Source organism: Plecotus auritus (genome assembly GCF_963455305.1).
Source record: "Plecotus auritus genome assembly, chromosome: 3".
Classification (NCBI taxonomy): Eukaryota; Metazoa; Chordata; class Mammalia; order Chiroptera; family Vespertilionidae; genus Plecotus; species Plecotus auritus.
Genome location: NC_137772.1, coordinates 142,165,279 through 142,237,367, shown reverse-complemented (window position 1 = coordinate 142,237,367; position 72,089 = coordinate 142,165,279). Strand labels below are relative to the sequence as shown.

Sequence of the window (72,089 nt, the reverse complement as noted above, 5' to 3'; positions counted from 1 at the left end):
TTGACAAATAAAAAGAAAACAGACCATTGAGGAAAAGTATATATAACATTGCTAATGAAATTTCTACCTAGATGTCAGAGAATAAACAAATATCACACTGGTTAAATTAATACTAAAATGAGCATGCAGAAATGAATTTTTCAGAAAATAAAATTTGTCTTTAAAAGGCATTGATAGTTTTGGATCTCAATAACTTGAGATGATAAAACATCTAGTTAAAGAGGCCTATTGTTGTAGGCATAACAATATATTTTCTTTTTCTTTAAGTAGAATCTTACATTTCTAAGGGTTTATTTATTTACAACTCTGTACTTTTTCTCAGGTTATCTTTCTTTTGTACCTTAATTTGGTATGCTTTTCCACTTTTTTGAAGCTACCAGTTTGAGACAAACATAATTTCATATTTCCTAGCGTGTTAATTTTGCTTTACAAAGGAAAATGCAACCCAAACAAACTGTCTCTGTCATTAAGCAACAGCATTTTCTCTTGAGCAGAGAACTGCAAAGTGCTATAGAAGACATCAGAAGCTATAAATTCAGGGGATTTGCAGTTTTCAAGCAGTTTCCATAATAACTAGCTAGAATGTTTCCTTTGTTTCCTGGCTAACCACCAGCCTTTGCATAGAGATTAGATCTTTTTATTGATCAATTTGCTGGAATGAATCAGATAAGTTGTTTTTCCCTCTCAGTCTTTCTCTCTCAAGAGAGGTTTTGAATATTATGGTTTGTCAGTTGTTAGTTAGCAAATGATATATTAATCCAAAAAAATTTTTTTTGAGGATAGAGCCTAATAAAAACTTAGGAATGTTTTGAAAAAGCCTCTGTAGACCCACAGCTCCATATAATCCAACCTCTGCAGTGTCATTTTTGAAAGTTTTTGCTAAAATTGAACTATAATCCAAATGATCTGTTGGCTCATTTTAGGGAAGAGACATGCATAACTGCTCATTCTAGCTAAAATAAAACGTTAAGGAGTCATGTTTGACAAGGGTTATTTAATGACATTTCTGATTATTACAAGGAAGTATTTTTGTTGTCATTCTTCTCTCCTTTCGTATATCAATTTAAACCCATTACTGCTAACATAAATATTCAAATAAGTGATTTATTTTTTTAGAGGAAGAAAAATCAAACGTGTTATTTGGAGACCGAGCAAGTTATAATTAAACTGCTCATGAAGCTAACATAGATCTTAGTGCTCCTGAAATTAAGAGTTCTGGAATAAAATTTTGTTTTACAAGTTAATTAAGTCAAATCATAGAAATAAGTTATAGGGAATGAAACAATCTGTATTTAACTTAATAACAATAAGTAACATGTAACTTGTTTTTTCCTAGGTCCCATGCACTATGCTAAATTCTTTATAAGCATTTATATAATTGTTTTAGAAACACTAAGTGGTATGTCCTTATTTTATAGATTAACTACAGGTCTGGTGCACAAATTTGTGCACCAGACCTCTAGTTATTTTTATATATAAATATTTATATATATATATTTATATATAAATATTTACATATAAATATTTATATATAAATATATATAAATATTTATACATAAATATAGATTAACTAGAGGTCTGGTGCACAAATTTGTGCACCAGTGGGGTATTCAGCCTGGCCTGCAGGATCAGGCTGAAACCAGCTCTCTGACATCCCCCGAGGGGTTCCGGATTGTGAGAGGGTGCAGGCCAAGTTGAGGGACCCCACCGGTGCATGATAGGAGCTGGGGAGGGATGTGGGAGGTTTGCCAGCTGGAGAGGGACCAAGGGAGTGGTCCAGAGTGTGTCCAGCTATCTTTCATTCAGTCCTAATCGGCCGGACTCCAGCAGCAAGCTAAGCTATTGGTCTGAGCATCTGCCCCCTGCTGGTCAGTGCATGTCATAGTGACTGGTTGACCAGTCAACTGTGTGCCTCCTATTGATCAGTGCACGTCATAGCGAGTGGTTAAGTGGCCTTAGCATATCATTAGCATATTACCCTTTGATTGGTTGAACGGCTGACCAGACGACTGAACACTTAGCATATTAGACTTTTATTATATAGGATAATCTCATTTTTTAAAAGGCTGAAAAATTAGCTCAAGGTCACATATCTATTATGTATCAGAACAAAAATATGAACATAAACACATTTCTAGCCTTGAAGGAATCACCAAGTTAAGATGGAGAACCTCAAACACACCTATTTGTTACTCAGTATTTACTTTGCCCATCAGTCAATCCTAGATATATATTGATTTGCTTTGATTGTTTTAGCATCTACAAATGGCCTATGTGAATTAGACCTTTGGGCTGTTTCTTCAATTTTTGAATCCACTTTTACCCTTTTTTCTGCCCTCTGCATCCATTGACACAAGTGAGCTGACCTCTGCAGTTTGCTTATTCCGTAAAATTCTATCTGCTAGGTCTCACATTATGGAAAAGATTCTAGCACAAAATTCTTGTATATTTTAATGTTTCAAGACAGTAAAAATGTAAATTGTGCATAATTTAAAGAATGATAAAAGAAAATGATGAGTAAAATATTTGTCATGCAATAAGAAATTAACAGTGTTACAAGCTTACCTCTCCTTTTAGTAAAACTACTGAAAATAATATACATATTCATATGAAATCTTTCTTGACAGAGAATACTAGAGTCTTACCCACTTAATCTGTAACATTCAAGCTCAAAATTTGTATGAATGTGCCTTTTATTTCTTTATTTAGTTCCCTGTTTTCTCCTCAGGAAATCCTACCTTTCACCCAGTCTCCTGTCTAAGGAAAAAGAGATCTAGTAAGTACTTAAATGTATTATATCTACCAGGTATACTTGCACCTTTAAAAAAGAAAACCATCCTGGTGAGCCCCAAGGAAACTATATAGCACACCATGTGGCAAGTAATAAGTTCTCAATGAACATCAGTTTTCTTATTAAATTCTAAAAGTGAGAAATATAGTGCAATGGTGGACTGAAGGTATATGTCACACTTTAATCTGGTCCTCAACATATCCTGTTATTACCTTAGATTTTCTCACCTCCTCCCACATTGGTGTGTGAGAAATGTTTTTTAAAAATAAGTGTCTTTCACCCTTTGGAGTAAAGTGATTTTGTTTTTGGTGTTAATGTATATTTATTTAAATTTTGCAAGAATCCACTTTCTTGAACTGACTGCTGTTGAATTGTTTCACTCATTTTTTAGACCTTTTTTAACAATAGTTATTTCTTCCTGATATGGGTCTTATAAATGTATTTTCAACCACTAATCTTAAAATAAATATAGATGTTATTAACATTTAAACTTAAAACCTTATTCAATTACAAATAATTATTTGGATTTGTCAAAATTGAACTTAGTAAAATATATCAGTTCTCATTAGGTGAATCTTTAAGTGAATTTTGATTTAATTGAAGAACCAAATGAGGTCTAATTATAGGAAAGAAAAAAATTATTATTATTGAAGCATCCAAAACATGCTTCCATTCAATTGACTAAATTATTTCTATTACTCTATTTCTAAATTTAAAAGTAATTAACCTGCTATCTAGCATCAGTACATCATATTCTGTATTAAGTAATGTAAAGTGTGTTGGGTAAAATTTCAAGCTAGGACCACAAAGGAAAGAAGTTAAATATATCTTTAAGATTTATTGACAGTGCAAAGGGAGTATGTGGGGCCAACTCCAAGAAAACAAACTATTGCATGATGCACAAGTTTTAATATCATATTTAACTTCAGTTATTGCCTGCTATAGCTTTTAGGTATATTGGCCATTTAGCCTCCTATGGACATGCTGATAGAGGTAGGATGAACTGAAGCTTAATTCTAGGAAATAAGCAGATAGATGATAGATGATAGATAAACCTATATGTATATATTTCCTCCCAGAAATACATATATAATTATATATATAAAATAAGTATTATGTAATATGTTAACATAAAATATTAAGCCATAAATATATTTAAATAAATGTATATTTATATATAAATAATATTTATATACACATATTTATATACAGGGTGAGGTAAAAGTAAGTTTATAGTTGTGAGTATGTAAAACACAGACTTTATTCTTGTGTTATTATTTATTAATTATTGTACTATTTTCCATACAAACAAGTTTAATTCAGGAACTGTAATAATTTCGTTTTAGTGATATTTGATAGTGGAGACTAAGGTCATTCTGAAGTCTAATTCTAGTCTCTTTAAAACCTTTCCACAAGATGTATTTCTCATACGGAGCCTAATTTAATATTACTTGAGGTTACCAAAGATGAAAATAAATTGTTTTAGTGCCTACACATTTTCCTTTAAAATAGGTTGTTAACATCCTGTCAGCAACCGTGCCTAATTGTGTGTTCTGCACCACATTAGACTCGGTAACTGTTAACTGACAAGAGCAACAAGCGGCTCTCATCCTTAGAATGTGGCAACACTCCTCTACCACATGCTGTGCATAAGCCAGGCGTTTTCTACGCAGTCAAAGGGAAATAGTTCAAAAACAATACAGTTATCTTTGAGTTTAGGCTTCTATATGCTGGGGTACGGCAGGTAATTCATGGATATTTATCTTCCTTGAAAGTCCAGGATGAGCATCTTGTACTTTTGTTTGTTTGCGTTTAATATTTTGATCTCCCATGAACATTTCATTGTAGCTCTAACCAGAAACCATTGGAATGAAAGTTATCTAGTCACCTTTGAATTTATCTTTTCTGCAATGGCAGAAATCATTCCAAGCTTTATAATATTTATGTTGCATATTTTACTGATGGTAAAGATGAAATTTATTTTCTAATGTGACATTGTGACTAAAAGTGTGGCCCCCAAATGCTATAACTACTAGTATATTTTCTAATGTGGCACAAAAGAGTGTCTAACTAGTTATAAAATCTAGAATTATGTGAACTATGTCACGTTCACTTTCTTTTTAACAGCCAGTAATCAATGAGACCTCACTAAATGCACCTACATCTACATCTTCATATACATATACATATACATATACATATACATATACATATACATATACATATTTGTATATATGAGTAACAATGGTTTAAAATGAGGGTTTTTTTCACAAGCATTTACAGTCATCTATGAATCTAAAAATGCTTTTCAAAGCATCATAGGTCTACTAAATATGTCAGCATTCCTATTAGTTTGTAGTAAAATATAGCAAAGCTGTAAGAGCAATAATATATAATAGAAAGCAAGAAATATGTATGCCTTTATAGTCTTTTGGACACTGAAAGATTATATCAGTGCAATTATGCCTCTATAGAATATCACACCCTTAATAACTAAGAAGGGTAATTGGAGATTTGCAAACTGTAATAATTGGTTCCTATTTCACCTAGGCAGATAAATTAATGGGTTAAGTAAAAAATACATATAAACAACAACAAGTAAATCATAGCATGTAATTCAGTTTTCTGAAAATATGATCTTACCTGAATGCTACTGTGCAGAACTCCATCTGTGTTTGAATATCTGGGTCAATATCTTTTGTATAAATGCCCTAACACTCTTGGCAAAGGCAGAGATAGCAATTCCTAGTGGAAGATAAATCAAGCATTATTATATCCATTCATTTATTTATCAACAAATGTTTATTGAATGTACCTATATACAAAATCATTGTTCAAAATGCCTAGGATCCAGCACTAGACAAAATAGATAATAATCTCTGCCTTCATGGACCATGTGATTGTATATTTTTTTCTCTAAGGCTAAATGTTCAAATGTTTATTTTATATCTCTTCATAATAACCCAGATAAGTATGTGCTGAATAAGATATCCAATTAAAAATGTGACTATTGAGACTGACAAAGAGACAACTCTCAGTATAGGCTCTTGACTTCTAGTCAATGCTCTGTTTTCTTAACCACATATGTCTACTTTATAACATAAGTGTCCAATTATTCTAGAAATAATTTTATGGACATATCTATTTAGTTGTATATTTAAAGCAATATAGTATCAATCAAAATGCATTATCAGGGAAGATGAAGAAGATTTGTTGAAAGAACCAGTATTTATTGTCTTCTTTTAATCCCGGTGATGAGATACCAGATGGAAGTTGCAGACATGAGACAGTGAAAACTGGAAGTTTCCCTTTCTGGTGTGCATTGTCAGATTTGTGCCATACACGTGAGCAGTCACTTCAAATACAGAACCCAAAATAACAAGATTTTAAAAGAAATAAAAAGTAAAGATTCTCATCAGTTCCATGCATTCATGATACCTCAGGGTCTGTTCCAGGCAATTGTAAAGACGTAAGCCAAGGCACTCAAACCTAACACGGTGATATCCACTAAACTTCAGTCAGGTTTCTCTGAGAGCTCCCCTGAATAGGCTGCAACCTTGGCCCCACTTTGTCTTTGGCCTGCCCAGCCCTGGGTTAGCAAAGAGTTCTGGCAAGTCATACTCCCACCCTTGGTATATGATTACCATTATATCTGATTATATTCCTCATCTCCATCCTTGATATCAGATCACCTTGGCCTGCTTTGAACAAGAATTCTGTTCAAAGCAGGTTTAGTAAGAAACCCCTTGTCTTTGATGTCTGTTTGCAGCAATTTTCCATCCACTGACACCCTTACCTTGGATATACACTGAGTGGCCAGATTATTATGCTCTCTGAACGCATAATAATCTGGCCACTCAGTGTATATCCTATATAATAAAAGACTAATGTGCAAATTGTCCCCTCGACCAGGAGTTGGACCAGCAGGCAGGCTGGCCAACCGCCTATGTCCCCTACCCCTGGCCAGGCTGGCCGGACCCCATCCATGCATGAATTCATGCACTGGGTCTCATATATATATATATATATATACACACACACACTGAGTGGCCAGATTATTATGCATTCAAATGTCAAAATAACAAAATAATCTGGCCACTCAGTGAATATATTCACTTGTTCTTGTTATATTCAGAATTGAGCTCTGCTCTATACTAAAGTCTCTTCCTTCCTATAGTTACTACGTAAAGCCTGTTTTTACTTCTTTAGTTACTACACAGTTCTGGTTCTATTTGATACTGCAAAGACTTCATTTCTAAATAACATCACATCTGAGGATCTGGATGAACACTGATTTTGAGGGGTATTATTCCACATGGTAGATAATAAATTTATTCTCACACACATTTGTTACTGTTGCATAAAGCAGTTTATTTCTATCTCTCTCCAAAGAAATCGGTACTTAAATATTATAGAAAATTGTGTGGGCTCCTAGATGAAGCAAATCATAAGCAAATCATGTCAGACAAAACAATAGCGACGACAGAAATGAAGCCTGAAAATAAGATAATAATGGAAAAATTAGTCATCAGCTTCTCTGTACCCCCATAGCTCACAGTAATTGACTTTCATATTGTATTAAAATGTATGTGACTATACCCTCAGCTGGATTTTTATCTACATTTAAATTAAGAGCTATGTCCCATATTTCTGAATTCTCAGGGTCAGATGGTGTATCTAAGACGCAGTAGGCATTTAGTGAAAATCTCAGACTGGAATTCAAACATGTTGGGTATATCTAGTGAACTGATGGGATGCCCTCACCAGGAGTGTATTTACTTGCAGGATCCAAGCGCCTCCTTGAAGGACACTTCATTAGGGAAGCAGGAATCAATGAGGAAAGCTTGACCCAAGAAAAGAATGCACCAGAAAGATAGATGATTTTGAATATAAGATTGACTATCACTCATTTGTGTCTTACATACTAGTCCATATTTGACAAATACTCCTTACAGGGTTATTTGTAAGTTATTTCATTAATAACCCTGTAAATTATGAGAAACTAGCAGCACAGTTCGGATAATCTCTCATACAACATAGCACAAAGAAAGGATGTCTTTTCACTTAAACTGCCTGTGGCCTCAGATACCAGCCACATTGGCAAATACTGAAAATCAACAGTAATAAACTTATTCATGGTCATAAGTGAGCAGCCTTCAGTAAAGTACCAGACATGCTTAGAATACTGTTAAATGATCAAATCAATCTATTTTTCTATAAATTCATTAGTATTGTTGGACTGGTAAGATTAGGGAAACATGGGTTATGTAGACTAAAATGGAAAGTGTTACACATTAAATTTAAATAAAATAGAAGACCACATTGCAAATTTTACATGGGGCTCTAGAATTTAAAAGAATGAGGTAGTTAACCTTATAAGATCTTTCCAAAATTATGTTTATCTTTGAAAATATTTAATGTAAACACAAATTCACAGAAAGCTAAAAATAGTGTCATAATTTTGAACCTATTAATTCGAAGTAGTCATAGAGTGAGATGCATGGGAACATGTAACATATTTTTTCAATGAAAGGATATAATAAGTTCTAATTATTCCTAATGTTCTCCCAAATGGCAATTCTAAATTTATGAGGATTATAAAGAAATTGTTGTGCTTTCATAGATGTTATTTGGTATAATTATAAATCTGAATTATCTTTGCATGAATCCAACATTTAGGAAGAAATGTAAGCAGCTAGAGAAGCTCATAACATTCATTTAAATTATTTTCTTAAATTTCTAGAATTCACAAATTTTATGCGAAAGTCAGTTGAGAAAATTTTAAGGGAATATTTTTTACCTGAACTTTTAGTTAATTATAATCTTCTGTTAGAGAATATTATTTTAATTTATTTCTCACAAAGATTGAGCCTTTATGTATGCTTTTTTTATATTCCTACCTGGCCAGGAGTTTAGAGGCCCAAGGTGAAGCTAAAGCAGCTGAGGATAGCATTTCAAAGTATCACACTATTACCTGGGAATTTAAATTACAGTCATTTCCTTAGAGTTCCACAAATTTATTCCCATATTCTTTTAAGTGAATCATCTGTCCAAATACTTGAATGAAGAGAGAAAAGGTGGAAAAATGACAGTGAGGGACACTTTAAGGAAGACCACCCCATATAGAAGAACAATCCCCTTTCTCATGGTTGGCCATCTCTAAAATGGTGGTTTTCTTGGGAAATAGTGCAATGGAATCACCAAAATGTAGACACGTGTCTTGCTACTTGATTAACTGCTCTTTTTCTTTAGCTGAAGTGTTATGTTTTCAGAAAATCATTTCCTACTTTCTGCCACTGTACCGAATCCTAACAGTCACCTGCAATCCCATGTTTTTCTTTTTTTAAAGCACTTACCACAGTTGTAAAACTACCCTGAGAGTGTGATCCTTTGATGGTGTCCATCTCCCCCCCCCATAAAGTTCAGCTTCAAAAATATAGACCTGTGTATATATCTCCTCATGTTGTATCTGCATCTCTTAGTAAAAGACTATGGCCTTAATAATTGAGTAAATGAAAGAATGAATGACGCAGTGTTTCTCAATTCTCCATCCAGTATAGATTACTCACTTGATATAGACCAGTGGTCGGCAAACTGCGGCGCGCGAGCCGCCTCGGTTTGCCGCTCTGTTGACTAATGAGTTTGCCGACCACTGATTTAGACAAAATAGACATCAAACTATGTATGAAAATAGCTTAGATACACACACACACACACACACACACACTCCTCACATTTATCAATTCACCTACACAGATTTGCTGACCATATTTACATTTATTCTATGTCAGCACTTAGCCCAAAATACTGGTATGGCACATGATTTCTGTGTCAACAAAGGGAAACATAATGATGGCTTATGCTTATAGAAGATATTCTTCACATAGCATTTAATCTCGGGCCTGATCAATGCCCTTGCTTTTACAGAGGAAAGAAAATAACAGTACATTTTTGCTTTTAACGCCATGCGTTTGGTACACAGTTCATTGAAATCCCATTATAGTGATTTTTCTTTAGAATAAATTAGAGAATGGCTCAAATTCTGTAATTTTTTAATAATTAAACCACAAACTCCGAGATCCCATGTTCATGTGGACATGCTCGCTGATTTGTACCCATGTTGTTTGGGCAGAAAACCCGTGTGAGTATTCGCTGAAGTGAACTATGCAACCTGAAAGCACTGTAAATTGGTCTGTTACATTGCAGGAAGAAACAGAAACTTGTCTAATTTGGAGGAAAAAAATGCTAGGCAGAAATAAAACCTTTGAAGATTTTTTGAATTACTTAAACACAATTAAATATAGCCATTTACTTCAGTGTTGGGGGGAAAGATAGTATACTATCTCCATACATAATTAATCTTTTAAAGCATATATTATAGATTGCTAAGAATAATTTATGAAGATGTATGATAAAACCATTACAAATTTTGTAACTTAAAAAGAAAGTTTTAACAATGCTTTTCTGTTATAACTTGACAATTTATTCCATTGTCATCAGAGTGTGAAAATTCAATATCACAGAGTGTGAAAAATTATGATAGCATTCATTACTGCATGTTTATTATATGCCAGAAATAATAGTCATATTTCTCAACATAATGCACTCTAATTTTAAAAAGATTGAAATTTAGAGATATTCATTTATGTGCATAATGTTATATAGCTAATATTTGAATCAAATGCAGACCTGGCTTACTCAAAGCCTCTACTGGTTTTTTATTCACATTGTAAAGAAAAAAATATCATGTTTCTCCTTTACTTCTGTGACCAGATGTACGGGATGTTTTCCCACGCCAACTAGTTCTTTGACAACAGGTAGGTGTTCTACAATTTAATGCAGATACTAGAGTTAGCATAGAACTCATAGGTTAAGATCTCAGCCCCATAAGATTGGCCTCTATTTCAGATGCTAATCACAAGCAGTGGACCCCCAGATTACCCACAACTTCTACTCAATGTGGTTACAAATTGGAAGTTTCCAAGGCTCCCAACATGATAGAGGGGCTCACAGAACCCAAGAAAACAGTTTACTTATTATTGCCAATTTATTACAAAAGGTATTTTAAAGGGTACAAATAAGCAGCCAGATGAAGAGATACATAGGACAAGTTCTGGTTTTCAAGATCTGAATTTTGAGGGAACCTAAACTTCATTCCATATCAACATGGTAATGATGGGTCATGGAATAATACATCTACCAAAACCTATAGAACTGTACAAATAAACTGTAGTGTTAACTGAGGTATTTTGGTAATAATAATGGACCAAGGTTGGTTTGTTGACACATTATTATGCCACATCAATGCAAGACTTTAAATAGTAGGGAAACTATATATATAGTGGAAGATTTGGCAATGCCAGAGGGGGTCTGGGAACTTTCTACTCAATTTTTCTGTAAAACTAAAATTGTTTTTTAAAAAATGTCTAGCCCTGGCCAGATGGGTCAAATTGTTGGAGTGTTGCCCCATACACCAAAAGTTTGTGAGTTTGATTCCTGGTCAGGACACATACCTAGGTTGCAGTTTCAATCCTTGGTCAGGGTGTGTATGGGAGGCAACTGATAGATGTTTCTCACATCAGTGTTTCTTTCTCTCTTTCTTCCTTCCTCTCTCTCTTTCTCTGAAATCAATAAAAGCATATCCTCAGGTAAAGATAAAAAATGTATAAAGTATAAAAAGCAATAGATTTATGTGGAATTGTTTCACATAATTTACTAAGAACTTAAGAGCAAAAGTCCATTTTAGTATATACTTATATTTAGATAGCAGAAACATGAATTTTAAAAACTTAATATTGATTAAATAATTCAGTAAATAATTTTATAATGTTACTTTCAAAATATAAAAAAGTTGTGTTTATAAGAACTTCATTGAGCAGCAGTTCTTGGGAAAGAAAACACCAATTTACATCCATCATCTATGAAATGCAACAAAGCATAAATAAACAAATGGGACTAACATCAAATGAAAAAGCTCTGGGAAGCATCAGCAAAATAAAAAGGTAACTTATTTAATGGGAGGACATATTTACAAGCCATATATCTCATAAGGGGTTGATATCTAGAATGCATGAAGAACTCACACAACTTAATTGCAAAGAAAGTCAATCTGATTTAAAAATAGACAGAAAATGTGAATAGACATTTTACCAAAGAGGACATGCACTTAGCCAACAGGAACAATCATCAGGGAAATGCAAATCAAAACCACAATGAGATATCACTTCAAACTTTTTAGTATAGCATTATAAAAAAAGACAAGAAATAACAAGTGCTGGCAAGGATGTGGAGAAAAGGGTACTCTTGTGCGCTGTTGATGAGAATGTAAATTGGTACAGCCACTGTGGAAAACAGTATGAAGGTTCCTAAAAATTCAGCAAATCCACTCTGGATATTTATCCAAAGAAAACACTAAAACTCAGAAAGATACCTGCACCCCCATGTTCATTGCAGCACTATTCACAATAGCCAAAATATAGAAGCAACCGAAGTATCCATCATGGATGACTGGATAAAGAAAATATGATATATACAAACAATCGACTAGTATTCAATCATAAAAATATGTAAACCATTCTATTTGCAACAATGTGACAATATGGATGGACCTGAAGATCATTATGGTAAGTAAAATAAGTCAGACAAAGAAAGACAAATATAGTATATCACTTTTATGGGAAATTAAAAGAAAGAGCTCACAGATACATAGAACAGATTGGTGGTTGCCAGAGGTGACTGTGGAAAGATGGGGAAATAGGTTAAGGGGGTCAAAAGGTACAAACTTCCAGTTATAAAATAAGTATGACATGGAATGCACTGTACAGCATGATGACTACAGCTAATAACACTGTATTGTATATTTGAAAATGGTTTAGAACATAAATCTTAAATGTTTTTATTAAAAATTGTATCTAATTAACAAAATAAACTGATGAACAAAATTGAATGAGAGACATGGATTCATGGTACAGACTGACAGATTTCAGAGGGGACGTGGATAGGGCAGACAAGATGAAAGAAAGTGAAGCGAATAGCCAAAGAACATATATGCATTGCATAGCCCATGAACACAAACAACAATGTAGTGAGGGCCAGAGGGAGGGAAGGGCAGGGTCTGGGTGGAAAGGGGCAGAAAGGGGAGCAGCAAAGAGGGAACATTTATAATAATGTCAAAAATAAAAAATTGTAACTATGTGCAGTGAAAGATGTTAACTAGATTTATTATGGTAATGATTTTGCAATATATTGAATAATTGTATTCTACACCTGAAAGTAATATACTATGTAATGTTATATGACAATTACATCTCAATTTAAAAAGCCAATGTATATCCATCAGTTGTGAAATACAAATGAAAATGATAATCAGTGCCTATAAATTGTATATAATTTGAAAGTCACCTTAAGTCATCTGCTTCTCTTTTATGTACCTTGCATGTTTGTGAAGGTGTGTGCTCCTGAGGTGGGGTGGTGGTGGTGTTGGAAAAAATTTTGAAACCAAGTGAAAAGTGACAGATGGCTATTTTGATAATTTTGTGAAATGAAAGTATAATAGTTTTATATTATAAATTTTACTTCTGAGTGGGAAGTTTTAGAAATTAACATCCAAAATCCTCTAAGAATTGTAAAATGCAGTTGGCAGCCAAGATGTCTTGGCTGAAGGAACTTTTCTCCTCAGTTGACCTTTAAAAACTTCTTTTGCTTGATTTCTTTGTTCCCTCATGCTCTTTGGAACTGGCACCATGAGGTAGTCTTTTGTGTTGTTCCCCAAACATCCCCAGCGTTCTGTCTTTTAAGTATATAGTGAAATTTTTCTTATCTACACTAGAGGCCCGATGCACAAAAATTCGTGCAAGAGTAGGCCTTCCTTCCCCTGGCTACTGGCAACGGCTTCCCTCCAGCATCCGGGACCTGGGCTTCCCTCCTCTGGCCGCCTGCAGGCACCTGGGACCCGGGCTGGCTTCCCTGGGGCCCAGGACCTGGGCTGGATTCCCTCAGGCCCTGGCTTCATCAGGAAGGACATCCGGAAGACATCAGTCTAATTAGCATATTACCCTTTTATTATTATAGATTCTTTAAAATTTTCAACAGTAATATATCTTCCTTTGGCCAATAGAATATGATTGGAAATGATACACTATCTTTTCCAGAAGAGGCTCTAAAAGCTGGATTGTGTGGCAGGTTCATTCTCTGGCTCCTGCTCCACAATCATGGAAACATAGAGCTAGAGCTCAACTCAGCCTGAATCCCTCAGTTAGGATAGGGAAGAACAGAGTCCCTGGCTGACCAACAGTGGACACAGCATGAGCCAGAAACAAATCTGTGTTATCATAATTGTTATAAACTATAGGATCTGAGGAACTTGTATTAACATATCGTGAACTGCCTATTCTGACTGATACTCTTCATTATAAGACTATAGCAGTCATGTGGACTGTTTTTAACTCTGTCTTTATATTAATCAACTGGAAGAAAAGCACAATTTCTCTGCTTTATCTGATATTAATTTAGAGAAGTTCAATATAAAATTTTACTAAGAAATTAAAATATTCTTTTCCATTCCCTAAAAAACTATTTAATTTGACCTTTTAGAATGTCTCATTTCTTTACTCAACTTTAACCTAGTAATGTTTTATTAAGTCCTTTTCCAACCTTAAATTTTTTTTGCCTCCAATTAATTACAGTTACAATCTTTTTTTCTAAAGGGCAGACTTTGAAGAGGTTAACACAAGAGTTCTGTTCTATTAACCACTCAGGTTGAAGTATATTCTAATTATCTCACAAAATATCAGCAGTTGGAGAGAGTGGCTGTGATATATATACACAAATGAATATTAACAAAATTTTGAGGAATAGAAATGCTCTCCCAAATGTGATTATTAGCATTGTACAACCTATATTTAGGTTACCTGTTTACCTATCCTAACACCATCACATATTGTATGAACTTAATTCATCACTTAATTCTTCCCATTCTGTTTCTTTATCTGTGAATATCTCAAAAAGTCATGTTGTGCAGAAATATTATCTATACATCTAAGTTATTCACCATGGGGTTTATATATAATAAGTAATCAACACATACATAGTTATTATTTTACTATTATTAATTTGCTTATCTATTGGGAAATCATTGTTTTTTCCTGTGTGGTATTTGTCAATATTTGCTGAAAAACCAATGACTAATTTACTTCTTAAAACACTGGGTAAAAAGTAAATCTCAGAATTAATGGACTGTAGGACTCACATCAATGGGCTGTTGTTTGCCATTTTATAAATATCTTTTGGATAAATGGATCAGTGATGAATTAATTATTTTATACAGAAAATCTATATTGTGTATTGGTTGCATGGTCATGTGAGAGATAGAAGTAGAAATCATGAACTGGAAGAGAACACGCAAAGCAGGCCAGAGGCCCGCCTGAAGAGGGCAGGCTTGGGGTGCTGGCAAGCACATAGAGCTGACCTCAGTGACCTTGGCAGATCTAAAATTCTCTCACCGGTAAGTAATCTAAGAAGGTTTCACTCTATAAAAACTTTTAATTTGTGACTTCAAAGACATTTTTATACTATACTACACATCCCACATAGATTAATCTGGGTATAGAGAAGTTATATGACTGACCTGGGGCTACATGAGGACCCAGTAACTCTGCTAGAAACATAAACCCTAGGAGTTTTAAATCCAAGTGGCTTTTCAGGTATGTCCTTGACTAAATACAGTTGTATCCAGATCATGTGAAGTCTTCAGGAGAGAAATATTTTGAACCTAGATATGCTGGATACAGAGGTGGAATGTCAGAATATAGCAAACACATCAATAGGGTTATAACATTAATTTTATCAGAGCTGTTCTGGAGCCCAACAGAAGTTAAAACACCTTAGGGAAAGACTTACACTCAGAAATAACTTATACTTCAGCCTCCTCTGGTAAGTTTATTCCAATGGTCTCACCCAGATGGCTGTATGTTGTTTAAGTATAGTTTTAACTAACATTTTATTTTGAATTTTAAATCAGTGAATTTAAAACCATAAAATGCATGTTCTTATTTATACATTGAGTCTTCTTCATTAACTCAGAGAAAGTGTCAAACCTGATATTTCAGAATGCTTATTAGGGAGCACAGAAGTGTGATTCATAGAAGAAAGCCAGGGCAAAGAGTGGTAACTTTATATGTAGTATAGGCCAGTTGGTTCACACAGACAACATCCACAAACAGTCAGATAAAAACCATCCAGTAGAACAGTCCCATGTGGTTTGTCAGGTTCTTGCTCAACAACCTTTCTAGGTCACAGCATGATTATTCATTCTGGCCTTAAATCTGGGACTGATCAACTCTCTTGACTGTGTATTCACTCAGTCACCAAATACCTACTAGGTTATTAAGGTGTGTCCGGCTCTGTGTTTTGCTCTGGGGATACAAATCTGTTAGAATTAGATCTCTATTCAAGATAGATCAAGTCTTGTTAAGAGGCAAATACCTAAAAACATATTTATAAAACCATGTGAAATTTGTTAAATAGAACTTAAGCACAAGGTTTTACAGAAACAGAAAAACAGGAGCAATTAATTCCAGAGAAGAAAATCCAGAAAGATGAATATAAATGTTGGCAATTAAGTGGGCCTTGGAGGATAAGCTTACCTGGGAGAGAACACTAAGATAAAGAAAAACAAAAAGACACCAGGTTAGGATAGTGTGTGGCATATTTGAAGACCCAAGTAGTTGGTTTTATTATCTTCTTATAGTTTACATTTAAGTATCACTGATATTAGGTATCATTTAGTCATCTCTCTCTCTCTCTTTCTCTCTCTCTGAAATCAATTAAAAACTACTTTATTAAAAAATAAAGAAAAAATAAAGGGTGCAACCTAAATCTAAAGTAGTCTTTTATTTCTCATTGGTATAATCAGAATTTTCCTGAATTACAAGTGGCCGAGTTTCCATTTTATGTTCCAGACTTTGAATTTGAAAAGTAAATTAGAAAGATATTGACACAATAAAATAAACACAAATATTCTTAGCATTATTTTAAATTTATCATAATATAATAGTCATTATCAATTAGACATTTTATTCCAGCAGAAGTGCTTCAATGAATGGCAAGACTTCAAAATATACATATCACAATATAATCATAATTCTAAGGCATTATATAGTTTTAATTAAACATTCATGAAGTCATTTATACATTTGACTTCAAAATCCACACAAATTTATTTCCTTGGCTATTAGTATTAAAACTAACTAGAAAAAGATAAATAACACCAATTTACTCAATAAGTAATGATAAAGATTCATCAGTAGAAATCACATTAAGTCTTTAAATGTGAAGCAACTATGGACAACTCCTGGTTTCCTTACTAGAGAAATATCAACAAGATGCTGATTTATGAACAAAATTAAATTGGATACCTTCTTTTCGGAAGAAAAAACTGTAGAAAATTCCACATTTGGAATGATTTATGAGTATCAGAGTTCTAAGCAGGCATAGTAAAATGATGATTAGTAATATATTCTTATTCCTTATTTAATAAATTAAATTAAGCATTTGTATGAATTTTAAAAGTAACTATTCTATTACTTTAATACTAAAATTTATATCATTGTTATAATGTTGAGAAAATAAATTCAGATTCTTATTTTTGTAATACAACTTTTCCAAATTAATGATAAAAAAAATCTGACTGAAGATATATAGAACAGAAAAATAGAAGAAAACATAGATATATGTGCTTATACATGTTGTAAAAATGAAGCATAACACCTATAAAAAATTAAAAAAATAAACTGTAGTTCAATACCATGTTAAATTTTCAAGTTTCTTGATATGACTCCGTTTTATAAGGTATGCCATTTATCTATAGATTTAGATTATATCCTTCACCCAGTAGGATCTGTTTTATCACTAAAATAGTTCTCATCACCTTTAAGGGTGATTAACTTGAACATTAATGGTGAATGTCTGATCATAATCATCATCTACATCTTCATAATTATTACTAGTAAACATGAAGTGCCTAGTATGTGTTAAGTATATTTATGTATTTACTCATTAGTCCTTAAATCTATAAAACTTAATTTTAGGTTAAATCATGCCCTTTTTCTGTGGTGGTTTTTTTTTACTATAAATTTGATTGCTTTTGTTAGACTTTAAGTCTTAGTTTATAAATCATCTGAGGCAACATCATTTTTTAAAAATGTTTGTTGCATCTGATATCCAAATAATAAAGGGTAAACTATAGCACTCAATTGAATTAATATTATTTTTATATAATGTAAATCAAGTCAGTGACTAATTATTATGGTAAAAAAAACTAATATAGATGCTATATTTCCTTCATTAAACATTTAATTAATGTTCTTCTATGTCCTGTTATTACTATGAAAATTTACAGCTTAGGAAAAAATCTATCATAGAGACAATTTATCTGGTGTTAGTCTATTTTTAAATAGCTATGTGTTATACCTACACAATAAAACAAAATTCAATATGTAACAAGTATGTCTTTTCTGGTCAGTCCTTATACTCACTTGGAGTTTCAAATATAGATTGCATCTCAAAATATGTATCATAATATGAAATTTTAAATTTAAAAAATTTTCCTAAATTAATTATTTTCATATGATTTGTGAAAATATAAAACAACAAATTCTGCTATTTTATGTTGCATTTTGAAAGAGAAATTAAATAAGGATCAGAGAATTTTTAAAGGTGGGGATGGAAAAAAAGGTAAATTGTATATATTTTTTTCAGTGGTGGCAGTAAGGAGAAGAGAAGCTCTCCACAGATGATTTAAAAAGGACAGAGAATAAATGGAAGATATTATTGAGTTGAACAGGAAAAGAAAAAGAAAGAACACAAACAGCAGTGTGGTGGTTGCCCGGAGGGGGGATGGGGGGAGGAGAATGGAGTCCTAATATGAGGTGACAGGAGAAGATTTGACTTTGGGTGGTGGGCACATGGTCCTATGTATAGATTTTGTAAATTACTAAGCCATGCATGAAACCTATATGTCCATAATGACTAATGTCACCCCAATAGAATTTAATAATAATAATAAAAAAGTAACCAAAGCAAAAATAAACAAGTGAGGCTCCATCAAACTAAAAAGCTTCTGCACAGCAAAGGAAACCATCAACAAAATAAAAAAGTAACCTGAGGAGTGGAAGAAAATATTTGCATGTCTGATAAGTGGTTAATCAATATACAAAATATATAAAGAACTCAATTCCATAAAATTCCATAACAAAATAATAAACAATCCAGTTTAAAAGTGTGCAGAGTATCTAAATAGACTTTTTTTCAAAGAAGACAATCAGGTGGCCAAAAAGTGTATGAAAAGATGCTCAAAATCACTAATCATCAGTAAAATGCAAATCAAAACTACAGTGAGATATCACTTCACTTGTGTTTGAATGACTATTATAAAAAAGACAAAAAATACCAAGTACTGATGAGAATAGGGAGAAAAGGGAAACCTTTTGTACTGTGGGTGGAAATATAAATTGGTGCAGCCACTATGGAAAACTATATGGAGTTTCCTAAAAAAAATAAAAATAAAAATTGAATCACCCTATAATCCAGCAATACCACTTCTGGGTATTTATCCAAAGAATATGAAAATTCTAACTTGAAAAGATATATGCACCTTTATGTTAACTGCAGTATTATTTATACAACTAGAGGCCCTGTGCACGAAATTCATGCATGGGATAGGGGGAGTCCCTCAGCCCAGCCTGCACCCTCTCCAATCCGGGATGTCCAACTGCTGGCAATCTGGGACCACTGGATCCTAACCACTCACCTGCCTGCCTGCCTGATTGCCCCTAACCCCTCTGCCTGCCTGCCTGCCTGATCACCCCTAACTGCCCTCCCCTGCTGGCCTGATCACTCCTAACTGCCCTACCCTGTTGGCCTGATTGCCCCTAACTGCCCTCCCCTGCTGGCCTGATCACCCCTAACTGCCCTCTTCTGCTGGCCTGATCGCCCCTAACTGCTTCCTCCTGCTGGCCTGATCACCCCTAACTGGCTTCTGCCTTGGCCCCCGCCACTGTGGCTTTGTCCGTAAGGAAGGCAGGATGACGGGAAGATGTCTGGTCAACCCTGTCTAATTAGCATATTATCCTTTTATTAGTATAGATAGCTAAGATACAGAAGTAACTTAAGTGTCCATGGATGATGAGTGGATAAAGAAATGCTATACAAATATATAAATATATAATATGCCATATATAAAATATACATATAATAAAATAGTATTTCACCATAAAAAGAATGAAATCTTGCCTTTTGCAACAACATAGATGGACCTTGAGGGTATTGTGCTAACTGAATTAAGTCAGACAGAGAAAGACAAACTCTGTATGATCTCATTTATATATGAAATTAAGGGGAAAAACATGTTCATAGATACAGAGAATGGATTGGTGGGGTTAGGGGGAGGTGTGTGGGCAAGATGGGTGAGGGACAGCAAAATGCACAATCTTCCAACTATAAAATAAATACATCATGGGGATATAATGTATATCACAGTGATTATAGTTAATAAGAACTATATTGCATATTTGAAATTTGCAAGAGAGTAGATTTTTAAAGTCTTCATCAAAAGAAAAATAAACTTTTATAACTATGATAATGGATGTTAACTAGATTTATCATGGTGATCATCAAATGATATATACAATTAATCAAATCATTATGTTGTGTATCTGAAACCAATATGTTATATGTCAATTATACCTCATTTAAAAAACTTCATAAAAGAAAGAAAAAAGAAAAGGAAGAAAGAAAGAAAGAAAGAAAGAAAGAAAGAAAGAAAGAAAGAAAGAAAGAAAGAAAGAAAGGAAGGAAGGAAGGAAGGAAGGAAGGAAGGAAGGAAGAAAGAAAGAAAGAAAGAAAGAAAGAAAGAAAGAAAGAAAGAAAGAAAGAAAGAAAGAGCTATGCAATTGTTGCAGTCACTTTGTGAAGGGAAAAGGCTGACTTTCCTGGTGCTTTTGGCCCCAGTTCTTCAGTATTTGTCTGTTTACCACATGCAGTCTTGATTAGCTTTTCTCTGTTTTATGTAGGTAAAACGATGCTCAAAGAATAGTCATTTGTCTCAACCTTCATTTAAGATAATTAATCCTGCTGCACTCTTCATTTCTTCTTTTATTCTACTGCCTTCCTCTTTTGTTATATATTTCCTCAGGCTCTATTTTGTCAGGTTAATGATATCTTACTGAAAAGAATAATGATTCCATTTTATAGTATCATAACCTGAAAATGGTATTGCTTATCTTTTTAAATGGACTATCCTGGTTCTAAATACCCTATATAACTCAATAAAATGGCTTGATAACATGTAACAAAATAACATGATACATACACATCACAAATTTATAGAAAATGTATGTATATAAAATGAGCCATGTATTTAAAATAACAATGTCAGTGGATTATATATAGCAACATACACTAATATTCACATCATCTCTCTCCCTCATATTATGTACTCTTTTGTGTTTATTCTTCTCTTACTTGGAGGATATAACTAATCCAGGGCACACCAGTCTTCCAGCATTCACTAAACACCTTCCAAGCATCATGACTTCCCGCTGTGCAAGTTATAAATGGCAATAGGGTGTCTGCTATTGCAGGTTACTTCAGAAATGTAGTAATGAAAGAGATTTCTGCTGTGATCCTTGTCTGTAACTCTTTCTCCTGCTCACTTTGATGGTGTCTTTTTCTCTTCTGTAACTAACTTTGCCTATAACTTAAGTAGAAATCTTTTTACTTATATCCTGAAACAAATGTTTGAAAACTACATCCATGTACAACAATAGACTTTTAAGTTTCATAGGCTTTAAAAGATATGCAAACTATTATAAATCATGGTGAGAAAAGAATGATGAGGTTTTAAAAATGTTTGTTTCTGAATGTTCAAACCACCTAAAAGATTTCTTATACTATAAGTTGTGCAAACATGCATACATATTTTATAACATACAAAGGCGGATTAAATGTGGAATGATTATTTGATTTCACTATATTCAGTAATTTTGTTTCACTTCTTAATAGTAAATTCTATTTTATTGAAAGTTATGAATGCTTTAAGCAAATCAGTTGTAGAGGTCATAATCTAGGGATTCCTGAAAACCTGTACAGTTTTATACTTCAATCAATAAAAGTTAACACAGGAAAAAAAATAGAGAAATATCAATCAGAATTGGAAGTTTTTTGCTTTATGAAGCAAAATGTAGAACTTTTGTGGAAAATATTGTCTTGGAGACCCTAACAAATAAACAGAAGTAACCATGTAACCATAAGCTTCCCATCTGGTTCACTGCTACCAGGATGCAATGGGGCAACAAATGAGATACAGAATGGAAAGTTTCTTTTTCTGTTTGTTTCTGTCTTTTAAGTTGAGTTTGGTTTGGTTTGGTTTGGTTTTGCTAAGTCAGGGAGTAGCTAAAGAAGATAAAAGAGTTTTAAGTCAAGAGGAATTTTGATAATATAAAATTCTACATAATTTATCTCTATATATAAAAGCCCAGCAACCAGAATGGCGGAACGACCACAACAACCAGTGGCTATGACGTGCACTGCGGCAGCCAACCAGCCTGATCCAGGTCCTGATTAGCCCCTCTGCCCGGCCAGCCCAGCCCCCGATCGGCCCCCAACACCTTGATCTGGGATGGGGCCAGCCGGCAAGCACCCGCATCCTCTCCCCCTACCCCCCACTGGCCTGGCCCTGATTGACTCCTATCCGTGCAAGCCAGCCGGACCCCACCCATGCACGAATTTGTGCACCAGGCCTCTAGTGAAATTATAAAATAACTAAATGATAATCAAAGGAGAGATATTAAAGTTATTTTTTTATTTTAGTCTATACAAAATAAGAAATAAAACAAACTTGAAAGTAAACATTGTTAAAAATAGTATTCTATTAATATATATTTTTATCTTGCAATAATATTGTGCATCAACTTATACCAATAAATTATTTTAATAAAGACATATTTTCATTTTACATAGGGTGAGAAAATATAAATACCAGAATTAAAATTGCAACCTTATGAACACTATTATTTTAATCTCAAAACTGTGAAAGTAAATTTCAAGTATGATATAAGCCAAGTTTTATTGTCTGTGTGAGGATATAATGTGTGTGTATGTGAGAGAGAGAGAAAGAGAGAGAGCGCTTACAAGTGCTTGAAGTCTTTGAAGCTGAAGCCACTATTCCTGAGTAAAGAATAATTGGGAAATTTATGTTCTCAAGAGTTTTTAACCATTTATTCTTAGAGAAAATTTTCTAATTCAAAGTTTCTCCTTTTACTACTGATGCACCTCATATAAAGTAAATTTTGAGGAATACTCTAAGCCATATATACTTTCAGGATAAAATTCACAAGCTTTTTATTTACATAAAATATTTCAGTAGTGTAATTATTTTTCTGGTACATTCAGTTCTAATCAATATCTCTCTCTACAACAGCTTCCTTAACCAGAAATATTTGCAGAGTAAATTAACATTTCCATAAATAGCTGTAACATTCATCATTCATCATTCATCATTCAAATTACACCTCAATATTTGTACCAATTCACAAAGTGGCAAGAAATATAGATTTAACTCAAAATCATAAGGAGAAATATGACAATTTTCAAGATAAATTACTCAAATATTTAGGTAATTGAGAAAAATGGCTTGATAAATTTAAATTATTTGTATAATTAATTTCTAACTGTATTTCAGCTTAATTTCATTTCTCCAAATACATTATGTGGCTTGAATAAATATAGGGTAGATAACTTTCTATTCATTAGTTTAGTATCTTTAATTTAAAAATGATAATTTATATTTTTCCTATGATTAATTAACAAGATATATTTATTTAATTTTTATTAGAATATATCCTACTTCTTATTAGTTTTACACATATTTCTTTTTTTCATCATAACATTTACTTATTAATATGTGATAGCTTAGTTGCTTTTCTGTATCTCTTAATAGACATCAGCTTATAAGGATAGAGACCATATTTTAATTTTGTCTCTTTTTAAAACCAATATGTTAATATTACCTTGTACATTGTAGACTTCCATTAAACTTTGATAAATCAAGGGTAATAATAGTGATAAACTCATCTCCACTGGATATAAGCAAATAAGGTTGCCATTTTAAGGGAAGTTGCCAGAAAATAATAAAGCCAGTTTACCGTAATTGTATCAAAAAGCAAAGTCTCTTCATAGAATATCATTTTGATTGGTTTCAGGGTTATATAACTTGTACAGGGCAATAGAATTGGTGACCTCTAAACCTTCACCGAAATGTGGTAACCTAAGGATTGATGGTCCCTGGTGATGTTCAATCCTGGAGGACACAGATAGTGAATCATCTAAATTTCCCATGAAAACATCCAGGACAGATATCTCTCCAAAAGGCAGAGAAAATAGAGAATAAAAATCATTTTGCTCTGAAAATACAGCACTATGTTTTTGCATTTGCAGGGAAAGAGACTTTGCTTGGGACAGTGGGTGCACGATGCAGTGTGCAGATGCTGTTCTGTTGAGTTATATACTTGAAACCTGTGTGGTTTTGTGAACCATTGTCACCATAATCTTATATAATAAAGAGGTGATATGCAAATTTACCCTCACGCCCTCACAAGATGGCTACCTACGACCAGGCAGGCAGGGGGGTTAGTGATGGACGACCAAATGACTGAACAAGCAGGCTGTGGGGGGGTGACCAGGCTGGCGGGGGGTTAGTGAGGGACGACCAGATGACTGAACAAGCATGCTATGTAAGGCAACCAGGCCGGCAGGGGGGTTAGTGAGGGCCGACCAAACAACTGAACAGCAGGCTGCATGGAGTGACCAGGCTGGAGGGGTGTGGGGGGCAGTTGGGGGCAACCAGGCCGGCAGGGTGGGGCAGTTAGGGGTGACTAGGCTGGCAAGCAGGTGAGTGATTAGGAGCCAGCAGTCCAGAATTGTGAGAGGGATGTCCGACTGATGGTTTAGGCCCGATCCAACATCCCCCAAAGGGTCCCGGAATGGAGAGGGTGCAGGCACGGCTGAGGGGATCCCCCTCCATGCATGAATTTCGTGCACCAGGCCTCTAGTAAATCAATAAAATCAATCAATCAATTAATTAATTTAAAAATATGTAAATTGGCATGTTTTAGATTAGAAAAGCAAAATACATACTGTAGAAAGACACAGAAGGACATATAGGTATCTGGTTTATAAACAAGCATCTACAATTCTGGGGAGGCTTTCTTATAATTGAACTCCTTAGGTGCTAAGGCAAGGCTTTAGTTTGTTCTTGCCTGTACCTAGAGAGGTTTGAATTGCAGGAGAGGAGAAAGATGTCCAAAACACTATTTTAATAACAAAGTGAGTATAGATAGAAAGTGCTTCCTTTCTAATCCCAACAAGAGGAATTCACAATGGCTTTGTGCCTAGCCTTTGTTAGAAAAACACATATTCTACTGTTATCAATTTCAAAAGCTGTTGTTTTGTTTTGTTTTTCTATAGGTAAGTTGTTACATACTCCTTAGTGGATTCTGACTTCCATGGCCAAAGTCCTACACATATTTCTGAAGAATATATTACTCTGAAAATCATTTTAGAGAGTATTCTTTTTCTTATGTGGATAAGGCAGTGTATAAAAAAATCAATTGTTACCATAAAAACAAGTTCTTTCTGCACTGCCTGTTTAGATCTGTTACAAACTTTAATGAGCAAGTAACAGTCTTTATGAACTACATTCTGGCCAGCTCCATCTGCTTTCATTTTTTAAATAGACTGGTGAAGCAAAGAGAGATAATCAGGTAATAAAACATTTGACTGAATTATGACCTTTAGGTTACCACCATAATAAAAGGCATCCTGGTGATATTTAATAGTAGAAGTTAAAATCTAGAATTGTTTATTTTCAGGAGTTGAAGTTTCAGTATTCTCAAGCGAAATAAGGTAACTCACAGAAGTTGATTAAGATGTGTTTCATACATCTATACTTATAATAGGGTAATATGCAAATTATTTAGGATGCCGTCACAGTAATGACTGACTGATCAGAAGGCCGCAGGAGAAGGCAGAAGGGAGAAGGCAGAAGGTGGCGCCTTGGGAGAAGGGAGAAGGCCAGCACCCTGCAAGAAGGGAGAAGGTGAGAAGGCTGGCACCACGGGAGAAGGCACAGGGGAGAAGGTGAGAAGGCTGGTGCTGTGGGAGAAGGCAGAAGGGAGAAGGCAGAAGGCGGCGCCTTGGGAGAAGGGAGAAGGCCAGCACCCTGCAAGAAGGGAGAAGGTGAGAAGGCTGGCACCACGGGAGAAGGCACAGGGGAGAAGGTGAGAAGGCTGGCACCACGGGAGACGGCACAGGGGAGAAGGTGAGAAGGCTGGCACCATGGGAGAAGGCACAGGGGAGAAGGTGAGAAGGCTGGCACCACGGGAGACGGCACAGGGGAGAAGGTGAGAAGGCTGGTGCTGTGGGAGAAGGCAGCAGGGAGAAGGTAAGAAGGCTGGCACCTCAGAAGAATGCAGCAGGGAGAAGGTGAGAAGGCCGGTGCTGTGGGAGAAGGCAGCAGGGAGATGGTGAGAAGGCTGGCACCTCAGAAGAATGCAGCAGGGAGAAGGTGAGAAGGCCGGTGCTGTGGGAGAAGGCAGCAGGGAGAAGGTAAGAAGGCCGGTGCTGTGGGAGAAGGCAGCAGGGAGAAGGTAAGAAGGCTGGCACCTCAGAAGAATGCAGCAGGGAGAAGGTGAGAAGGCCGGTGCTGTGGGAGAAGGCAGCAGGGAGATGGTGAGAAGGCCGGTGCTGTGGGAGAAGGCAGCAGGGAGATGGTGAGAAGGCCGGTGCTGTGGGAGAAGGCAGCAGGGAGATGGTGAGAAGGCCGGTGCTGTGGGAGAAGGCAGCAGGGAGATGGTGAGAAGGCCGGTGCTGTGGGAGAAGGCAGCAGGGAGAAGATGAGAAGGCCGGTGCTGTGGGAGAAGGCAGCAGGCAGAAGGTGAGAAGGCTGGCACCTCAGAAGAATGCAGCAGGGAGAAGGTGAGAAGGCCGGTGCTGTGGGAGAAGGCAGAAGGGAGAAGGCAGAAGGGAGAAGGTGAGAAGGCTGACGCTGCTGGAGAAGGCAGAATGGAGAATATGGCAGTTAGACAGGGGGATCAGGCCAGGATGGAAGAGCAGATAGGCAGTTTTGGGGATCAGGCCAGGAGGGGAGAGCAGTTAGGCAGTTAGGGGGATCAGGCCAGGAGGGGAGAGCAGATAGGCAGTTAGGGGGATCAGGCCAGGAGGGGAGAGCAGATAGGCAGTTAGGGGGATCAGGCCAGGAAGGGAGAGCAGATAGGCAGTTCAGGGTATCATACCAAGAGGGGAGATCAGTTAGGGGGATCAGGCCAGGAGGGGAGAGCAGATAGGCAGTTAGGGTGATCATACCAGGAGGGGAGATCAGTTAGGCAGGTAGGGGGATCAGGCCAGGAGGGGAGAGCAGTAAGGCAGTTAGGGGGATCAAGCCAGGAGGGGAGAGCAGTTAGGCAGGTAGGGGGATCTGGCCAGGAGGGGAGAACAGATAGGCAGTTAGGGGGATCAGGCCAGAAGGGGAGCAGTTAGGGGCATCAGGCAGGCAGGTGAGCAGTTAGGAGCCAGTGGTTCTGGATTGTGAGAGGGATACCAGATTGGAGAGGGTGCAAGCTGAGCTGAGGGACCCCCTCACTGTGCATGAATATCATGCACCCAGCCTCTAGTTATAATATAAATAATAAAAAAATATTAAGACTCATCTAAAATTACAAATTTAAAGTCAGTATAGCTCTACATGGTTCTGATGAGTCAAACAACAGTCAGATCAGGGCAAGTATGATTAAAGCAGTATACGGATGTCGACAGGTATTGGCAACAATTCATCACCAAATTCAAACAATGCTCTAAATAGGATAATGGTAAACATTTAAAGTAGAGAAAGCTATTGCGTTCATATTTATTTACTTGACACTAACAGAGCATTTCTAATAAAGAACAATTTCACAGGAATATTTTATTTGACTTAATATATGAAATTTATATAATGGTAGATTGCTTGCAAAAATTGATTATTTTTTTTCTTCTCAGTATCCATAACTCTTTTCATTTTGACTCTTAAGTGAGAATAAGTCTAATAGGCTAATTGCTTTTAGACTTTCTTTGGCCAATAGAACACAGTATCAAAGGGCCTTACTTGCTTCCAGTCTTCACTGGAACGCAGCTAAACCTGCACAGCCTAGCCTGTTGGAAGGTGGGAGATGATTGGCCCAGTTTCTCACACTGCCTCAGCCAACAGGCAGTCAAATACCAGGCATCTGAGTGAAGCCAGATTAGATAGCTCAGCTGACCTGCCAGCTGATCTCAGACACACAAAAAACCTAAGATATTAGCCAAACTTGATCTACATTGGGAGACTCACCCACCTGACCCACAGATTCATGAAGGTTATTAATGATTGTTGTTTTAAGGCTTGGAAAACTAGTACCTGTAGATTGGCCCCTGTTTTGTAAATTAATTTTTATTAGAACACAGCCTCATTCATTTGTCTACAGTGCTTTCACACTACACCAGTAGAGTCAATTTCTTGCAATAGAGACCTTATGACCTTCAAAGCCTGAAATAATTATCACCTCACCAGAAGGGCATCTGAATAGTCATTCTGCTGTTTGACCATTCGGTCAATTTGCATATTATGCTTTTATTATTATAGATTGAGAGTAGAGAGGTAATGACTTGGTGTGATGGGTGCATGACAGACTTAAAAGGTCCTGCTGACTAATACAACACACACTATTGAGCTCTTGGAATGTAGCTGGTCTGATAAGGGATGTTATGTTAATGTCAAATAGACACCAGATTTTGAAAACTTCAAATGAAAAAAAGAATGTCAATATCTCTGCAGCTTTTATACCAATTACATTCAAAATAATATTTCATATGTAATGGGTTAAATAAAATTTATTCATTTCATCTTTTTCTCTTTTACTTTTTTTATTGAAGCTACTAGAATGTATATGGCTGACATAATATTTCCATCAGACTGCCCAGGACTATCAAGACTGTGGCTTCTACTCTGAATGAGATAGGTTCCTACTGAGAACAATCTGTAATGACACAATTGCAGAAGCTCAAGACCAGTTTGGGGGATGTTTCTTTAATCTGGGCTGAAAGAAAGACAATGGGGACTTGGAATAGAATGAAGGTAACAATGGAGATGGCATATTTTGCATATATTTTAAATGTAGAATTGATATTTGCTTATACATTGAAAGTGGGTTATAAAAAAAGAAAGGATGGGTTTATGTATCTACAGTTTGAGTCCAGGCAACTGATAAAATATCAGTCAATTACTGAGATGAGGATGACATGAAGAAAAGCGGGTTTGGTGTAAGAATGATTCCATTTGAGGTATGGTAAAGCTGAAAATGTTGAGTAAACATTGGAATCAATAATCTATATTTCAGAAATGAGATCTGGACTGGGTCTTATACTTTGTGACTCACTAGCTTGTAATGGAATATAAAGCTCATAGGATGAATGTGTGAATGTGGACAGAGAAGGAAAGCAGTCCAAAGGCAGAGTTTCAAGGAATTCTTAACCTATAGAGGTAAAAAAATAAATAAATAACAAAATGAGGAAGCCCCAGCAAGTGGGACTGAGAAAATCACCCTAACGAGGAAGGAAGAAAAGAAAGCAGAATGTTGTGGGAGCAAGCAAAGAAAATGTTTCAGTTAATTGGGAGAGATGATCTCTGTCAAATATTTTGGATAAGATCTGAAAATTAATCAATGTTTTTGCAATATTATAGGTTAACACAGATTTTATTAAGAATAGCTTTGATTGAGTTTTAGAAATAAAATGGATTAAAGGGAGAAAGATTAAAAAAAATGGAGCTAGTGAATATTGGTAACTTTCTCTAGGAGTTTTCCTATTAAGAAAAACAGGGGTATTCCATGATAGTTGAAACATGACGTAGAGGGTCAATAGAAACTTTGTAAAATGTGTAGATCACAGAATTTATGATCAGGCTCTAAACTAAAATTATGTTTTTCTTTTTTATTACAGAATTTATTGTTTGAGTAGTTTGGGGTTTATAGAAATATTGAGCAGAAAATACAAGGGATTTCCATAATTCTCCCACCCACAATCCTACACACATTTTCCCATATTATTAACATCTTGGATTAGATAGATATTTGTTATAATTTGTTACAATTATAATATCATATAGAAAAGTTTTATGCACTAAAAATCCCTTGTACTCCACCTATTCATTCCTCTATCCCTTCTCTTGTGCCCTGCACAACCACTGATTTGGATCTGTCCCCAGGGTGCTTTATGCCTTTCCCAGAATATCATAGAGTTGGAATCATACAGTATATAACCTTATCATATCGATTTTTTTAAAAATATATATTTTTATTGATTTCAGGGAGAGAGAGGGGGAGAGAGAAAGAGATAGAAACATCAATGATGAGAATCATTGATTGGCTGCCCCTGCATTCCTCCTACTGAGGATTGAGCCCACAACCTAGGCATGTGCCCTAACAGAGACTCAAACCATGTCCTCCTGGGTCATAGGTTGACACTCAACCACTGAACCACACCAGCCAGGCTCAGATCAATTGTTTTTCACTTCAAATTTAAAGTTCTTCCCTGGTTTTATTTGTGGTGTGTGTGTGTGTGTGTGCGCGCGTGCGTGCGTGTGTGCGTATGTGTGTGTCTTCATAGCATATTTCTTTTTATCACTGATTAATATTCTATTGCATAGATGTACCTCATTTATTTCTCCATTCATCTAATAAAGGTCATCTTGATTGCTTCCAGGTTTTGGAACTTATGAATAAGCATACTATGAACATCCATGTGCAGGTTTTTGTGTGGACATAGTGTTCAAAGAGCAAGGCTGCAGCTGGATCTTATGGTAAGAGCAGAACTAGTCTTATAAGAAACTGCCAGTTTCCAAAGTGGCTGTATCATTTTGCATTCCCACCAGCAATGAATGAAAGTTCCCATTGCTCCACAACTTCACCAAAGTTTGGTGTGTTAGTGTTTTGGATTTTAGACATTCTAATAGGTGGGTAGTCATATTTCTTTGGTTATTTATTTATTATTTATTTACTGTAGAAAAGCAAGCAAGAATTTATTGACCACAGCAAAAATATACTTAGGACAGTCTCTCTTTGATGTTTTAATTTGCAGTGACCTAATGAGTATAATGATGAGCATCTTATTTCTGACAACATCCACAAAATAACTTGCAGAGTTTCTCTTTATTATTTTTTAGTTTTAAAAATGTATTATTTCCTTTGGCTTCATGGAAAGAAAAATACGGGAATAAAATTTTATATTTAAATTTTGATAATACCTTTTATAAAAAATACTTCCTTAATTCTACATTTTAAAATAAAATATATACAGTTCTCAGAAGAAAGGGAATTTTATTTATTAAACACAATTGTTTCAATTATTCAATTTATAATTATGTGAAAATAGTGTAAATGAAGTAAGTAAATGCAAACACTATTTAAAAAGACTAATATTTTTGTATTAACTTCTGTGTGAGTACAGTTTTATTTCATGTGTCACTGAAAACTTAATTTGAAATATTTCTATAAAATAATATTAAAATGTTAATGAGGAGGCAAAATCAAACTTTAAGCTTCATAATATATTGAATCAGAAGCATGAGGTGTTATTAAATCTTCATATAATTTATATTTCTAATAGAAAACATTTAAACTCAGTATTTAAGCAGACTAAATTTTCTGTGGCAAACTGGTCAATCTAAGTTTTCATCATTTCCATTTTGAAAATGGGTCATTAAAGTAACTTATACTGATAGTTCATTGACTGAGACAGAAAAATATTACAAATCATTATAAAAATTTAGCTGTAGGAAAATTAGTAGAATCATTTATTTGGCATAGAATGTAATCAAATCTGGTCTGTGTCCAGAAAAAAAGAAAGAAGATTATTACCTTCAGTTATTCCAATGAACTGTACAGACTCAAAATTAGAGACACTTAATTTTTTTTCTTTAATGTGTTCCCTACAGCATTTAACCCATTAGCTCATTTTGCTGATATATTCTTCAGAATTCACATGGTTTTATTCATTTTCTTTTTAGCTGAAGATATAGAGAAAGAACACACTATTTGGATTTGAAAAACCAGCATCATGTTCTGACTTCGTTAATCACAGGCTACATCAACTTGGATAAATTCTCTATCTTCTTAGAAAACAGTTTTCTGAAATAAAAAACAAAAAATAAGATGCTTATCTCAGAGGGTTGCCTGTTAACATCAAATATGATGGAGAAAATGCTTAGTAAATGATGAACACAAGTGTTGACTTTTTAGACTTTTATTTCCAGGCCCTTTTAATTCTGGTTGTAACCATAATTATATTATGTATAAATTGCTATATTTCCACAACCAATTTATTTTTTAATATTTTATATGTTTGTTTGTTTTAATTGATTTCAGAGAGAGAAAGGGAGAGGGAAAGAGAGAAACATTAATGATGAGAGAGACTCACTGATATGCTGCCTCCTGAATGCCCCCTATTGAGAGTCAAGCCTGAAATCTGGGCATGTGCCCTAACTGCAATGAAACCTTAACCTCCTGGTTCATGGGTCAACACTCAACCACTGAGCAACACCAGCTGGGCCCCACAACCAATTTCTCTCATCTTCCAACTTACCTTACAAATAAAAATATAGATAATTCTAAATAAGTACCATGCATAATATGCCGTAAATATTCTATATAGTAAAAGGCTAATATGCAAATAGACTGACTGGCAGAATGACCAGTCACATGACACACACTGACCACCAGGAAGCTGATGCTCAATGCAGGAGCTGCCCCCTGGTGGTCAGTGCATTCCCACAGGGGGAGCGCCGCTCAGCCAGAAGCTGACTCACAGCTGGCGAGCCCTGTGGCAGTGGCAGGAGCTTCTCCCGCCTACAAGGCAGCGATAAGGATGTTCGGGTTCCCAGAATGCAAGAGGGCACAGGCCGGGCTGAGGGACCACCCCCCCCCCCATGAGTTCATGAATTTCATACACCGGGCCTCTAGTTGAGAAATAAGCATAGAAACAGAACAATCATCTCTGTGTGATCAAAACATATTTGATTTGCATTTTCTTCTTTGTGTTTTTGATTAAAAACAAAAACCTCTGCATTGAATATACATTTATCCTATAATCAGAAAAGATATACACCCTATTTATACTTCATTTGAAAGGAATAATTACCCATTTGGAATGCCTATAATTTTCTCAAAATGATATTCATGGTTAATCAAAATGCACAACTATTAAAAATCAATAGTCAATAATTAAGTTAATGTTATATGCACACCCTTAACTTACTTGGAATACAATAGAATATAACACAGAGTTTTTGCCTTCAAACATACAAAGTAAAATGTACATTATGTTGGAAATACATTAATAGAAGTTAACATTATTTTCTGTATGATATACAGACTATCATTCAAAATAGATATCCTTAAAAATCATTCTGCCTAATAAGCCATTTAAAGAGTAAAATGTGGCCTCTGTTCCAGGTGTTATGTTACATGTAAAAGGACACCTTTGCCTAATAACATGTACTTCGAAACATGGAGATATAAAGCAGACTGTTGAACTCTCTAATGCTGCCAGTCTCTCTTGGCTGTGATGGTCCTAATAGTGTCATCTGTCAGCAGTTCTCCTCTTCTCCTCCACCACTGAGTAAGCAGCTCACAGAGACAAGCCAAAAACAGAGATGCAATATTAGATACCATCTGTGTTGCTCATCTGGTTTCAGTCCAAACTGTTCTCAAGCCAATCATGGAACCAAGAAAAGAATTTGATTGTGATTAGGGTGAGAAATGAAAAAGACATTAAACTAGACATCAGCATAAAGCATCCAGGCACAGAGAGGTGAATGCCCCTTTTGCAAATTCCATTGTGGAAAAGGGACTCGAGGCCTGAAAAATTATAACATGTATGAACAAGGACAAAAAGTGCAAATAAATGCTTATGTATGTAAATGTGCACACACTGTTTTTTAAAATTGACTACTGACTTCAAATAAATGTCCTTTATAATAGTTTTAGCAAAATATCTGCTAATATTAAAATATGGAATAATAAAAATTGAATATATGTCTGTGTGTATATAAAAATTTAATCCTAAGATATTTATTTTTCAAAATATCTGAAGATTACAAGCGAACAAGAATCAGTGTCATGGTGAACAGAGATCTGTTCTGTAACTGTGCCACTGTGGATCCTTCTGCAAAGCTCATAATCTAGCCAGTTGCTTTAATAAGAACAAGTTGTAAAGAAATAAGACACATAATTTTTATTTATTTTGATCATAGCTAGTTCTTTTTTTTTTTTTTTTTTGAGGATGGGTGAGCAATGGTTAATTGTAGTTTTTATTTATGTTTATATTTTCCTTTTCAACATATTTTGAGCAGAGTTCCTCATTAACGTTGAGTGGCTAGAGGCAATAACATGGCACAGAGCAAGATAATGTTTCTAAATTAAAAATATCACTATATTTAAAAGTTATTTTATATTAAACATATCTCATGAAATAAGGTGTAGAAGACAAAGAAACATTTGTCTTTGGACATCTATGAATCATGTCATTTCAAACTTCAGAAGATTATTTCCATAGCACATTACCACTAAAGTACATTGAAAACTTTATAATATATCCTTATTAGAAGCATATATGTAAGCTCCATACTGTACTTAAACATCTACACTAATAAAAGAGAAACTTGTAAATTGACCATCACTCCACTATGCCCACCAGCCAATCAGAGCGAGTATGCAAATTAACCCAACTAAGATGGCGACCACCATGGAGCTGGAGCCATCCGGAGGCTTGGGTTGCCCCAGCAATGGAGGAAGCCAAGCTTCCCACCTGACCTGGCCTGCTCTGGCCTCTGCTCAAGGTTACAAGGTTTCAACTATAGAAGATAAATAAATCCCAGATACCTGCTTCCAGCCAGCCCTGGCCTATGCTTGGGTCGCTGGGGGCATGGCCAGCCTGCAAACCACCATAGGCCCCTCGCCCAGGCCACCCTATGCCCCAAGGGAACCCCCACCCTGATCCGGGACACCCTTCAGGGCAAACCAGCTAGCCCCCACCCATGCACCAGGCCTCTATCCTATCTAATAAAAGAGTAATATGCAAATTGACTGTCACTCCACCACACAAGATGGCTGCCCCCATGTGATCAAAGATGGCTGCCCCCATGTGGACACAAAATGGCCACCACAAAATGGCCAGCAGGGGAGGGCAGTTGGTGGTGATCAAGCCTTCAGGGGAGGGCAGTTAGGGGTGACCAGGCCGGCAGAGGAGGGAAGTTGGGGGCAACCAGGCCTGCAGGGAAGAGCAGTTAGGGCTAAGATTGTTTTTGATATGTATCATCTAAATGACACATTTGTCTTTTTAGTAAAATATTTTTAATAAAAACATGGTGTGACAAATGCATTGCCATGAGTTAAATACCAAGATTTTCATGTTGAACCCTTTACTTTAAATGAAATGATCTGGGACAAGTTTTACACTTTCAGAAAAACTGTGCACAATTTTTCAGGGAGAAGGTTGCTCCCTTATGGGTGAACCTAAAATTAGGATTTTATGATTCCATATTGCTATACTGCAAATATGTATTAAATGTTAAGTTTGTGCCTTTTACCTCAAACATATGAAATCTCAGAACTGGTATATTAATGATTCTATTGATAGGAAATCCCATGAAAGCACTTATCACAGTTCCTGGCTTAAAGTAGGCATCACAAAGTAATGGCTACTGTTATTATTTCTGATCATATTTTATTAAATTTAATGAAATTCGTGCATGGGGAGGGGGTGTCCCTCAGCCCAGCCTGCACCCTCTCCAATCTGGGATCCCTCTCACAATCCAGGACTTCTGGCTCTCAACTGCTCGCCTGCCTGCCTGCCTGATTGCCCCTAACCGCTTCTGCCTGCCAGCCTGATCACCCCCTAACCACTCCCCTGCCAGCGTGATCAACACCTAACTGCTTCCCTGCTGGCCCAATTGCCCCTAACTGACCTCCTTTGCCAACCTGGTCACCCCTAACTGCCCTCCCCTGCTGGCCCGATTGCCCCCAACTGCCCTCCCCTGCAGGCCTGGTCACCCCTAACTGCCTTCCCCTGCTGACCTGGTCACCCCTAAATGCCCTCCTCTGCCAGCCATCTTGTGGTGGCCATCTTGTGTCCACATGGGGGTGGCCATCTTTGACCACATGGTGACGACCATCTTATGTGTTAGAGTGATGGTCAATTTGTTTATTACCTTTTTATTAATAGGATTGGAGGGCTCTAGACAGTTTGGCTCAGTGGATAGAGCATTGGCCTGCGGATTGAAGGGTCCTGGGTTCAGTTCTGGTCAAGGGCATATGCCAAAGTTGTGGGCTCAATCCCACAGTAGGGGGCATGCAGGAGGCAGCCAATCAATGATTCTCTCTCATCATTGATGTTGCTATCTTTCCTCTCCCTCCTTCTCTGAAATCAATAAAAAATATAATAAATAAATAAATTTATTGGAGTGACATTGGTTAATGAAATTATAAAGTTTTTCAGTGTGCATTTCTATGTCACCATATAGTTGACTCATGTTACACTTCACTACTCCTCCACCCCCTTTTTCTCTGATAACCACCATACCGTTGTCTGTGTTTATGAGTTTCAATTTTATATCCCATGTATGAGTGAAATCACATGGTTCTTAGCATATTCTTACTGACTTATTTTGCTTAGCATTATTTCTCAAGGTCCATCCTTGTTGTTGTAAATGGCAGTATTTAATCTTTCCTTATGGCTGAATATTATATCATAGTGTATATATGTATCACATCTTTCTTATTCTATTTTCTATTGACAGATAGTTTGGTTGTTTCCATGTCTTGGCCACCATGAATTGTGCTGCAATGATTATAAGGGTGCATTTATGTTTGCAAGTAAATCCAGAAATCAACCCAAGCCATTATGCTCAATTAATATTTAGCAAAGGAGGCAATAGTAAATAGAGTCAACAGTAGAGTAAAGACAATTTCTTCAATAAATGGTGTTGGAAAAATTGGAGAGATACATGCACAAATATAAAACTGGACAACAAACTTATACCATACACATGAATAAACTTGAAAATGTTAAAAGACTTAAATGTAAGTCATGAAACCATAAAAATCCTAGAAGAAACCATAGGTAGCAAAATCTCAGCCATCTCTCATGTCAATGTTTGCCAATACATCTCCTTAGAGCAAGAGAAACAAAGAAGAAAATGAACAAATGAGATTATATAAAAATGATAAGCTTCTGCACAGCAAAAGAAACCATCAACAAAATGAAAAGGGACCCTTTGCATGGGAAAACATATTTGCCAATGATAAACCTGATAAGAAGTTATTTTCCAAAATATGTGAAGAACTCATACAACTTAACAAAAGGAAGACAAATGATCCAATTAAACAATGGGCAAAGGACCCATATGGACAATTCTCCAAAACAGACATATGGATGGCCAAGAGACACATGAAAAAATGTTCAAAGTCACTAATCATCAGAGAGATGAAAATTAAAATGACAATGATGTATCACCTCACACCTGTCAGAATGGCTATCATCAACAAATGACAAGTGCTGGTGAGGATATGGAAAAAAGGGAACCCTAGTATACTGCTGATGGGAATGCAGACTGGTATAGCCACTATGGAAAACAATGTGGAGCTTCCTCAAAAAATGAAACTGCCATTTGACCCAGTGATCCTACTTTTAGGAATATATCCTAAGAATCCTGAAACACCAATCAGAAAGAATACATGCACCCCTATGTTCATAGCAACACTATTATACAATAGCTAAGATCTAGAAACAGCCTAAGTTCCCATCAGATGAGTGGATAAAAAAAAGCGGTGGTACATTTACACAATGGAATACTATGCAGCTGTTAAAAGAAGGATCTCTTACCCTTTGCAACAGCATGGATGGACCTCGAGAGTATTATGCTAAGTGAAATAAGCCAGTCAAAGAAAGACAAGTAAGACAGTATCACATGATCTCACTTATTTGTGGAAACTAAAGAACAAATAAACTGATGAATAAAATAGATCCAGAGACATGGAAGCATAGAACAGACATATGAATGTCAGGGGGAAGGGGGAAAAGTACGGGAGGAGGGGCGGGCTGCGAAGAGATTAACCAAAGAACTTACTTATATGCATATATGCATAACCCATGGACACAGACAACAGTATGGTGAAGGTCTGGGGGGGAGTGATGTGTGGGTGGAGGAAGTCAGTGGGTGGAGGGGGTTAGTGGGGGGGTCTGGAATACTTTGAACAATAAATACAATTTTCTTAAATTTCATTGGAATTTTGATGGGGATTGCATTAAATTTTATATGGCTTTGGGTAATATGGACATTTTAACTATGTTGGTTCTTCCAGTCTATGAACCACAGAAGATCTTTCCATTTCATTATGTCTTTTTCAAGATTTTTCTTTTTAAATTTATTAAGGTGGCACTGGTTAACAAAATTTTACAGGTTACAGATGCACAATTCTACAACATATCATCTGTACAGTGTATTGTTTATTCACTACCCCAAGTCAAGTCTCCATCCTTTACCATTTATACCCTCTATAGTATACCCTCCTCCCCGCTTCCCCCAGCCATCCCCATACTATTTTCCATGTCCCTGATTTTTTTCTATTTTTTTATTTTTTGCTCTACAACTCCTCACCCAGCCTTACGCAATGACAGCTGTTAACCTGTTCTCTATCTATGAGTTCTGTTTATTTTGTTTGTTGGCTCATTTTGTTCATTTGACTCCACATATGTATGAAATCATATGGTATTTGTCTTTCTCTGACTGGCTTATTTCATTTAGCATAATGCTCTCCATGTTTGTCCATGCTATCTAAAAGGGTAACGGTTTCCTTCTTTTTTTTGGCCAAGTAGTATTCCATTGTGTAAATTTTCAATTTATTTTAATAATGCTTTGTAGTTTCAGTTTTATATCCCATATATGAATGAAATCAGATGGTTCTTAGCTTTTTTGGACTAATTTATTTCATTTAGTATAATATTCTCAATGTCCACCCACATTGTTCTTTATAATCAAAACCCTAAAGACTCTGGCAAAATTATTAGAAACAATAAGCAAACACAGTAATACTATTAGAAACAATAAAAAAATACAATATTATTACTTTTCAACTGATATACATTGCATCTAAATTCCCTTTTCCTAAATTATACATACAAACATCTTAAGTAATAGAAATTAGACTTCCATTTTTCAATTCCACATGCAAGGAGCTTAGAAGCCACTATTCAATCCTAAAAACATGTAAAAAATTTAACAGTTTGAAAAATCAACAATTCTTGGATCTATAAGAGAACTGAACAAAGAGCATACTGCTGAACCCAAGATTGGAGAGACAGGTCAGAGAACACAGGGCATCACAGTTTCCAGAACCCACTACAGGAACTAGTGCTGTGGTAAGAAAACCTGACTGTAATTGGCAAATTGCTAGAGAATCAGTTTAGACAACTCTGATAAATAACAGAGAAATATCCCCTTGAATTCCTGCAGTGGGAGGAGGAAGGAGCCATCTATTTGTATAAAACCCTAATATGCAAATAGACCGAACGGCGGAACAACCAAACAACTGAACAACCAGTCGCTATGATGTGCACTGACCACCAGGGGGTGTGCATGGAACATGGTGGGTGCTGGCAGCAGACAGCAGAGCACGGAACATGGTGGGTGTCGGCCATGGCAGGATGGTGGAGCAGGTGAGCAGGGACACCAGACCAAGGCAGGACGCCAGTTGCTGTCATCAGGGGCGAGCCTCTGGTGATTACTGAAACATCTTTGCTCCCATGCACCGCAGTCCCACCTGGTGCTTGCACCCACTGCCGGCGATGGCCCTGCTCACATCCAAAGCCAGCACTGGAGCTGACGTTCATACTGCTGCTGGCACCTGGTGCCAGTCCAGATCTCTCGGTGCCATCAGTGGGTGCAAGCGGTGGCTGCTGGCCCTGATCTCCCTTAAGGGCTTCTCCACCTCCCCCTGCTCCTGAGGGGTGATCGGGGTAATAGCCACCACTCACACCTGCTGACAGCACTGGCCCCACTCACACCAGCTGCTGGCACTGGCCCCAATTGCTCTGCACCGATAGCAGGTGCAAGCGGGGGTGGTGCCATCAGCGCATGGTAGCTGTGGCAGTGGGAGTGGGGTTGCAGGCAGAGAGGGAACCAGAGGCTGTGGCGGGAGAGGCCAGACTGGAGTACAGAGGATGGGCTGAGACCTGCCCCTGTGCCCACTGCAGCCTCGTGACCCCTAGTATTGAAATATGATAGAGAACCCTATTCCTAAGAAGGTCTGCCCTCAGGAGAAACTAATTAACCAAGAGACTAGTATTATCAAAGTCTAACCAGTCTGGAAAAATTATGTACGCAACTGCAGCCTGCACTAGTCATCCTGTCTCGCCTACAAGGGGAGAAAATATATTGAAACCATTTGTAAAGTTCACAGTCCAGAGGCATAAAGTCACTTGAAAACTGAGAGCTAATCATAGGGCTTTCGAATTCTTCTCCTTCCCCAAAACCTCACCACCACATTACTAAAAGCAGAGTTCCTTTTACCCAGCACATCATGCCAGGCAATTAAGGAAAAAACTTCAAGGCACACTAAGAAGGAAAAAACAACAACAATAACCCACAATCTGAAGAGACATGGCGAACATCCAACCCAGACCTGGTTGGAATATTGGAATTATCCAAGTGATATTTTAAAACAACAATGATTAATATGCTAGGAAAGATGACATGCAAACACAGATCACCAGTGTAAGCCAAGAGATGGAAATCCTAAGGAAAAAAGAAATGCTGAGGCTCAAAAGCACTGCAACAGAAATTAAGAATGTGGGTTTTCAACTACTTTAGATTAATAACAAAGAGCACAATTGCTTGATTGTGTGGTAAGAATATATTTGAAAGTCAATTTTAATTTGTTAAGAAACCACAGAACTCTCTTCCAAAGTCAATGTACCATTGTGTGTTCCTATTAGTAATGTGTGAGAGTTCCTGTTGCTCCACATACTCCCACCATTTCATGTTGCCAGTGTTCCAGATTTGGGCCATTCTAATTGCTGCATAATGATATCTCATTATTTTAACTTGTATTTATATGATGACATATGATGTGGAGCATCATTTTATATACTTATTTGTCATCTGTATATCTTCTTTGGTGAGGTGTCTGTGAGGTCTTTGACCCAGATTTTAATGGGATTGTTTGTTTTTGTATTGTGTTTCAATTTCTTTGTATAATTTAGTCCTTTATGAAATATATCTTTGCAAATGTTTTCTTCCAGTCCGTGACTTGTCTCTTCATTCTTTCAACATTATATTTTGCAGAAGTTATTTTTAATTTTAATGTAGTCCAGTTAATCTTTGTTTTTTTTATGGACCATGTCTTTGATGTTTTATGTAAAAATCAATCACTATTCCCAAGATCATCTAGATTTTCTCTTGTGTTATATCTCAGGAGCTTCATAGTTTCACTTACTTTTAGGTTTATGATTTATTATGAGTTAATTGCTGTGAAAAGTCTAAGATCTTTGTCCAGATTTGCATATGGATATCCAGTTATTCTAGTTCCATTCTTTGAAGAGACTATACTTTCCCCTGTGAATTTCCTTTGTTCCTTTGTCAAAGATCAGTTGACTACATTTGTGTCAGTCTCTTTTTGGACTCATTATTCAGTTCCATTGATCTATTTGTCTATTTTATTTTGTCAGAACCACAGTGTTTTGATTACTTTTGCTTTATAGTAAGTCTTAAAATCAGGTAGTCAGCATTCCAACGTTTGTTTGTTTTTTTCCTTCAATATTGCATTGGCTATTCTAAGTCTTTTGCCTCTACATAAACCTTAGAATCAGCTTCTTGGTATCTACAAAATAACTCACCAGGATTTTGATAGTGATTGCATTGAATCTACAGATCAAGTTGGGAAAAACTAACATCTTGTTGAGTCTTTCTACCTATGAATATGAAATATCTTACCACAAATTAAATTTCTTTATTTATCAGAGTTTTGAAGTTTTTCTTATATAGATCTTATAGATTTTTTTTAGATTTATACCTAAGTATTTAATTTTGGGGTGGTGTCAATGTAAATGGTACTGTTTTTAATTTGTAATTCCACTTGTTCATTGATGATATAGAGAAAAACAATTGACTTTTGTATTAATTTTGTATCATGCAACCTTGCTATAATTGCTTATTAATTCCAGGAGTTTTTTTTTATCATTCTTCTGGATTTTCCACATAGAAAATTATTTTATTTTCAAACAAAGACAGTTTTATTTCTTCTTTCCCCACCTGTATACATTTTATTTTATTTTTTTTTTTTTTTGTCTTATTGCATGACCAAGAACTTCCAGCATGATGGAAGGTGTGGTGAGAGGGAACATCTTTATGCGATCTTAGAGGGAAAGCTTCAAGGTTAGTTGTATGTTTCTGCTTGTTTGTTTGTTTGTTCATCTTTTACGTATTTCATATCAAGTTGAGGAAATTTCCTTTTATTCCCACCTTTTTGGGAGTTTTTATCATGCATAATTTTATCTCATGCTTTCTCTATATCCTTTTATGTTATTGTGTGATTTTTCACTCTCTTGATATGGATTACATTAATTTATTTTCAGTTTTGAAGTAGCCTCACATACCTGGGATAAATCATACTTGGTCACTGTATATAACTCTCTTTATACTAGTACATTGTTGGATTTAATTTGCTAATATTTTTGAGGATTTCTTACATGCATGTTCATGAGATATCTTAATATTTAGTACTAGAGGCACAATGCACGAAATTTGTGCAAGGGGCTCAAGCTCCTGCTGCCGCGGTGGCCACCTCTGCCCTGGCCCCCGCCACTGTGGTTTCATCTGGAAGGTCGTCCTGAAGGACATCTGGTATAATTAGCATATTATGCTTTTATTATTATAGATTATTTTGTAATATCTTTGTCTGGTTTTGACATTAGGCTAATGTTGGCCTCAAAGAATTAAGAAGTATTCCCTCTGAGGGAATGTCTAAAAGCAGACATTGTATGATTTTTTTTATATATATATTTTTTTATTTTTAGTTTGTAAAGGTGTGTTTTATGTCCTAGAATGTGATTTATCTTAGTGATTTTCTATGTGAACTTGAGGAGAATGTGTATTATGCTGTTAATGGATGATGTAGTCTGTAGATGTCAATTATGTATATCTAGTTAACTGATGGTGTTACTGAGTTCAACTATGTCCTTACTGATTTTCTGCCTGCTGGATCTTCCACCATGTTCCGAAAGTGAAAATAACTAAGCATAATTTCCTCAGTACAAGCTGTATGCCAAGGTGCCATTTAAAAATATAATTTTTTTGAGCACCAAAATTTTGCATTTCCTTAGTATTCTAACATAATCCAAAGACAGATGTTTTTGTTAAATTAAATTTATTGGAGTGACATTGGTTAATAAGATTATATGATTTTCAAGTTTACAATTCTATGATACATCATCTGTATTTTGCATTGTGTGCCCAAAACCCAAAGTCAAATCTTCTTCTGTTACCATATATTTAAATCCCTTTACCCTTTATTATCCTCAAGCCTATTTCCCTCTAGTAACCATAATACTATTGTCTGTGTTCATGAGTTTTTTTGTTTTGCTTTTTTTATTTATTCCTTTGTTGCTTTCAGTGTTGTTGTTGTTTTTTTAATTTTGACATTCTCCAGATGAAGACAGATGTACATTAAAGAAAGAGAAAATTAATTACAGGCCAAACCATAAGCCATTATTATAAAAGGTTTTTCACAATTAGACCAGGGCTTGAGATTCCAATATTTTTCTCTCTTTTTTCCTTATTTACCATATAGGGGAAAAAAATCTCACTTTGTTCTCAAAGGAAAATAAGGAAAAGCCAAGAAAAAAGAATTTGACAAAATGTTATGCCTCAGAAAAAAATAAAGTAAATTATAAGTTACTAAAACAACACATAACTGGAATTTCTCCTTTATTTTTTCATAATAAGCTTTCATTTTATTCCATGTTCCTACTAAGACATGTAACAAATCTGTACTATTTTAATGTTATATAATGTTTTGTATCCAAGTAATTAATTTATTTCCATTTGTTCATAGAATGCTTAAGTAGGACTTATGTATTATGTAAGTTATTTCAATAAAATTATTTTTTAAATGAATGAAGCCACTTATATACACAATAAAAATAATACCATATTGAAAAAATAACAACAGTTATTATTATTATTATTATTATAGCCTATAATGAACAGACTAAATCCAAATGACAAATGTCCATGGCAAAAGCCTTCACACAAATTCCCCAGCTGGTGAAAAAAAAAAAAAAAAAAGAAAGAAAGAAAGAAGGTATTGAATTAGAATAAGAAGTTAGGAAATTCCTTTTATTTGTTTTTTATCATGTGTGCAATTTTTTTTTTTTTACTCTTGAAACAGAATTCAATAAGCACATTATCATTTCAAATATGTAGCAACTTTTACTGCTATAGCATTAAAGATTCAACACTGCTAATTACAAAGATGTAATTGCCACCATAAGATCCACTTGTAAGCCTTTCACAGGCTGGTTTCATTTATCTCAAAAATTACTTCCTATTATTTTTTTCCAAATTGCTTGGTCTGAGTACTACATTAGCTTTGGTGAAGATCATATGATCATAGCACATTATCCATCCTCAGAAGGTGGGGAGAAGAGAGGAAGAGAGGGGAAGGTAAAGAAAAAGAGAGAGAGAGAAAGACACACACAGAGAGAGAGAGGGAGGGTCTTAACAGGACATGTAGTATGTTTGGAGTATAAACAAAGTGTTGGAGAAGCTAGTTCTGCTTGTAAAGATTTCTGAGAAACCAATAAATGAAAAGACACATATTGGGGATTCAAGTTTAAAAAGGAATATTTATTTTATAGTGAAAGAAAAGAAAAGACAATTAAGATTTATGAATATAATTATTTTGTAGGTAAATAAAAAATAATAAATATTAAATAGTTAACAAGATAAATTGTAAAGAAATAGAGATTATTGAAAAGATTCAATAAACAGTGTATAACAAGGACAGGATAATAGATGTTCACAGCATATATATATAAAAGCTATATATAGGCTATATATATAAAAGCCTAAGCGACCATCACAACCGAATGGATGACTGAACAGGCTGCGTGGAGCAACTAGGCTGGTGCAGGGCGGGGGGGGTCAGTGAGGGGTGACCAAACAACCGAGCAGCAGGCTGTGTGGGGCGACCAGGCCGGCAGGGGGGGTCAGTGAGGGGTGACCAAATGACCAAGCAGCAGGCTGTGTGGGGCGACCAGGCCGGCAGATGGGAGCAGTGAGGGGCAACCAGGCTGGCTTGGGGGGCAGTAAGGGGTGACCAGGCCAGCAAGGGGGGGGGGGAGTTAAGGGCGATCAGGAAGGTGAGCAGTTAGGAGCCAGTGGTCCCAGATTGTGAGAGTGATGTCTGACTGCTGGTTTAGGCCCAATCCTGGGGATTGGGCCTAAACCGGCAGTCGGACATCCCCCGAGGGGTCCAGGATTAGAGAGGGTGCAGGCTGGGCTAAGGGGACCCCACCCCTTGCACGAATTTCATGCACCGGGCCTCTAGTACAGTAATAAGGAGGTACATTGTGTAAAGAATTTAAAAACAAATAATTACTACCTAATTTCTGAAGTTACTTTTACTTTCAAAATATATGTAACCATGTCAGGGTGAAGGGAGAAGTAGAAGTGGAAGAGGATATAGGGGGATACATGGTAATGGATGGAAACTTGACTTGGGGTGGTGAACACACAATACAGTGTACAAATGATGTCCTGTAGAATTGTGCACCTGAAACCTGTATAATTTTGTTAGCCAGTGTCATATCAATAAATTCAATAATAATGGGAAAAATAAACATATGTTACCTTAAAATATAGCACATTTTTTATTACTTACACTTCATAAACATTGTATTCTATCAGAAAAAAATATGTACGCTCATTCAATAATAAATTCACAGTAGTTCTACATTATTCAGTCTTGCATCGGGTACAGTTCATATTGCCTCCTCCTATGGTCCTTCATATTCCTGTGTTTTAATAGTAAAGTAGAAATAAGCAATAATTATATAGTGATTATAACAACAAAGCAACAAAATTGGCATTGCTTCATTTTTATTCTGATTCAATTTGGAGTTTTTGCTTGTGTTTAAAATTTAAAGTACTGAGTGGAAACTATGGTGCAAAATTTTACTTTGCTAAAGATATCTAAGTAATTTTTAAATTGTGTTTGTTAAAACTAAGGAAAAGAAACATTGCATCATTAACACATTTTGCTATTTGTCTAAAATATGTATTTCACAGACATTCAGTTTTATTTATGAGCCCTGGCCAGATTGCTCAGTTGGTTGGAAAATCATCCCATATACCAGAAAGGTTGTGGGTTCTATTCCTGGTCAGGACACAAACCTAGATTGCAGGTTTGATGACTATGATGATTGTAGGTTCATGTTTTTCTATTTAAAAATAAATTAGTTAAATGTAAAAGAAGTAAAGCAGTATTCTCCTTTTTTGTATTATGATTTTTTTTACTTAATTATTTTTCTACTAGGATGAATATAAAAATGAAGTAGAATAAAAGAAAATTGTAATTGCCTGCATTTGTTTTCTAGCCATTATTTTCAGTTCATTTCACAGTTATTACTGAATATAAACTTGCCATAATGGGAAGAAATAAAAATTACTTCATTCCAGTGGTCCAATACACTAGCTCTAATCCACAGACATTGGCAAATTCTTTTATAAAAAGAAAGAAGTAAATATTTTAGAATTTGTAGGATATACTGTCTTTGTGACAACTATTCAGTACCAGAGTTGTATCATAAAACCAGCCATAGGCAATACATAAACAAATTGGTGTGTCTGTTTTCTAATAAAATTTATAAACTGATTTATAAATCAGCCAGCAAAATGCATATGGCACTCTGGTCATAGTTTGCTAATACTTGATCTATAATATGAGTGACAGTAATGCACTAATAAGGAAACACTACTTAAATACTACTTTAAGAAAATCCTATATAATAAGAGCCCAATATGCTAAGTGTCCGGTCATCCATTCAACCAATCAAAGCGAAATATGCTAATGATATGCTAAGGTTTCTCAACCGCTCTCTTTGATATGCACTGACCACCAGGGGACAGATGCTCCAACCGGTAAGTTAGCTTGCTGCTGCAGTCCAGACAATCAGGACTGAGCGAGATGGGCCAGACACGCCCTGGAGTCCTCCTGCGGGCCCTCCCAGGCTGGCCAACTTCCTGCATCCCTCCCTGGCTCCGATTGTGTACCGGTGGGGTCCCTTGGCCTGGCCTGTGCCCTCTCAAAATCCAGGACCCCTTGGGAGATGTTGGAGAGCTGGTTTCAGCCCTATCCCGCAGGCCAGGCTGAGGGACCCCACTGGTGCAGAATTTGTTCACCAGGCCTCTAGTGATTTATAATTACCAAAATTAGACAGAAACCAGTAAATACTTCAGTACATTTTATAGAAAGGTAATTAGCTATGTTTTTCTCAGAATGAAGAAATAGGCTGACCAGATTCTTAAGTATCTATTTCTCAATTTAACTTTTAATTCTAATTATATAACATATATACTAGGGGATTTACCTATATATGAGGACACAAAAATACTGTATTATGTATAACATAGTTTATTAAATATTTTGTTGTTCAAAATTAACTACAGCATGTCAAGAGCTAAATTTATCCTTCTAAATTTATCTATTTAAATGTACACTATAATTATACATGCAAAAGAATAAAAAAGAAAATAACAGAATCTTTCATAATAATAAATACTTTTACAATATCGTGTTATGGTTATGAAAATTATTAGGCTACATATTGGGAAGGCAAAAGAAAAAATGGGCTAGAATCCTAAAATTTGACAATAGCATTTGTTCTAGTAACCTTTCTCTCTCTCTTTGAAAAGATCACATTCACCATGAAACTCACATTCATTTGGAAGGCCACTAAATTTCAAATCCAAAGCACTGCTTTTACCATAATCAGTTTTACTTCTTAGCAATGTAAAATTTATATATCCTTTCTTGTTTGTTGCTTGCTATCTATATAACTTCCTGAATGATCAAAGAAAAAATCTTTTTTATTCTTTGAATCTTCAAAGCACCAGTTCTGAATTTAAAGACTAGCAGTATAACTAAAATTGCTATTTAAATGCATTCTTAAACTCCAAATGCATAAATTATGTTGTAATATGTTTGAAGCAGGGATCAGAAATCTGATTTATTTTTGTTAGTATGTTTGTTAGTGGCCCATGGATTAAATCTAAGAAATACATAACATGGGAAAGGCACTGTAAACACTGCAAGATGCATGCTGAATTAATATTCTAAAATGTTCAGGTCAGTGGATGAGTAATTTTCAAAAGGTGAATCATTTTTGTTAGTTTGCTTAAAGAAAATTGAAAAACAGATAAGAAGTGAGTTGGTTTTGTTTGTTTGTTTGTTTTTTCTTTTTTTTTTTTTTTTAGTTGATCTAATACCAAAAGAACAAATATCATCTGGGTTATATGTATATGTTATAAATCACAATAATTTTTACCTTATTTGGCTACAAAATGTATGAATTTTCTAAATTGACATTTGAAATAATTACTTCAAAATCTAGGCTTTATTAATCAACCTTTGGTAATTTCCAATTTCTTTCTTACCATATTCTTTAAAGAAACTTAGATATTTAGGAAAAGTAGATTTCTTGTGATGAACATTGATTCTGCTCTGGAATATCAGGGGTAAATTCTGTTTTATATTGTTGCATCCTAGGCATTATAAAATAGAATAAGTTGTCTTTGTCCAGGAACTTTTGTCTTCAACACTTTAGCTCTTAAGTTCATAAAAAGATTTGAAAAAAATCTAGCACTTTTGTTATTTATTTCACTTATAAATATCATAGAAGAAGAATAAAATAAACCTAATGAATAGAAAGCATATTCAATCATTTTTCATCTCACACCAAATAAAGTTTATTACTCTGCTTTCACATGACAGATATAGAATTGTATCATCTCAATGGTCTTCTTGATTGAGAATAAATGCTTCATTAAATTTAAATATAGCAACCTAATAACAATACTCAAACCAGAAAGAATAATGACTGACATTAAAAAGAACACATATATTACTCTTTAGACGATATTCAACTTCTAGATAAAATGCAATACTTAATATTCACAATTGCATAAGTGCAAGAATTATGGTATGACATAAGTATATAAAAATCAAAATTAATTTTAGAGCAAATTCAAATGTAAAAAGATCTGGTTGATTGTTTTCAAAATGGGAATTATATCAAAAAGAGGGTTTGGGAGAGAAACCAAGATGGCGGTATAGGTAAGCACCTAAACTGCTGCCTTGCACAACAATTTCAAAACTACAACTAAAACACAGAACGGACATCACCAGAACCACAGGAAAGCTGGCTGAGTGGAAATTTTACAACTAGAAGGAAAGAGAAAAGCTCATGGAGAATCAGAGGAGGGGCAAATGGCTGAGGTATGGAGACACGCACGCAGAGAGGACAGACGGCTGAGTGCCTGGCTGACTTTATCTGGCGGGAGGGGAAAGGATGCCCCCAATGCACTGAACCCCACTTCCAACTGCACTGAACCCCCGTTCTGGGTGAAACCCTGTGGACCCAGGCTCATACAGGGGAAGTCTGGACTGTCAGGTAGATAGAAAGGCACACGGAGACTCGGAAACTCGGAGGAGCCGCGGCGGGCAGGGGTCTGAAGGCACGCGCATGCGAGTGCTCGCAGAGAAGACTGAATGCAGAGGTTGCTGCAGGCTTTCCCTAACGGAAGGGAGTCGGAAGCCCCTGACTGCACTAAACCCCAGTTCCGACTGCACTGAACCCCAGTTCCGGGCAAGCCCCTGGGGACCCACGCTCTTACAGGGGGAATCTGGACTGTCAGCCGGAAACTCAGGGAAGTCGCGGAAGGCAGAGGTCTGGAGGCGTGCACCCAAGGGCAAGGCTGATGGGAAGCCAAGACTGTCTGCTCTGCCCTGAGACTCTGCCCCATCCAAGCTGAGCACAGAAACTTTTGCAATTTGGCAAGTCTGATCCTATAAGGCTGTCTCCAGCAACAAACTTCTCCCAGCATAGACACAGCTGATCCTCACAGCCAACTGGCCTGGAGGTCAATTCCTCCCAGTGATACCAACAACAATCAACACTTAACTATAACAAGGCTGTACACACAGTTCACAAAGGGGTGCACCAAGAGTGTCCACCTCAGGTTAACTGGGGAGGCCGACCCACTGGGCCATATAGGAAACCTAGCACACAACACTACCCTACCAGGGAAGCAGTGAAAATGTGGAGACAAAGAAACAGATCACAAACAAAAGAAATGGAGGAAAACAAACGACTGGATATAGAATTCAAAACCACGGTTATAAGGTTTTTCAAAAATATCCTGGAAAAGGCTGATAAATTTAGCGAGACCCTTGAAGATAGGAAAAAGGACCAACTAGAAATTAAACATACACTGACTGAAATAAAAAATATTACACAGATACCCAACAGCAGACTAGAGGAATGCAAGAATCAAGTCAAAGATTTGAAATACAAAGAAGCAAAAAACACTCAACCAGAAAAGAAAAAAGAAAAAAGAATCCAAAAAGTTAAAGATAGTGTAAGAAGCCTCTGGGACAACTTCAAGTGTACCAACATCAGAATTATGGGGGTGACAGAAGAAGAGAGAGAGCTAGATACTGAAAACCTATTTGAAGAAATAATGACTGAAAACTTCCCCCACCTGGTGAAAGAAATAGACTTACAAGTCCAGGAAGCGCACAGGACCCCAAACAAAAGGAATCCAAAGAGGACCACACCAAGATACATCATAATTAAAATGCCAAGAGCAAAAGACAAAGAGAGAATATTAAAAGCAGCAAGAGAAAAACAGTTAATTACCTACTAGGGAGCACCCATACGATTGTCAGCTGATTTCTCAACAGAAACTATGCAGGCCAGAAGGGAGTGGCAAGAAATATTCAAAATGATGAATAGCAAGAACCTACAACCAAGATTACTCTACCCAGCAAAGTTATCATTCAGAATGGAAGGTCAGATAAAGAGCTTCACAGATAAGAAAAAGCTAAAGAAGTTCATCACCACCAATCCAGTATTACATGAAATGCTGAAAGGTATTCTTTAAGAAGAGGAAGAAGAAAAAAGTAAAGAGAAAAATTATGAACAACAAATACATATCTATCAACAAGTGAACCTAAAAATCAAGTGAATTAAAAATCTGAGGAACAGAATAAACTGGTGAATATAATAGAATCAGGGGCATAGAAAGGGAGTGGACTGATAATTCTCAAGGGGAAAGAGGTATGGGGGGTGCAGGAAGAGACTGGACTAAACTCATACCCCTATGAATGAGGACATTGGGGGGGAGGTAAGGGCTGAGGGTGGAGTGGAAACCGGGTGGAGGGGAGCTATGGGGGGAAAAAGGAGAAACAATTGTAATAATCTAAATAATAAAGATTTATTAAATTAAAAAAATCAATAAAATATATTAAAAAAAAGAGGTTTTGGATTTTTTCTACTGCTTTCTCTGCATCAATAGATGTGATCATGTGATTTTGGTCCTCCAATCTGTTTCTGTGATGTATCATATTTATTGATTTGCAAATAATTTACCAGTCTTGCTTCCCTGTAATGAATCCCACTTGGTTATGGCATATAATCTTTTTAATGTATTGCTGGATCCAATTTGTTAATATTTTCTTAAGGATTTTAGCATCTATGTTCATCAGGGATATTGGCCTGTAATTCTTTCTTTTTAGTGTCTTTATCTGGTTTTGTAATTAGGATACTACTGGCCTCATAAAACGAGCTTGGAAGTGTTTAAAATTTAAATTACTGAGTGGAAACTAGGGTGGAACATTTTACTTTGCTAAAGATAACTAAGTAATATTTTGGAATAGTTTGAGGAGGATGGGTGTTAGTTATTCTGTGAATATTTGGTAAAACTCCCCTATATAGGCAAGCATGTGGAGAAAAGAGAACCTTAGTACACTGCTGGCGGGAATACAGACTGGTACAGACACTGTGGAAAATAGTATGGAGTTTCCTCAAAAAATTAAAAATGGAACTCCCATTTGACTCAGTGATCCCACTTCTAGGAATATATCCTAAGAAACCAGAAATACCAATTAGAAAGAACATATGCACCCCTATGTTCATAGCAGCACAATTACAATAGCTAAGATTTGGAAACAGCCTAAGTGCACATCACTGTGGTACAACCAGACTAGTGTGGCTCAGTGGCTGAACATTGACCTGTGATCCAGTAGGTCATGGTTCCATTCCTGGTCAGGGCATATGCAGGCTCAATCCCCAATAGGGGGTGTGCAGGAGGCAGCCAATCAATGATTCTTTCTCACCATTGATATTTCTCTCTTTCTCCCTCTCCCTTTTTCTCTGAAATCAATAAAAATATATTTTTAAAAAGCTGTGGTACATTTGCACAATGGAATACTTCTCTGCTATAAAAAAGAAAGAACTCTTACCATTTGAAACAGCATGAATTGACCTGGAGAGTATTATGCTAAGTGAAATAAGCCAGTCAGAGAAAGATATGTATCACATGATCTCACTCATATGTGGAATCTAATGAATAAAATAAACTGATGAAAAAAAAAGATCCAGAGACATAGAAGCATGAAACAGACTGACAGATTTCAGAGGGAAGGCAGGGGTATGTGGGCAGGTGGGCAGTGACTAACCAGGAAACATACATATTGCATAGCCCATGGACATAGATAATAGTGTGGTAAAAGCCTGGGCAGGGTGGGTGCAGGAGGGAGGGGGTCAATGGGGAAAAAACAAACAAACAAAGGGGACATCTGTAATACTTTCAGCAATAAAGATTAGGTAAACACCTAAACTGCTGCCTCGCACAACAATTTCAAAACTACAACTAAAAGACAAAACGTCTATCACCCAGAACCACAGGAAAGCTGGCTGAGTGGAAGTTCTACAACTAGAAGGAAAGAGAAAAGAGCATTGAGATGTGCACAAGTGCTGAAAAGCTGAGGTACGGAGGCGCGCTAATCAGGCTGGCAGCGGGAGACTGGGTGTGCTGCTTTTTTCAACCCGAAGGGAGACAAGCTCCAGATTACTCTTGTTGCAACCTGTTTCAATAAAATGAGGGATGACGAAATGACAGACAGCATACACACAGACAAGACAGACGCCGAGCTCGGTGAAGATTGCAGCAAGTTTATTAACTGCGTAATGCCTTTTATACACAAAACACTGAATAGGTCTGTCAAGAGGAATGTATTCTTTGTTCCCCTTAATCTCTAAGGGAGAGACAGAGCAGAAGGACAAATTCTCAGTACAGCAAATCTCAGTAAATAGTTACAGACTTCTTGGTAAGCTATGAAAGGTTGCTCTCATTCTACTGATAACCACCATCCAAGCAAGCCTGGGAAAACTGTGTGGGTAGGGGACCCATACCTTTAAAGAATAGCTTTAAAGGTCATTCCCTTGTGGCCAAACCCACCCTTCCTGTTTGCAGGCAAGAGGGGAGCACATCCATTTGCAGATGTGCTTCTTTGGCATGTACACAGTTGGGAATGTTTCTAAGTTAAGCTGTTTGCAGCTTTTCCTTGGCTGATCTCTTCATTTCCCCCTTTTTTGTTTGCATAGAGACATGATGGAGGACTGTCATAACTTGAGGTGTAGGATCTGTTTTTACTCAGCTTTGGAGCCATCTGCGGATGACTAAAAAGGCAAAGAGGAGAAGTACAATTAATATCAGAGTACTTCCAAAGGTAGAGGTTAGAATAGTTCTAATATTATCTAAAGGGTTAAGATTTTTTATACCATCAGCTAATCCTTGTAAAATATCTTGGCCCGACAATCGAGGCAATTCCTTATTAAAGGTTGTAGCAATTTGTTCTAATGTCATTATTTCACTAGTAACATTGTTATGACCAGTAAGTAAATGCTTAATCTTATCCCAGGATTGACTAAGATTATAAATTACAAGAGTAATGCACATAGTAGTAGAATTCCAATCATACTTAAACCAAGAACGCGTGGCTAGAGTAGCCACTTGATCACCCAACCAAGAAACAGTATATTTTAGATTTTGAATGTCCTCAGCTAGTTGAGAGTCCAACGTCCTCTGTTGTTGCCACAGTTTATGAGAGTCCTGGTGCCATTCTTGAACAAACGAAGCAGTCTGAATTCCTTGATGTAATGCGACTCCTGCAACAGTAGCAGTGGAAGCCACCATAGCAAGTCCTAATATGGTGGCTATGAGAATTCCAACAAATCTTCTAGACGGATGTAAAAGAATTCTTACGGTGTCATATAGATGGCTAACAGTCAAAGAGTCGCTCCAGGGTCGATTCATATTTACCGGCATCCAAATGGCCCTTCGTGCTCGAGCTATCATTAAAGCATCCTGAGTCCAATTAAAAGTACCCCACCAAGTTGTATTAACACATTGTACCAACTGACAATTAAAGCAAGAGATAGTTCCATCAGTACTATTCCAATGCCAATTTCCTGCTACCAGAACGTAAGGAAAGCGAACGCAAGCCTGGGTAAAGCTAGAGGAGTTTTTATGAAGAGTAACCTGTAAATACCGACTAGAGCTGTTGTAAGACATGTTCCCTGTCCACATCCATGTAGGTTCAGAGGTACTAAGTATTGTCCATAAATGTCCCTGAACCCCGGGAGTTCCTCTCAAATGTGGTCTAGGGGGAGACAGCCCCATCTCTTGCCAAATTATGGTTTCATTGCCGGTACCAATCAGTATAGAAGAATTTACCCAATGCCACTTCAAATTACGATGAGAGTACTTCTCTCTAAACTGTCCATGAGGGCTCCAGTCTGTAATAACAACATTAGAATTATTGACAAGGACAGTGGGGTGATGACCTTGACATAGAGACCATATAAGACGAGGTTGTTCTGGAGAAAGGCGAGGCAGAGAACACAAGGGATCATAAGAATCAATATCTGTAATAATAGTTTGATTAGGAACATAATGAAATCCTGCCATGGATAACATAACAACATAGTTAGCAAGATGAGAAGCATTGTAGCCCATGCACCAGCCTGAATGACTCCTCTGCAAACAAAAACTTCTATTTCCAATGCAAACAGGAATTCCTTCTGCAAATAAAGTCATGTTAATGAAAGGGGTATGAAGGACCACTGAATCATTGGTTTTAGTCCAAAATTTACAAGGAAGAGGAAAGACACTGGTATTATTTGTACACACAATCACTTCTGGATCTCCCCAGGATACAGCCTGTAATAAAGGAGGGTTAGGAATATAGGCTCAGTAAGCATACGTTTGTGTGCAACCCACCTGACAAGTAATGACAGCGATCATAGCTAGAAAAAGATTGGCGGGATTCAGAGGTTGGCCTGCACTCTGAAGAGTACTCTCAGCCATTTGAGTGAGCTTCTTCACCTGCCCCCATATTGGGGGTGTTGCTCCCCGTGTCCCCACGGTGAAGGATCGTTGAATGGTTAACTCATTGAATGTTTTAAGAATTTGCTGATCTCGCGAGTTATTCATGGCCTCAATTTCCCACGTCGATTAGGCACCCACTCTTTACCTGCAGGTGTGGAAACATAAGCAAACCCTCGCCCTCGATGCAATAATATTCCTTCTTCTCATTCATCATATAAATTTCTTACCCAAACCTTAGTATCTTCCTTTTATTCAGACTGTATTCTGGTGAAATGCCTTTCTGCAGCAGTAACCTGAACATTATCCCAGTAATTTAAAAAATTAAGAGTAAATAAAGTTTTGTGTAAGATATTCTTAGGTATATCTGTAATTATATCCCTACTCCCCCTTTTTTGTTTGTTGAGCTATAATCTCAAAGTTCTATTTGCTCTTTTCAATGATTCCTTGCCCCTGACTGTTAAAAGGAATTCCAGTATGGTGTTGAATTTTATATTGAGCCATAAAGGTTTTGAACTTTTGAGAAGTATATGCAGAACCATTGTCTGTTTTCAAAGTATTAGGTATTCCCATAAGTGCAAAACAAGTTAATAAGTGTGATATAACGGCATCTGTACGTTGAGATGTGGCAGCTGTAGCCCAATGAAAATGGGAAAAAGTATCTATAGTATGATGGATGTATTTCTGTCGTCCAAAAGGGTTATAAATCATAACATCCATTTGCCAAATTTGATTGGTTCTTACTCCTCTGGGATTAACTCCAGGGGGTAAAGATACCCTATTAGTAATGGCACATTCAGGGCATTGTGTAACCATTTGTGCCGCTTGTTTTTTCGTTATGTCATGATGATGTTGTAACCCTTTTGCATTGGTATGAAATTGAGCATGTTCTTCTTGAGCCGCCTGAATGGTGTTTACAAGCAATTGGTCTATTGTTTCCTTTAGACAAAGGTCCAGGCAGGCCAGAATGAGAACGAATATGTGTGATAAAAACGGAAACTTTTCGCTGTAATAATAACTCTTGTAATATTCTGAATAATTTTTGCATTATATTTTGAGAGGATAAAGGAAAAGCAACCTGAGGTATGAGATTAGCAGTGAGAACTGCATAATGTGAGTCAGAGATTATATTTAGGGGTTGTGAAGGCCAATGCATTAATACTAAGCAGATGGCCCATAATTCATTTTGTTGAACGGAACCCCAAGGTGCCTCTTGAATGAAATATTTAGAGTTAGTCCAAAAACCTACCCTTCCTTTGCTGGTAGCATCTGTAAAAACAGTTATTCCTAAAACCGGTTGATCACTAATGGGAGAATAAGGCAAAATTTGGTGTTCTTTCAAAAAAACGAATAATTTATGGGAAGGATAGTGGTTATCAATCTGTCTAGAAAAGCCTGTAATGGCTATTTGCTAATTCTCATTAAATTCAATAGCCTGCTGAATTTGTTTATTCTGAGGCTTGGTTACTATTTTTTGAAAATCTAATCCAATCAATTGGTGTAATCGATGCCTTCCTTTGATAATTAAATAAGCTATTTTATCTAAATATGTGGTTAATTTTTTAATATGTTTGTTGGCTAGAAACAACCATTCAAGAACTCCTTCCCTTTGTCCAATGCAAGCAGTGGGGGAATGTTGAGTATGAAAGATATACAAAATGACACTCTCCTGAGGATTAATATATTGTAGCTGAGCAACGGAAATTTTTTCTTCTACTAATTGTAATTCTTTTCTAGCTTGAGGAGACAAAGTACAGGGACTATTTAAGTCAGAATCACCTTCTAATGTGGCAAATAAATGTTGTAAATCCCCGGGTTGCGATACCCAAGGCAGGTCGCAACCAATTAATATCTCCTAACAATTTTTGAAAATCATTTAAGGTACATAGATGTTCTGTACGAATAGTAATTTTCTGTGGTTTAATACAGTGTGAATCCATAGTATACCCTAGATATTGTAATGGCTTGTCCATCTGGACCTTATCTGGGGCTATGTTTAAATTATATTCTTTTAGGGATGACTTTAACTCCTGAAAATATTTATCTCGTAGCTCCTGTGTGGGAGCAGCTAACAATATGTCATCCATATAATGATAGAGAATTATTTTATGATATTTAGTTCTTAAAGGTTGAAGGGCCCGATCTACAAACTCCTGGCATAAGGTAGGGCTATTTAACATTCCTTGTGGTAGGACTTTCCATTGATATCTCTCTGTAGGTCGCCCATTATTATATTCTGGAATAGTAAAAGAAAACTTCTCTTTATCTTGTTCTTGAAGGAGAATTGTAAATAAACAATCTTTTAGATCAATCACAAGTGAGCTATAGGACGAAGGAATCATAGAAGGAAGTGGAATGCCAGGTTGAAGTGGGCCCATAGGTTGAATACACTTATTTATCTCTCGTAAGTCCATTAGTAATCTCCATTTACCACTTTTCTTTTTAATGACAAAAACAGGAGAATTCCAAGGAGAAGCAGAAGGTTCAATATGTCCTGCTTCTAGCTGTTCTTTAACTAGCATTTTAAGGGCCTCGAGCTTCTCTTTACTTAAAGGCCACTGCTCCATCCACCTTGGCTCTGACGTTAACCAAGTTAAAGGTAGGCTCGAGGAATAGGAACAGTGGCTTTCAGTTTTCCTGAGTAGTAACAGGCAATTGATACAGATAAATCAGCTGCTGTACTTCCCTTAGTAGCAGCATATAAATCCTTTACTCTAATTGGGGAGGAACCTGTTGAGCAAGAAACTGCTGAAACCCTGCATTCTGTTGGGGGCCCCAAAACAAAAGGGGATTGCGGGCCAAATTGAGCTACTGCTTGTTTTAAATCCTTTAGAAACTTACAAGCTAAAGGGGAATACTGTACATTATATCCCCCTTGAGGATATTGAGCATTAGCTGCAAACTGTTGTCTCTGTATGGGAAATAATAAAGGACTAGACTTCTCATCCTGCCAGCCCCCTGGAGGGGCAGGAATATCATCCTCTTCAGGAACATACCCAAATGTAAACATCTGAGGTCCTGCTCTAGCAGTATAAGAAGGAGGTTGAGACATAGTTATTGGAGCCACAGCCCTTGGCAAAGAAGGAGCAGGGGGAGCAGAGGGTATGGCATCATACCTATGGCCTTAGGAGTAGATGCCTCGCTCATTTCCTGCATATCAGATTTAGAGTTAATAGTGAAAACCTGCCATAAAAGGTGTAATAATTCCTTCCCCTCTGCTCCTAGAGATGGTTTTGTTTCTACCTCTATATTGTCTTCTAAACGAGGGGGTAATGGAGGATCGTCATCAATTGCCTCATATAAAGGGTCCTCCTCCTTGTCACTTTCTGCTTCAGGATCAATGGCCAGACCATTCACAACTTCTACAATTTGCTTTCTAATTCTACTATTTTGCTCACTATCTGTTTCTAATAATTTCAGCCCTCTAGTGATAGCTCCACACAAAGTCCATAACTTGGCATCCATAACTTCTCCCTTCTGATGACACAGCCTAAGCTGTTTCACAACTTGCTGCCATTCTCTCAAATTGAGCTGTGCCTTCTGCTGGCAATTAAACCAGTAACATTTCTTTTGAACATGTTTGAATAAATTTTTCATAGTTTTGTCACTCGTTTCCAGGCCAATAGAAAGTAGCAATCCCTTAAGCAATTCCTGCTATTCCTTTTCCAATGACGGAGAATTCCCCATGATTTTCCCGAAAGTTCCCCTACTTTATTCCCGGGGTGCTTACCCTGTCGGTTTCGTCTCCCTTTGAACCCTGCTCGCTGCGCCAATTGTTGCAACCTGTTTCAATAAAATGAGGGATGACGAAATGACAGACAACATGCACACAGACAAGACAGACGCCGAGCTCGGTAAAGACTGCAGCAAGTTTATTAACTGCGTAATGCCTTTTATACACAAAACACTGAATAGGAGGTCTGTCAAGAGGAATGTATTCTTTGTTCCTCTTAATCTCTAAGGGAGAGACAGAGCAGAAGGACAAATTCTCAGTACAGCAAATCTCAGTAAATAGTTACAGACTTCTTGGTAAGCTATGAAAGGTTGCTCTCATTCTACTGATAACCACCATCCAAGCAAGCCTGGGAAAACTGTGTGGGTAGGGGACCCATACCTTTAAAGAATAGCTTTAAAGGTCATTCCCTTGTGCCCAAACCCACCCTTCCTATTTGCAGGCAAGAGGGGAGCACATCCATTTGCAGATGTGCTTCTTTGGCATGTACACAGTTGGGAATGTTTCCAAGTTAAGCTGTTTGCAGCTTTTCCTTGGCTGATCTCTTCATACTCTGAACTCCAGTTTCTGGGGAGACGCTGGGGACCCAAACTCCTACAGGGAGAAGCTGGACTGTCTGCCATCGGGTCGGAAAGTGAGGGTGGCTTTCTTGCAGAGGTGCGCGCAGCAATCATTGTTTACTGCACTGGGGTGCGGGATGCGGGGACTTGGAAACACGGAGACGCAGAGACAGCTGACTGGCAGCCATTGCTCTTTGCCACACCCTAGCCTAGTGACTCCTTGAGACCTAGTCCCACACAATCTACAAACCCACCCAAGCTCCATGCAGCGGCTTTTGTATATAAATGGCCTGCCTGATCCCAGCTTAACCTAACAAACGGCAGCTCTGGTCAGACAGCTCCAAAACTCCAAACCCCAAGCAAAGAGGAGAAAACTGTAGTTCTTGCTGTAACTCCTGCTGGGTGGCCTCAGACAGTAGCTGACCTGCACCCCATAGGAGACCCAGAAGCTAGTGTATCTAGTGGTCAGTGTGAGACGACACCAGATTTCAACTACTCACATCCATAAGTGACACATTCAAGAGGCAGACTCAGTAAGCACCAAAGCCCCACTGAAGCAAGTCCTGCCCCATAAGCGTGTCTCCAGCACAGCAGTTCTTCCATTATAGACACAGTGGGTCCTCACAGCCAATTGGCCTGGAGGTCAGTTCCTCCCAGTGTACCAACAGCAATCAAGGCTTAACTACACCAAGACTTTGCACTCAGCCCACAAAGGGGTGCACCAAGAGTGTCCACCTCAGATGATAGGCTAAACCACTGATCACCTACCACAGAAAACCACTCCATCAACACAGGAAAGCAGCAAAATGCGGAGACAAAGAAACATGTCACGAATGAAAGAAATAGAGGAAAGCAAACTACTGGACATAGAGTTCAAAACCACGTTTATAAGGTTACTCAAAAATCTTCTAAAAACTGCCGAGAAACTTGATGAGACCTCCGAGGAGCTTAGTGAGACCTTCAAGGACCTTAATGAGAATGCCAAAAAAATGGAAAAGGACCAGTCAGAAATTAAGCATACACTGTCTGAAATAAAGAATATACAGAAATTCAACTGTAGATAAAAGGACCTCAAGAGTCAAACCAAAGATCTGAAATATGAGGAAACAAAAAACACCCAACCAGAAAAACAAAAAGAAAAAGGAATCCAAAAATATGAAGATAGTGTAAGGAGACTCTGGGACAACTTTAAGTGTACCAACATCCAAATTATTGGGGTGCTAGGAGAAGAGAGAGAGCAAAATATTAAAAACCTATTAGAAGAAATAATGACAGAAAACTTTCCCTACCTGGTGAAAAAAATAGACTTACAAGTCCAGGAAATGCAGAGAACCCCAAACAAGAGGAATCCAAAGAGGACCACACCAAGACACATCATAATTAAAATGCCACAGGCAAAAGACAAAGAGAGAATCTTGAAAGCAGCAAGAGAAAAACAGTTAGTTACCTACAAAGGAGTACCCATACAGCTGTCAGCTGATTTCTCAATAGAAACTATGCAGGCCTGATGGAAGTGGCAAGAAATATTCAAAGTGATAAACAGCAAGAACCTACAACCAAGATTACTCTACCCAGCAAAGCTATCATTCAGAATTGAAGGTCAGATAAGGAGCTTCACAGACAAGAAAAAGCTAAAGGAGTTCATCACCACCAAACCAGGATTATATGAAATGCTAAAGGGTATTCTTTAAGAAGAGGAAATTCTTTAAGAAGAGGAAGAAAAAGGTAAAGATAAAAATTATGAACAACAAAATGACAACAAATACATACCTACCAACAAGTGAATCTAAAAATTAAGTGAATAAAAAATCTGATGAACAGAATGGACTGATGAATATAATAGAATCAGGGACATAGAAAGGGAGTGGACTGACAATTCTCGGGGGAAAGGGGGTGTGAGGGGTGCGGGAAGAGATTGGACAAAAATCTTACACCTATGGATGAAAACAGTGGTGGAGGGTAAGGGCATGGGGTGGGGTGGGGAATCAGGTGGAGGGGAGCTATGGGGGAAAAAAAGAGAAACACCTGTAATAATCTGAACAATAAAGATTTATTCAAAAAAATAAAAATAAATAAATAAATAAATAAATAAAATGGGGACTGTAGAAGAAAGAACAAATAATTACAATTCCTAGATTACTAGCTATGGCAGATAGGTGAATAGTAATGAACTTTTCACAGAGATGAAGTTCTCACAGAGATGAGTTCAGTTCTTTAACACAAAGAGTTTGACTTGCATTGGAGGCCTCCAATTGGAAATACAAAATAGGAAGTCAGGGCTAAAAATGACCCACTCCCCAAATAAATATCCCAGGCATCAGGCACAAATAGTTTCTACTAGAAATCTTTTCTTGTAAGTCTATTTAATACATTCAATTTCTAACTCAAAATGTACCCTTACCTAAATCTAATTATCAGACATTATTCCTTACCTAAATCTAATTATCATATTTTATTCCTTATCCTATCTAATAAAGAGAAAATATGCTAATTGACTGCCATGCCCTCACAAGATGGCGGCGCCCACAGCCACAAGATGGCAGTGCCCAGTCCACTCAGCCCTGCCGGGGGGCAGCAGGCACCACATGCCTCATCCAGCCAGAGTCCCACAGTCCCCTCAGCCCCACCTCATCCAGCCTCAGTCCCCCAGTCCCCTCAGCCTTGCCTCATTCAGCCAGAGTCCCTCAGTCCCCTCAGCCCCACAGGGAAAAGCAGTTGGAGATGATCATCCTGGCAGGGGAGCAGTTAGGTGTCAATCAGGCCAGAAGGGGAGCAGTTAGGGGGCTATCAGGTTGGCAGGCAGAGTGGTTAGGGGCAATCAGACAGGCAGGCAGGTGAGTGGTTAGGAGCCTGCAGTCCTGGATTGTGAGAGGCATGTCCGACTGCTGGTTTAGGCCCAGTCCCACACTGCATCCTAAACCAGCAGTTGGACTTCCCCCGAGGGGTCCCAGATTGGAGAGGGTGCAGGCTGAGCTGAGGGACACAAAATTTGTGCACTGGGCCTCTAGTTTAATTATAAATGTCATTTCTAAGCACCCAGTTCTATAAGCCAGTGACTTAAACTCTTTCCTAAAAGCCATCTTTAACATTTAGGATTTTAAGAAATCCAAAGGTCTCCTACACACACTCCTTTCCTTTCTGCTACTATGAGAGATCATTCTGTCAGTTTTACTATCTAAATGCTTCTGAAATCCATCTGCTTTTTTATTCACAACTTTTGTTTCTGTCATGTAGTAGTTTCTTAAATTGTCTTACATTTACTCTTTCTGCTTGCATTATATTTTCCTAATTAAATCCAGAGCTATATTGTTAAAAGATAAATCTGACTATGTATCTCTTTTTATTAAAAACTAGAGGCCCAGTGCATGAAATTCATGCATGGGGGGGTCCCCTCAGCCCAGCCTGCACCCTCTCCAATCCGGGACCCCTTGGGGGATGTCCTGGGGGATTGAGCCTAAACCAGCAGTCGGACATTCCTCTCACAATCTGGGACCACTGGCTCCTAACTGCTCACCTGCCTGCCTGCCTGATCACCCCTAACTGCCCCCCCCTGCTGGCCTGGTCACTCCCAACTGCCCCCCTGCCAGCCTAGTTGCCCCCAACTGCCCACCCTCCAGTCTGGCCTGGTCACCCCAACTGTCCCCCCTGCGGCCTGGTCATCCCTTACTGCTCCCCTGCCAGCCTGGTTGCCCCCAACTGTCCCCCCCACCGCCGGCCTGGTCACCCCTCACAGCCCCCCTCTGCTGGCCTGTTTGCCCCCAACTGCGTCCCCGTGGGCCTGGTTGCCCCATGCAGCCTGATGCTCGGTCATTTGGTTGTCCCTCACTAACCCCCCTGCCAGCTTGGTCGCCCCACACAGCCTGCTGCTCGGTCATTTGGTCACCCCTCACTGACCCCCCTGCTGGCCTGGTCACCCCACGCAGCCTGTTCGGTCATCCGTTTGGTTGCGATGGTTGCTTAGGCTTTTATATATATACATTTTGTAATAACACCTTCTCTTTGAATTTAATATAAAGACCTAATCCTTAAAATAGACTGGAAATAGGTATGTTCTATTTTTCCTATTGTATCTTGTTTCATTCCTCCTTTATTTTATTTCACCCACAATAACCACATTCAAAAATATCTTACTCTTATTCACATATATCACTAGGGATCTTTCGATATAAAAACTTAAAGTTAAATTGGGCTAATTTGAACAGAAAGTGAGATTATTAGGAATTATGTAGCAGAGCTCACAGAATTTACCAGAAGGCCAGGGAAAAAGGCACAGAACAAACAAATAAAAATAAAAAAGTTTTTTTCTGGAATCTAGAGAGTAAGATTAATCTAAATTTTCAAGCCAGTGTTTTTACAGAAATGAATGAGCTCCAATTTTATTTTTATTTTTTTTTAAAGTTTGTTCAAAATATATGTTTTAAGGATAGACCATATGACTGGCATAATTTGGATAATTTATACATTCCCTGACAAGGGGGAAGACAGGAAAATTTGATCAACACTACTAAAACATTACAGTGGAGGAAAGATAATCTTCCAAAAGTAAATTAAAGTGCTATTACAAAAGAGTTTGCAATTTATGATAGAAGGTCAAAATGTCTTTAAAAAGTATAAAATACAAGGACCTTATTCTGCTGCCACCACTACATACAATATTCTCTCTTCCTTTTAATAACTTAATTCCTTCTTCTGCTTCTGATCTCAGTTCAAATATATGTTCTCAGAAAAACTCTTTACATACAAGTATATTTTTTCCTAAATAACAGTGATCACACATTGTATTAGGAATTTACTTGTATGGTTATTTTATTTTATTTTTTTAGAGAAACAGAAGAAGTGAGAGAAAGAGAGAGAGCGGGAGAGAGAGAGAGAAACATTGATGTGAGAGAGAGACATATCAATTGGTTGTCTCCAATGCACACCTACTGGGGATTGAACCCATGACCTAGGTATGTACGCTGACAGGCAATCAAACCCATGACCTTCCAGTGCATTGATTGATGCTCCTACAAACTGAGCCACCCAACCAGGGCTTGTATGGTGATTTGATTAAGGTTAATAAGTGTATCACTTGTGTTAAAATTTTATCCCTAGTACTAACTAAACACAGTGCCTTTCATAGAATGAGTATTTAACATACAATAGCTGAACAAGTAAGTAAGCTATTTGATATGGTAATGGTGAATGACTGTGCTAAGTAGTTCTTGTAAAATAAGAATAATAAGCTACAGAAATCAAGACAGTGTGGTACTGGTGAAAGAATAAACAAATAGATCAATAGGAAGGAATAAAGAGCTCACAAATGGCCAACACAAATATAGTCAACAGATGTTTGGGAAAAAGGCAAAAGCAATATAATGGAGTGTGGGAAAGCATGGGACTTGGTTGGAAAGTCTGTAAGGAGGAATCTCTGAAAGGTGGGAGGCCTCTGGGGGACCTTGCCAAAGGCCGCAGCCCCTGCCTTGATTTTTCCAAACAAGTCTGACCCCCCTGGTGTTTTATTAGAATCTTTATGTTTAGATTTCAAAACGTCCTTGTTCAAAAGACACTACAGATGCAGGTGTTTTCTCAGGATGCTTACCCTGCTGATTGTATCTAGAGATTAATTTTAGTTCATGCTGTTGTGACAATAAAAGCCTAAGGAGGCAGATGAATGAGGCTACTCAGTGGCGACAGCCAAGTAGTCCCTTAGCTTCTCTTTCACAGAAACATGTGTGAGAGTAATCTATTCATTCGTCTCTCAGGGTCTGCCGGTCTGCCCCAGCAATGGAGTAAATATAGTCTTTTTAGAAAATGGTGCTGGAACAACTGGACATCCACACACAAGAAAAATAAATCTAGATGTAGAACTTATACCTTTCAAAAAATTAATCCCACGTGCATCAACTGACCTAAATATTAAATGCAAAACTATAAAACTTCTAGATAATAACATCAGAGAAAACCTAAATGACCTGTGTACAGTGATGATTTTTGTGATACAATAACAAATATACCATCTATGAAAGAATGAATTCATAAGTTGCACTTGATTAAAATAAAATAAAATAAAAACTTCTGCTCTGCAAAAGACAATGTGAAGCAAATGAGAAGACACTCCACAGACTGGCAGAAAATATTTGCAAAAGACATATCTGGCAAAGGACTATTTTCCAGACTATACAAAAAACTCCTAAAACTCAACAATAAGAACACAAACAAAGACATTTAAAAAGTGGATCAAAGACTTTAAAAGGCACTTCACCAAAGAAGACATACAGATCACAAATAAGCATAGGTGCTCCATATCATGTATCAGCAGAGTAATACGAATTAAAGCACATTTGTTGGAATGGCCAAAATCCAGAACACTGACAACATCAAATGCTAATGAGGATGTAGAGGAACAGGAACTCTCACTAATTGCTGGTGAGAATGCAAAATGCTACAGCAACCCTGAGAGACAGTTTGGTGGTTTCTTCCAAAATTAAACATACTCTTACCATATGATCCAGCAATCATGCTCCTTGGTAATTAAAGGAGTTAAAACATGTCCACACAAATCTTGCACACAAATGTTTATGGCATCTTCACTCAAATTTTCAAAACTTATAAGCAACCCAGATGTCTTCCAATTAGTGAATGGATAAATAAACTGATATATCCAGACAATGGAATATTTTTCAATGCTAAAAAGAAATAAGCTGCCAAGACATGAAAAAACTTTATTATTGAGAGAAGCCATTCTTGAAAGACTACATACTGTATGATTCTAACTATATGACATTCAGTAAAAGACAAAACTTTGGAGATAGTAAAAAAGATTAGTGATGGCCAATGATTAGGCAGAGTACAGAGAATTTCTAGGGCAGTGAAAATATTCATTTTAATACTATAATAGTGGATACAGTTCATTCTAAATCTGTCCAACCTCATAGAAAATATAACAGCAAGAATAAACTGTAATGTAACAAATTAACATTGGGTAATAGAGATGTGATACATAACTGATATAGGTTCATCAATTGTAACAAATGTACTCTGCTTTTTTTGTTAGCTTAAATTCTTAATTTTTTTTTTTAGAGAGGATGGGAGAAGGGGAGAGGAGAAAGAAACATCAATTCATGAGTGAAGCATTGATATGCTGTCTCCTGCACACCCCTTACTGAGGATTGAGCCCACAACCCATACATGTGTCCTGACTGGGAACTGAACCAGCAATCCTTCCATATAGGGGATAACGCCCAACTAACTGAGCCACACTTCAAGTATGTTGATGATGGGGGTGGGAGAGCTATGCCTGTGTAGGGAAGGGGAGTATATGAGAAATCTCTGTATTTTCCTCTCAAATTTGTTGTAAACCTAAAACTGCTCTAAAGATAAAGAATATTAAGAAAATAAACGTAATGTGAGAACATTTCAGGAATTAACAATAGGAAGCCAAAGGAAAACTCAGGTCAGCTGAAAAGAGAGCAGAATCCTTGTGAGTGCCAGGGTCCACAGCAGGAGTGTTTCACAGAGGGAGCAGTCATGGCACAGGTCACTGTAAGCTGGGATTAATTAAAAGAAACCGGATTCAGCACAAAGAAGATTATTAATAGTATTGGAAGTAAGTTTCAGAGAATTAATGGAGGAGGTGAGAACCAAGAAACATAAATTAATCATTGCTTAGCTTGAAAAACTCTGTAACATAAATAGCAGTTGCTGAATAGGAATAGAAATTCCAAAGACTTTGGTTTGTCCTTCACATGTGTGTTGCTGCTGCGGTGTTTGAGGAAACAAGCCTAGATAAGTGTATGTATGTAAAAAAGTTAAAATTAAAGGAAAAGTTTAACACTTGTGCGAAAAAATGAGTTGGTTGAAGGCTGGTGGAGAGGAAGTGGGAAAATCCAAGTCATTCCCTTTGGACAGGAAGGGGAGGGGCTTCTCCAATTTTAAGGAAGGGGAATTAGAAATGGCTCTGGGTGCAAATAAGGTAATAGGATTAGAATTAGAAATTTGATGAGATTTGACCTATGTGACCTAGGAAGGCAGGATCATTTGACTATTAGCATAATATAGGCAAAAAGAAAAGGATAAGGGGATGGGAGCGTACCACCAGCAATAGAAAGAGATACAAAGATGGGAGAAACCACCTGGAAATTAAAATCACAGGCAGCATTGGCTTCCAGCTTCACAGTTCTTCAAGTATAATATTTTGCCCTGTTTAAGATAAGAACAGAAAATTGCACACCCAAAAATAACTGTAAGGCCTTGTGAGGAGACTAAGCATTTGAGATACCCTGAAGCTTAAACTTTGTGATAAATCTACTTCTGGCCACAAGACTTGATAATAAATTTGCATGGAGTAGGAGTGAAAGAGTTTGCAATTTTTTTAAAAAGACTGCTCTAGCTCTGCTGTGGAGAATGGGTTGGAATGGAGGTATAGAAGTTGGGAAGTAAACCAAAGAAAAGAGAGCAAGAGAAATGAAAGTAAAATGCATGAAAGAAAATATCTATCTTTTCTCCCCCCAAAAAAGTGAATTAGCAATATAATGAATTCCTTGGTTGCTAAAGGCAAATGCACATTTCACTTTTTTCCCCAAAATAGAATAAATAGTAGTCATGCCCTATCTATATATATAAAAGCCCAGCGACCGGAATGGTGGAACAACCAGAACGACCAGAATGACTGGTGGCAATGATGCACACTGCAGCAGCCAACCAGCCTGATCCAGGGCCCATTCAGACCCTGCTCCCAGCAGGCTCCGCCCCCAGTTGGCCCCCAACATCCCTATTGGGGGTGTGGCCAGCTGGCCAACCACCTGTGGTCCCCCCCACCACCAGCCTGGCCCAGTGGGCCCACATCAGGGTGAGCCAGCTAGACCTTACCCATTAATGAATTTGTGCACTGGGCCTCTAGTTTTAAATAATCAAATATTAAATATAAATATTTTATGATAATTCATTTGCCTAGAGTCTCTCTGCAAACTGAATACATTTAACAAAATTCTTTGGAATGAATTTCAAAGTGATGCAGAATGAATATGCATGTAATGTCAAAATGTTTTCTTAGTTATATTCAACAAGAACACAATTGAGTAATAGGAAGTTTTCTTAATTGGAAATTTTGTTTGGATAATTTTAGATATGCATAGAGTTTTCGAAATAATACAAAGATATTCTTTGTATACTTTATTCAATTTTCCCCAATGGTAACATTTTACAAAACTATAGTGTAATGTCACAACCAAGATATTAATATTGAAGCCATACTCTGATCTTATTTAGATTTATTCTGTCTACTTGTTATTTTGGTGTGTCTGAGTGTATGTTTAAGTTCTATACAATTTTATCACATGTGTGTCCACCAACACAGTCAAGATATTGAACAATTTCAACATCATATACATGAGGTACTTTAAAAATAAAATTATATAAAATATTTTTATTTTTCTACCTAGAAAATAGATAAGAAAATAAGTATTTATCCTTGTTGACTTAACTTTACAACCCAGCCATAAATGGTAAACTTAAAGTTTTGTGAACTCAAATAATAGGAAAATCTAGAGCAACATCACACTTGCCATCTTTATGTCATTTTATAGAATAAAATGTAACTCCCAATTAGTGGAACACAAAGTCAGAGTGACAAGTCCAGTTTCTAACATACTCTAACAAATCAGATATTAGAAACAAATTAATAGACTAAGACACGAAGCAAAATAGACATTGTACGTGAACTGTTTCTGATTATAAACATATCCATAGGTGTTCTCTCCCGACCTTAAAAACAACAAAACCCATGCATAATTTCATGAGAAAGGGTATTGCATTCATTTTTATCCAGGAAAGATGTGTTTTGCCAGTGGAAATTGTTATGTAAAGTACATGCTTAAAGTAAAATTATTCAAGTTACAGGTATTTAGAAATATCCTGTATAAATATGTAAATAGTTACATCACATTTAAAAATACATTTTTACTATTGAAGAATACATTTTTATAAGTTGCATGTTTAAAGTACTAGTATATTCATGTAACACACTATTTAGAATATGTGTTGTATAAACATGTAGAGACAGACTCATAGATAGAAAGCAGGCAGATAGCTCTGGTAGGGATGTTTTGGGACATAGATTGAGGGGGAGAAAGAGAGAGAGAGCTCATGGACAGGGACAATAGTGTGGCAATTGTTGGGAGAAGGGGATGGATGGAGGTGGAAGAGGGTATGGGGGGGATAAATGGTGGTGGGAAAAATAAAAATAAAATATAAAAATAGTTATATTTTGTACTTTTATTTTAATTTTTTTTCTTTAAAAGAGAATTACTGTACTGTATGCATTTGTAATATTTTCTTAGTTTTATTATAAAAATGTTCCCAGGCAGCTCATGCTAGAAGGGGAAAACCAAAAGTAGAATACTCTTATCACACTCTCTTCTGCAAGAAACCTGTTCTTATGGTAGAAGTTGCAATTGAGTAAATCACCCTTTCTACTTCCCGTTCCTAGGCTGGAAGCATGGAAGCATAGGTTTTAGCATATTCTTCCTCACAGACATTAGAAAGGGGAATGTGTTCCTCCTGAGGTGGATGAGTCATGTGGAGGCTGAAACATCGAGACTACTGGCCATTATGTTGTCTTGGCTGTAAGTAGTTACAGGGTAGATTTTTTTTCTGTGGGATGTGTTAGGTATGGTCACGTTCCTAGTTCCTATTTAGAACAAGGCATCACTGGAAATTATCTAGTGGTTTACACATGGAAATTCAAATTTATAAAACATAAATAGGTAAACACAGTAAAGATGAGGAAAACAAAGATTGTACAAATTGAAACAAATGACAAATTTTGATAATTATATAGTAGCTTTGCAGGATACCATTCTAGTTTTAAGGAAATACACAGAGAATTATTTATGGGTAAAAGGGCACTATATCTACAACTTACATTCAAAAATGTCAGAAAAAAAATGTGTGTGTGTGCATGTGTGGATAGGCATGTGTGCCTGTGTGCGTGTGTGTATGTATGCATGCATGCACAATGGGTAAAATAATAATGTAAGTGAGATGAAACAAAGATTGGGGAAATCTGACTTCTCTCACTGTTATTGAAATTTTAATGTAAATCTGAGATTACCAAAATTAAAGATAAAACAATTGGAAATCAGCCACTGTTTTTTTTTTTTCCTTCATGTATAGAGGTTCTTTTTATAAAATGGGTGGGGGTGCAGCTACAACAGACAGATAAGAAACAAATACAGGTTAATTAATGAGACAAATTGAAATTTATCTAAAATGACACATAATTTGTGCCTCCTTTTTCCATCACACTGCCACTAACATAGTTTGAATCCTGATATATGGGTTGATATTCCTGCTGCCATTACACTCTTCATTAGTTTTCCTAAATCATTGCATCAGAAATATGTCTCCTCATACTTGTACTAGATTTAAGTTCCTAAATGTTAGGGACTAAGTCTTAATAAGTGCCATATTCACCAAATCTGAGAACCTGACTTAAGTGGCAGAGTGATTTGTTAAAATTATGATGATGTGACTAGAAGCCACACAAAGTAAGCAGTTATTTATTAATTAGCATTTTAGACATTCTCATTATTATTGTTATAAATACAATAACAACACAAAGCAACAGAGATATGATACATTCATATTGTGCTAGGTTTTACATAAAAGTTAAAGAGCTTTCGGGATTTTCATAGAAAATGCTGTACCCTTCAATTGATTGTTTCTTGGTGTTATTGTCAAATTCAGAATCCTGAACTGGATAAAACATCATTCTGAACCTATTTTTTAATTTCCTCTTATTTAATATGGTATATTTCATATTTTTTTGGAGGAGGGTCAAAATTTCAAAATAGCTAAAAAATATCAAGTAGAATGGATGAGCACAGAGAATAAATAAACTGCTTACATAAAGATGAGGTGAGCAATTTTCTCAAGCTCTCAGGTAGTGCACAAATAAGATACATGATACAAGAACGGTATGACAAGTATGCAGCAGTTGAGGCGCCTTGAGATATATCCCCTTATACAGACACACCCAGACACACAAACATAAAAAATAAACAAAAACAGGTAGTGGAAAATACATTACAATAGAACTAAAATTATCAGGAGAATAGTTTTGGGCCTGCCCCAAATTTACTGTGTTTCTTTATACTAGTCATTTAGCAGCTCCGAGTTTTATCTTAAAAGTGAAAGTAATATGTACCTCTCAGAGAAAACAAATCTGTAAAATGGGATAGAATTTCTTAAATGAGATGTCTGGGAACACAGATAATAGTCCTCTGGGAATAATATAACAAGTGAAATTTTACTTAAAGTAATGAAATCTTGTCTCAACATAAAGTAATTTAAAATAAAAACAAATTGACATATTATATATGCATAAATTATAAA

General features: G+C 36.8%; 1 protein-coding gene across 1 annotated transcript; it reads right to left on the bottom strand.

The window, feature by feature from the left end:
- Positions 1–53,687: 53,687 nt before the first annotated feature.
- On the bottom strand, positions 53,688–55,133 carry LOC308244193 (endogenous retrovirus group K member 6 Env polyprotein-like; the record flags this gene model as incomplete). Its single annotated transcript, XM_080660167.1, has 1 exon — positions 53,688–55,133. One exon carries the CDS (start codon positions 55,131–55,133, stop codon positions 53,688–53,690), a length of 1,446 nt encoding a protein of 481 aa, XP_080516293.1.
- Positions 55,134–72,089: the final 16,956 nt, after the last annotated feature.